The sequence below is a fragment of the Struthio camelus genome, chromosome 2 (assembly GCF_040807025.1).
Source record: "Struthio camelus isolate bStrCam1 chromosome 2, bStrCam1.hap1, whole genome shotgun sequence".
NCBI lineage: Eukaryota > Metazoa > Chordata > Aves > Struthioniformes > Struthionidae > Struthio > Struthio camelus.
This window is the reverse complement of record NC_090943.1, coordinates 88,720,918-88,793,006: the sequence shown is the minus strand read 5'-3', so window position 1 is coordinate 88,793,006 and position 72,089 is coordinate 88,720,918. Positions and strand designations below refer to the sequence as shown.

Sequence of the window (72,089 nt, the reverse complement as noted above, 5' to 3'; positions counted from 1 at the left end):
ACATACTTGTACAAACAGTAGAACCAATGGAGAAGCCTCCTCTGTCAGGGGAAGTAGTACGTATCACCATTAATTACATTCAGATATGAAATAACCCACAGCAAGTAATCATTGCTGCTTGTGATCTATGACACATATTTTGATGTCTGCCACCAGCCTTTCTTTTCCTTGGGCTGTGATAAGCAGTTTTTGATCTTTGTGAGGTTTCGTACACTCTGAACGCATGGACCAGGTAAATCTTTAGCCACTGTATTTTGATATTCAACCAAGTGCAATCAGACTCTGAAAGATTAATACTTTATACGGGATAATAATCTCATGAAATCTATGCCACGAGAGATCTAAGTGTGCAGTGCATGAGAATTCAGGAGCTGTTTTCTGCTCCATAACAGTTGTGCTGTGTAGCCTTTGGGAGTCATTTAATGTCGTTTACCCTTTATTTTATCTTCTTTCATTTTCCACATGTTCTATCTTGACTATTTAGACTATAAATAGCTTGGGGCAGGGACTTTCTCTTATTATGTGTTTATGTGGATCCTAATAAAACTGGTTCCAAATATCACTCTGAGTTTCTGGGTGCTACTTTATCATCAGTAACCACCCATGAGACCTGTTGATAAGGTTCTGACATTATAAAATGTGAATCTGAATCCTGATTCAATACCAACCTCAAACCTTAACTTCTATTCTGTGCGGATTTTTGTGGCCTCTTCAGCCATTCCTTGCTATGAGTAGGAACTTCAAATGGAAACAGATCCAAATTAAGTGATATCAATTTTATTAGCATTTTTCCTTTGCCTCTACTTCAGTATATATTTAAAATGAATTTCTGTCCTAAAGGAGCTTTAAGAAAAGTAATAAATAAAAATATTAATAATATATCTGTGTAGAGATAACACACTACAATTAAGCTACCCCCATTCTTTGAAATCATTCTGTTTTCAAACTCTTACAGACAAAAATAGGGGGTTCTTTTTTCAGGTAATATGTTTAAGCAAAAAAAAAAAAACCATACTAAACTACCTGGCAAATGGTGTCTTAGACTTCTATTTTATTAGTCTGTTGCCTGATTATAAGCAATTAAGTCCTTGGTTATAAGTTGTTTGAGTATAGGTTAGAAGAAACCACATTTCTGTGGTTATAATAAATCACAATATATTCCTGCCCTTGGAATTTTTATACTTCTCCCACTGTGCTGGGGACAGTGATAGTGTATTTTGGGTCCGTTTTTGGGAGCAGTGTATTGTGGGATCAAATTGGTTTGGGTTATGGCCATTCTGTGATCAAACGACTTTGTTCATATACCTAAACTGATGTCTTCTTTGTTGGTCTTTCCGTTTAGCCCAGCATGGCTCCAGTTGTCTACCTGTGCTAACCTGTCCTCACATACACACATAGGAAAAGTATATTTGACAAAACAGTGCAGTTTCTGGCATCCAAACGCTGGCTGCTAATGGCCACTGGAGGCCATGGCCCTTGCCCCTGCCACCCTTGGCACCCAGGGGGCTGTGGCAGAGTGTCTGCGGTATGCCACCAGGCAGGAGGGGCTGGAGCCATGAAAACTTCTGGGAATGACAAGATGGGAAATTAGAGATTGTGTACAATATCTGGGACAAGTACATGGGAGGTCATCAGGCTCTATTAGAAAACCTAACCTCGCTCTCCCCTTGCAAGGTGCCTCCACTACATGATTCCTTTACATGTATTTAGCAAAACAGCGAAAAATAAATCTTAATTTTTGAGGGACTCAGAGAGGACTGTTTCCATTGGCTCAGTGTGGTTACAATCACACATGAGGAAAGAGATGCCTTTTATCCCCGCCTCGTCTGCCACAAGCCATTGAAATAGGGTGTAGATAATAAAACTGGTAGACCATTCTTGATGAGCCAGTAGACTGATTGCTAATTTAACGCTCAGACATTATTCACAATTCTTTAACCATAGTTGCTGCCTAATGATACATCTCCATTGCTGTCTTATTGCTTGATGAGGAGAGGCCAGAAGAAAAAGTATAAATGAATAACATATTTTTAAAGGGCAATATCACAGAAAGAAATTGAAGCATAACATAAATTGAAGCATAACATAAATATAGGTTCATAGGAGGACGGAGTAAATAAAACCCCACAAGCCTTCTCTATACCAAATTGTGCCCAAAACACATTTTATTTAGCTTTCATGTATTCTCCTCCTGATTAAGAAAAAAGGCAATACTTGATTTCTAGTTTAAATCTCTTGGTCTTCTGTCCTTTTTTAAATATATATTTCGCCTGAAAAGTTATGTGAATAAATGAAGACTTTCAAGTTAGAATCCTTAAAAAATACATATGGGTGCAACATCTAAATAATAAGACCTATAGCAATTTCAGTTAAGTTTCCTCTTGCTGTAACACACTAAAGAGTTAAACACAGATTTACCTCGTCCAGTCTCCTTAAAGGAATTTTCTTGTCTTTCTTTTTTGCCTTAAACTAACATTTTATGTTACTATAATTTTGTTGGGTGCGTTTTGTGGTAGTTTGTAATGATTATTTGTGTCATTTTTCTGATGAAATTATTGTAATTTAAATGACACAATTGCAGTTAGTAGTTTTATTTAAAGATATATGAAAAAATTCTCAGTAAGAGCAGCACATAAGGAGCAGTCAGTTCTTGTCAGCAAGGAAAATTTTGAGAAGGAACATTTTTAAGTGTGTGTATTTAATGCTTTGGCCAACAGGCTGAACATATTTAAACAAAATAAAACACAAAAAGCTGTAGAATTACCACCAACTGTAGCTGATTCTACACTAGCTCAGGACTTGCAAATAATTTTCAACTAAGGAAACTCTATACTTAAATTAATTGAATTACATGGCTTTATATGACTCCAGAAAGGCAAAATTTTCACTTGATTTTATGCCCATTTAATGCCCAGTATGTTGAACTCAATGTTCTGTGAATATCAGCTGATAAACTGAGTATCAACGGATAGTGAATATTAAACAATATGTATCTGAATATCAATGAATTAAATTGTTATTGTGTACAGGTGATAATAAGAAAACTGATGAACTCTTTTACCAGCCTCTGTGTTCTGTAGCGACGGCACACCTTAGCAAGCCTTTACTGCAAATAGCTCTCTCCAAGGGTTGCCAAAAGTTTGTGTGTGGCAATTTAGTTTGATTTGACTAATGCATCCCATTCTAAGTCCGAAAACTTGTTTGTAGAGATAGTGAGGCTGACTTCTTTTCCTGACTCCAAACCTATATAAAACTCAGCATGAAAAAAGCAGTGTTCTTGCTACAGCCAATCAATGGTGTCCTAGCTACAGTTGTACAGCTTGTGAGATTTTTATCTTCCCAAGACTTAACAGAATAAGTTACAATTAAAAAAAAAAGTTTTCTTCAGTGCTTTTTTTTTTGGTGAGCAGTTTTGTTTACTTTTTTTCTTTTACTCCCCTGGAGAAATTTATGGATTTACTGGTTTATTCTGAAGAAATAAATGTGGTTTACATTTAGGAACAATATGAAGAAATAAAACAAAAACATATGTCCAGCAATTACAAAGCCCAAGCCAAATACCACCTTCTTGTAGCAATGACATCTGTCAGTGGTAAAAATATGATCGACTTAATGGCACAATGCCAGACCAAACTAATTGTAACTGTATTTTACGCTTACAGACAACCTGCGAACTGTCAGAGTTTCACCTAAGCACCTTTTCTAGGCCTTAAGTCTCTTGTTTTGACTAATCTTTTGCTCTAGACTCATGTGATTCCCTTGTTCATAGTTCAGATTCTGGACTGTTGTCCTCTAGAGCAACTCATCTTTCCGGCTTACTATTCCCTGGCTCTTGAAAAGCCCAGCTTTTTATACCTCTTTCTCAGAGCCCTAGGCAATCTGTCTCCCTGAGGTAGCTGCCACTATGCTACCTGTATTTTAATCCATCAGGATACTTCGACTTGCAGCCTTATACATGGGCAAGGATGTGAATATATCGCATTTATGTAAATATGAATATAAAAGTTTCCCCTTGTTTAAGTTTAAAAAAAAACTAGTGGCAGTAAAGGGTCAGGTCAGCCGTTTCTGAATGTCAGAAGACAAATGGAAATCTTCATAGGATATATTAAATAGTAGTCACACTTTAGATAGATAGAGAAGTAATTCAATTAGAAATGAAATAATTAAACAGAAAAAAATGCTTTTACAGCCATTTGGGTAATGAAAATATTTAGTATAGAAGAAGGAGAGATTAAACGAAGGTACCTGGAACTTCCATTTGGAGCAGGAATTTTGCTTGTAGTTGTTGTGCTTCCTCCTTTCTTCCATTGCCATGCTATATCAAAGTTATCATTCTGTACAATTCCAGTTACCAGATGTTATTTAACAAAAATGGATGTTCATGCCATACATTCAATAGGAATTGAGTGGTTAAAGGTAAACATTTCATGTTTATTGTGCAAAATACAAAATGGCAGTTTCTAAAAGAGATAGTGGCTCCATTATAGAGCATTTATCTAGAAAATAAATTATGATTTTTTTCCTGGAGCACACAGGCACCAGTTCTTATACTCTTGAGGCAGAAACTGTAAATCAGATTTCAGTAGGCCAATTGCAGGCAATATAAAATTATATAACAAGCCTTAGCAATGAAGAAAAAAAAATTCTGATTATACATAGCGTGGAAATAGGAGTTAATAGTAGTTAATACTGAAGTAAATTCAGATTTGTTGTGGTCATTTGGGAACAAACGCTATTGCATGTATTTTACTCCATGTACAAAATTATGATTATTAAATAAAAAGAGAGTAATAGTTATTGAAATAATGCTCTCTGGGGAAGAAAGATGAAAGTCTAACATGAAATCTTTAATCAAGGAAGGAGCTGTCACACTGAGAAGAGTACAGTGCACTTTTAAACTCCATTTGCAAATAAAAATTGTGCTCCTAAAGCAACAAACATAGTGTCACTCACTACATTTCTTCAGATACACATCAGGAGGCAGCAAGGGCCCTAGATAAGGCAAGTGGTGGCCAGGGCCAGGGTCGATCTAGGAGGACCAGGCAGACAAGGCTACAGTATGGGTCCAAAGTTCCTCCAGGGGGCAGGGCCAGAGACTGGGTTGGAGACAAGCTACAGTGTGCAGCCAAGAGATCCACCCGGGAGACAAGCCACCTACAGCATGGGTCTGAGGTCACTCCAGGAGGCAGGGCTAGAGAAAGGGCTTAGCCCAAGCTCTCTTACAGCACAGCTCAGGCAAGGACTGAAGGCCCCAGGATGAACTGAAATGGGGCTCCTGGACCCATGGGCAAGGGGTGGGTGGAGGCCCCAGGTGAGGCCAGACAGGGGCATGAAGGTCTATTAGTGCCCTCAGGGCCCTGACAGTATGTGATTCTGTTTTCTTATGTGAAACCGTTAACAGTGCTGACATTTTAAGTGCCATCATTAATCATCTAAATTAATATCTAAATTAATTAATTAATCAAGGGAGATGACTGGTGGTGTTTATGCTCTTCGGAGCTATCTATCTTGCTTATTCTAGATTTTTTTTTGCAATTTGTTTCCACTTTTAGGGCTGTCTGCAGAACTACGAGCGACTAAGAAATAAATCAAGCAAGGAACAATGTCTGTAAATACTTAGAACAACACAGAAATCCCATACCTGTGATCATGGAGTACCAAAAAGTAGTTTCACAGTTGGCTGTGTCAGGCAGATGTCTAAGTCTATATGGCATATATGTAGCTTGGCTATTTTCAAAGTCTAAGAGGACAAGGTAATAGGCTTTCCTTCCACCAATCAGACAGAAGCCAAACTTAGATGCCATAAGGTGGCAGAGCACATTTCTACAAATGCCCAAGTCCCTACTGATACCTTTTAATACTTCCCTGAGGGAATTTTCAAATTGATCCTACCCAAAACCCTTCTCTATGTACAAACTGATCCAGATTCTTTAAGCTATTAAGGTCTACTTTTCAGTACTGTATTAGCTCTAAAATTAGGCTTATCTCATGACTGGGAACATCCTTTGCCTTATGGGATAGTTAGCATGATAGGAACGTTGTACGGTTTCCTTCAACACCACTCCCAGTTACTATGTCTGCAAAGAGAAAGCAAATTTGTCTATCCAGTTGCCTAGAAAGAGATTATAAACTTGTAGCCGCTTTGACTTGCTCCCGAAAAGCTAACACAACACTGGTCTCCCTTGATTCCGGAAGACACAAAATTGCTTAAAGTGGAGGGAATTATAAGGGCTGTGTGTTGTTTAGGCAATCAATATTAATCTTTAGCATTTAACTTAGTATTTCGGGTTAGTAAAGGAAAGGAAATAACCTATTTTCACGATTCTGCAAACTTTCTGAGGCGTGTTTATGATTGAGTGACAAGCTGAATGGGAATACATGAAAGCAGTTGCACAGTATTTCAATTCCTCTGCTGGAATTTATTGCTGTCTTATTTTAATGCTTTATCACTAAGCAGCGTGCTGTTACCATGTATGCATACAATCTCTGCATCATATGGGAGGACACTGAAGATACTGAATAATAGTCAAACATGTCTTGTGATGCTCATTACTCTGCAATAGTAAAAGCACCAGCCAGCAATTGAAAAAGAGAAATGATCACATCAAGAATGAAGTATCCCAGGGAGAGAATTAATGTCACAATAATTACATAGTTCACAGTGGAGGATGTATGGTTATTAGCAGTTCTAGGGAAGCTAATTAAGCAAGTCAAAATTCTTTTAAAGCAGCTTAATTGAGAGAAAAGGTGTTCCTTTGGCTCTGAGCAACTAGCTAACATATAAGAACTGAGAATGCATGGATAGATCAAAAAGTTATGAAAGCTCATAACTGCACTGTGCTTGGTACTTGGAAGTTGTTCTGAGCTACCTACAGTTAAAAAAGTGCTTAGTGGAAATAGAGTTCAGCAAATGGTAAAACAGCAAAGCAAGCGTATATTTTATTAAAGCCTCAGTGCTTTATTGCATAGTGCTTCTGCATTTCTTTACCATTATGACTACATTGTGCTTTTTCCTTATAACAACACAATTATTTTGAGGCAACCTCTCTGCATTACCTGATTCAGAGACATCAGATTAAAGCACAGGAGAATCTGCCATGTAATGGAGAGAAAAGAGGCACTTAAAACTCATACCAGGACCAAATTCAAAACAAATCATTTTGAAGTAAAAAATCCTTCTGAAATGTTTGGAGGGTGCCCATCCTCCTCCGCCTCCCAGTTCCCTCCCCCCACCCCAAATACACAACTTGTGGTTTGCTACTGGAACCAAAAAAAGAGTGGCTGGCTCATGAATATCTGCATGAATGCAAACATTGCCTGTGCTTCATTGTGATTCAGGAGGTGTAATGGAGTAGCTGGGTTTTCCTTTCACCCCATCCTCTTAGCATACACAGTGAGACTGTGCCTCTGGAGACAGTATGGTTCTCAGCTATCTTATTCTGTCTATTGTGAAACCATAATCTGTCTGGAAGCATAGCTTTTTCTTCTTCTTCTTCTTCTTCTTCTTCTTCTTCTTCTTCTTCTTCTTCTTCTTCTTCTTCTTCTTTTTTAAAGGTAGGCAGTAGTTTGCCTAATATGCAAGTCTGCTGTTAGATTCCATTTAAATAACCTTATGATCATAATGTACAAAAAATAAATCAACTATTGTAGGAAATAATATTCTAGGATGCAATATAGACAGCACTCTTTTTTTTTTTTTTTTTTTTTTGATATTCTGCTGTCATAATGTCACCCAGTGTCTCATTCTAACAATCATAACAATTCAACTCTGGGATCCATCATAAAATCTGATGCCTGAAATGAGTTTCAAAATAGAATTCTGGGTTCTATGTCTACTGAATCTCAAAACTCTCCAAATGAAAATTCATCACTGTCAAAGAATAAACCCTGAAAGAGCTTCATGAGTTAAGAATATCTTAAAGATCATGCACTTTGTCATTTCAATAACCATATACAAGGAAATTTAACCAATATAATATACATAACTTCAAGAATATATATATATTCTTACATAGAGTTTAGAATGCATACATTTGTCAGAATATTATGACTTATATGGAGTTAATAACAAATTTTCCCCATGCTTAGCAATGAAGAAATATGATAAGTCAGAAAGATGGGACAGAAACTAGATAAACTTTTGTGTATAGATGAAATAGAAATAGTGGCAGTGGAGGAAGGATGAAATGGAAAGTGCTCTGAAGTTTTAAAGAAGTTACTAGATAGTGGGTGGATCCTACATATCTATAAAGACAGATCAGACACAGAAGGAATATATGACAGAGCTTTCTGTGCTTCAGATGACACACCGGTGTGTGCAGTGGAGTTGCGTCACTAGTTAGCAGGCATATTCACTACTACAAAGCTACATAATACAATAGCTGTTCGCCAAGGCATCTGCAGTGGGTTCATGTTGTCTAAAACCTAATAGTCTAGGCTAAATCCAATTTTTTAGGTTCCTTTTAAAATCAATGGAGAAAGGGAAAAGCATCTCCAGAAAATGACTCACAGCATCCATCACATTCTCCTGCGGAAATATATCTCTGTATTGAGCACAGAGGGAGCTAAAAGTTCAGCCAAGTGATTCAAGTTACATGACAGGTATCCTACTCATATAAAAAGCAAAGGATATCAGAAAAAGCAATAAAATGGAAAATAAAATGAAGAAGGTTGGCGATTAGATGATATCCTAATCTGTAGAATAAACAAAAGAAGGAAATATAGTACAGATTGATATAATTTTAATTTGTAGCATGTTTTTTTAAGTTGAATATTCAAACTAAGTATGTGTCTCAGAAATGTATAACTATATATCCAACCTTGTAACCTTTGTAAACCTTGCACAATGATACTGTTGATCTATGCATGGTTTCAAATTTTACACTTTCTGTGCATTCATACATGTTTGAAAACATTTCCTGCTGCTCATTGTTATACTGGCAGGGCCAACTGATCTTCTCAAATGTGTAACCCTGTTTCTGTTCTATTTGTTCTTGTTCTACAAGAGCCTGATCCAGTTTACTGAAGTAAAAAGGGATTTTCCAATTTACCTAAAAAAAATGGATCAATACCATATACCTCATCTCTCTTAAAAAAGAGGAATGTCTTAGAAATGAATCTGAATCACCAAAAGATTGTTGCAAGAACATCATTATGTGATTATTGCAAGAATGTCATTATGTAATCAATTGCCTAACAAATATCAAAATCTGCTAGTAAAGATGTTTCAAGGGCATATTCTAATAAAATTTATCTTGTAAGGTCATTGATGAATAAATTACTGAAGAAATAGTTCCTGGTGTTGAAGAACCAAGGGATAAGATAGCTAATCTTCAGTTAATCAGTTTACCTACAAGTCTAGATTTTTATACTACACATTTTGTAGGAATTTGTTTTTGCATTTAGTTATCAATCAATGCTATTAATGTAGCTTACTTTAACCACAAACAATTAGGTTAGCCTGACAATGAGATAGCTAAAGTACTCATCTATTTCTTTATGCTAGAAGAATGTCTGTTCTACTGTAAAAGTACTAGCAAAAAAAAAAAAAGTGTATTTTCATCACACTGTTTTGAAAAATACCTGGACCATTCTTATAAATGCTGAGAATAAGCATTTTCTACGATCCAAACAAGTTTTAAACACATAAACTGTTAATGGTGAACTCGAGCAGAAGTATTCAGAGCAGCCTGACATTTCCTTTATGTGGCATTTGAAGATAGTTTTTATTTTGATTCATAACAAAAGCTAGAAAAATGGAAAGTAAATTATTCTGAAAGTCACAGAACAATCGGAACATATCTGTGCATTTTTTGTGGTGGCTTTTGTTGTTTTTTTTGTTTTTGTTTCGGTAAATGAAATTCAACAGCTGGCTGTGCCATTCTTCAAAAGCCTCTCAGCTATTAAGAGCAGGTGAGGATGTTGTTATTAGGCAAGAGTACTTCCTACTGTAGAACAAAGGAGCCTTGACCTCCTACGAGCTCTTTCTTGGTGAGGAATGCTTATAACTTTCCCATTCTTTACAAGGAACTCAGAAGCCTTGAGTCACCAAATTGTAGACGTCAATAAGAAGGCTTCTCAAAAGTTAGGAAACCTGGAAACCCAAATCACTCACAATCTTTCCATATTAATTAGCAGTAAGTTTCCAAAAACGTTTATTTGTATGAAGTAACATTTTCTTATAAAGAAGAATCTTATAAAAGAGTCCATAATCAGCTCATTTGTTTTAAGTTAGGTAAGCGTTTTAATATCGTATCAAATTTGTAGATTAAAATGGCTGAAATTGTAAAATTGGATTCTGGGTTATGGTGGGTTGAAATGTAGGTGACCATTTTTAGTTATAACTGCACAGGGTTTAGGGTGAATTGCCATTATTAACAAAATGTCAAAGCACTTAAAGCGTTTAACAGTCTTGAGGGCATCTCAGAAGAACAGAACTGTTACTTACTTTCTACTTATCAGAATAGTGTAACATTCAGTAGTCATCCAGAAACCTTTTTTGAAAATTCAAAGCATTTTGAATGTTATAAAATCACTTTGATTTTATTGTTCATATAACAAAGCATTTAATATAATGGAATAATAGAGCAATTATTAATAACATGTTAAGATATTAGTAACTATTTTACGGGCCACATTGAATCCTGGACATTACAAGTTTTTGGTTTAACAAATGACATCTGTAAAGTCATAATTCATGAAATACCATATTTAATAAAATCTTTTTTTCATGTTCTTAAAATTACAAATATATTTCACATTGTTAGAGTATTACAGAGCCCTTTTGTGATTAAAATCTGAGGTCAAAATAGACTCCAGAGAGGCCAATATTTGTTCATAGTTAAGGTATTGATGTTATTAGCAATTTTTAACTTTACAAACCATATTGATAATGAAATAATTCTCTCTCTCCATCATCTTCACCCTGATCCTAGCATAGAGCTATAAAAAATTACTATATTATAACTGTATATAATCAGCTCTGAAGGAAATTGATGAAAGAAATAGGGATATTCTTAAAAGTTCTGAAAATTGTGTGTAATAAAAATGAGTTTGATTAGTATTGAGCTAACAATCTGAACTTTCCGGACAAGTTTTTCCTTTTTCCTCTGCCTTTTTTAAAGGTCTATGTAAATGTTATACTCTGATTAACTTTTTCTGCAAGTAACATTTATTATAATCTGGATACATTGGATTTGGGGAAGGAGGGGTTAATACAGTTATATGCATCCATTATCCAATTCTTTATAGCCAAAGAAATTCCCTGTTCATTTTCTATACTTCCCAACATACTTTCCATACAGACTGGAAGTGTTTCAAGATGCTTGCTAGTGAAGCTATTTAGGGGACAGAAGAGCTAATAATACACTGAGAAGAAAACAAAAAAAAAATTACTGAGCTGGAGAACTTACTTAGAAACATTTCTGCTTCATTTCTGAAACCTTTTCCAGAGAAAGCCACTCCAGCCATGCTCAGGAAAAATTTGTGAGAAAAAAGACATGTACGACTCTAAAAGACTGTCTCTGCTATGCCTGTTTCAATGGAAAACAAGACAAAATAAGTAAACTGTGTTCGGGAAATCTACCAAAAGCTTCCATAAAAATTATTGCAGTTTAACTGATAAACTCTTAGAACAGCGAAAGAAGAAAGAGAGGACAAGGCCTGCTGCAAACAGAACCCATAGCAACCTTATGGGCTTGACATTAATTTTATTCCAGACTCTGAACAGTGATGCAGAGGAAAGAAGAAAATCCCCTTGCTTCTATTCCATATATGCAGTGGAAAATCTAGCCTACAGAGCTTTTTGCGTTTGTCAATATAGAATATCATTTATTTTCAAAAAAATTCCTCTAGCTAAAGAATAGACAAAGCGGCACTCTCTCATCAAAAGAACATGCAGATATCCTCAAGCAAATAACTTTACAATGAAAAATAGAGCTAGAAAGACAGAAGACAAATATAGACAAAAGATGTCAGTTATTCAGTGAATAGAGACATAGCTTAGAATGATTAGAAATGTTGAACATATTTGAATAGAGCAGAGGAGAGACTGAAAAATGAAATACAAAAATGGAAAGAGGAAGAAAAAACAGGGTGAAGGAAGAATGACCAAGGAAGCAGAATAACTGCAGACATTTTTAAAGAGACAACTACAACTATATTTTTGAAAGGGAAGGGGAACAATGTTATTACCAAACCAGAAGGCTGGCCTGTGACCTATTAGCAACTCCTATTAATTTGTATTTAAAAAAAAAAAAAGATTATGACAACTGGACTTCACGATCCAAGAAATTCAGCGTAAGATCTTTCTATTGACAGCTCTATCAAGCTTGAAGAACATCACTTGCAAGTGTGATGCCTTTTAGGAAAAAGCTCTAAAGTCTTTCTGAATGTAAAGAATAACTTAAAGACAGAGTTGATACTTCGTTAGGCTTTATTTGCACACATTTTATTAGTATTAATGAGAGTTCTGAAGATGAAAGAAGCTTGGAGTGAAAGTAAGCTTGTGGGCAAGGCTCTCAGCTGGGACACGGAAGATCCATCTTCAATTTCTAAGTGACACATACTCCCTGTGGGTGAGCCAACATCTCTTTGCTTCTGGAATATGAAGGTAAAAATAATGAGTATGTATCTCAAGGATATTATAATGCTAGATGCAATGATGTTTGTGAGAATCTTAGGTAGTGCATTAGATCCTATAAGAGTATATAGACATCAGTGTTTATTTATCACATAAAAGTGAAAGTATTTTTTTTTAAATGGTGAGAAGACAGATGTTCCTTTCCAGGAGGTATTAAGTAGCAAATATCTTGGCTATTTCTATCTCAGTTTCTGCCTTACTTCTCTCTTTCACTCCTTTCATGATGTGAAATAATATACATAATTTCTTGGGTCTTTTCAAATTTAGGAAAAACAGTTTTGTAGAAATTATAAGGGTTGGGTCTCACTCTGATTTATAATTCAGAAAATCTTGTCAAATGAGATAAATTGTTAATAAATAAATAACACGCAAATTAATACATTGACATAGAATCAGCTGAACAAATACACTTTAGAAAAGTGTAACCGAGAAGTAGGTAACAGAAAAGGATTGGGTGCTAGAATGCATCATAAATAAATATTAGAAAATGGTTTCATACTACTGTAAAGAAAAATAATAATCATACTGGCAGGTAAAAAATAGGTACACACAAAGTCATCCATCCATCCCATACTGCACAAGAGTGCTCTCACTGGAGGACTCTATTCATTTCCGAGCACTAAATATCCAGGATGTACAATAGTTTGAGAGAGTCCAACAGCAAGTAACATGAAGAACTGGAGGTCCAGAAATAATGCCTTTTGGGGAAAAGTTGAAAGAAAGTGATGTTTTAGCCTATACAAGAGACTGAGAGGAGAGATAATAAAAGTCTGTATGTAAGTGAAAGGCTGGAACAAAGATGAAAGAAACCCCTGTTGTTTATACATGACTGGATAGGACTAAAAGTAATGATGTGAGCTGCACTATGGCAGATTATAGCTGTAAATTAGGAAAAGCTTTCTATTAGCAAATGCAATGAAACTTTGGAATTTTTTGCTCAGGAATTTAAGGAATCTTTTTCCTTGGAGGTTTTGAAGAGCAAGTTAAACAGCTTTCTGTAAGGTGTGATTTAAGGGTATTCAATTTTATCTTTAGCGTGGGCTTGTTACTTTTTCAAGATTCTCTCTCAGGTCTGGGGTGTTATTTGTTTGATATCTAGTAGAGATAGGTAAGCTTAACTGAAGTAAGTTGAGATAAGAAAGTGCTAGCAAATGACTTGTTTCTCATTATTTTTGTCAGTATATTTGTATATTGTCTGTGTGTACTGTAGAAACAGTTTCATTTACTATTGACCAACAGGAAAGATGCTGCAGACTTGTCTTTTTTAAAACAATCTACAGTAGCAGAAGAGAAAGAACTGTAGCAGAGACAATGATTAGCAAAATAAGATGAATTTGTAGTAAATCCAACAGTATGAATAGGCTGAAAGAGTTTGGAAGTAAAGAAGATGCTCATAGTTATTATTCCTCCTTCCTAAACCTAATCCAGGAAACGTAAAGCATTGCAATGTCCTAATCTAACCATAGAATGGAGAAAATCCTGCACTTCCTAGAAAGTATTGGATCAATAACATAAATATCAGATTAGCTTTACCAAATTTTCTCCCGCGAGAACTGCAATAACATTTTTTCAGATGTGAATCACTCGAAATATCCAAAGACTGCACAAAGTCCTGTGAAACAGAGCAAAGAAACCTCCACTGGGAAAGTGGCAGTGGGATATCTCACTTCCAGTTCCTTGTGAAAAAATAGTTGCAGAGGAATATGGGTTCAGTGATTAAGAGAATTCCCTCTTTCTGCTGTGAAATGATTTTCGTTATGTTCAGGGACTGCTTCAGAATTAGCAAACAGAAGACAGATGGACTAATGAACCTGAATGAGCAAAGTTAAATTTTTTATATATATGTATGTATGTATGTATGTATGTATGTATATGTGAAGACAAGACAAAGAAGAATTGAGTCATAATATTGAACAAAAACAGAGCCCCAGACAAAAATCTTCAAAGACACCAAATGGATTAATAACAAACTGAAGTTGACTGCTGTTCAGAAATTCCATTTAGAAGAGGAGGGGACACTATCAGGAGATGAACAATTTAGCATGTGCCCTTCTACAATTCAGTGGAGAAGTCAGGGCCTTCTACTGATTATTCAATCAGAAATAATATAGAGTAGATGGCTATTAAAGTTACTTAACTTTAATAAGTTGAACACTTGCAGGACAGAGATCAACTACTGTGTATTTTTAACATATTCTCTATTATAAACAAATTCAGCGAATTTTTCAACTTGAGATGTTCATTTAGTAAATTAATGAATACTTTGACATCACGTTATACTTAAGAGGTTTTGAAAGCTCTTTAAGGATCATGAAAAGATGAGATTAGATAGGTTAGAGATACACAATAGGGCTGTGCTGAAGATCCTAGAGGCAAAGGAGATCAAAATGGAAACCTAGGTCTGAGTTTTTTAAAAAGAGCTTAAAAAGGCTTATTTTCCAGTGTTCTCATGTCTGGTAAATTGCAGCTCTACAGTCCTCAGAATATAACTCAACTGTCAAAGAAAGTAGGCTCTTGAATTAAAATACAAGTAAATGTATTGAATAGCTGGGCAGACATTCACTCTAACAAATTCCTACCAAGGTTTGGAAAAAAAAGTTCTAAATCATCTCGTAAGTATCAAAATTGTCATTACTCTATTAGGATCCTAATGATATAAAGGAACTTTGGAAATTCTCAAATACATATTTATTATACAAAAAATTACAGAATAATTGCTTTGCTACATGTTGCTAACAAAAACATGACCTTTTTCCAGCCTTCACTGTGGTGCCCCATGGCCTCAAAAAATAAGAATAGATTCGATCCATTCTGCGTTCCTTATAGTTCAGAGCTCACCATCATGTTTCACCTTAAGTGTTGGACTTACCAGAGGAAGAACAATGTGAGAGGGGAATACCTACATCTCTCTTTTCCTTTATCATCATTAAACCTATATAATGAAAAAGTGAGATTTGACCTTAAACAAATACTTTCATACACACTACTGAAGTTCTAAATGAGTATAATAGCTTCCCTCTCCCCAGTCTTAAATGTCCTAGACTAGGGATCTAGATTTAGCCACACCTTAAGACCTGTTATGTAGGAATTGAAAATATTTATCTTGTCCATTCTATATCTCCATTCAAGTAAACACTTCACTGAAACATAAGTGGAATTATTTCCGCAACTCTCCCCCTTTTATGAAATATTTGTGTCTCTTCTCTTCCTTTTCTTTTTTCATAACACTCAGTGCTGAGGAATTGCAGGTCTTTTCAGTCTTTTCAGAACCAGCCCTGGCCAGTACTCATGACAAGTCATTATCTGTGCACAGTAGCTCATGCTGAAGGCACTGATGATCACAGTTAATCTGTATCTCTCTCCATCCAGGATATGGAAGCTTCTCTGACTCCTCTGAGTGATGGTAAATGACCTAGTCCCAGCAGTACAACAGACTAATTTTTTTGATTAACATTTCACAAAAAATAGGATAGAGAGATCCCTCTCTTCCTGGTCTCTTCCTCAGTAATGATATTAATCATTTCATTAAAGACATGGATTAGTAATAAATTTTGACTTGATCTTCTTCGTAGTGCCCAAGAACTTCCAGAATGATGCTGCATAATTTTTTCTCATAGGTTGTTCCCATTTTAACATCAGTCTTTATTTTCTCCCTCTCTTCTGATTCCTTTTCTTCTGTCACATCAAGTATAAGCTAGTAATCTTTACTGTCCCTGTGTGTGATGCCAGCCAAAAAAACGCTTGACAGTCATTATGTGCTATTGTGCTAAAACTACTGTTTAGCACACTGACCAGTATTAGCTCATCATTTTCTTTAACTTTCTGTATGTTTGGCTATATCCATCTTGTTGTCTTTTGCCTGTACCCTGAAAGCTCTTTGGAGCTATTTGAAGGTCAATAAAGTTCTGCCATGAGCATTACAGCAATAAAATTAATAACTACTATTAATAGGGAGCTATATAATTGGATAGATGGCATGAGACTATGAGTGAAGCTTTCAAACCTAGATGAAATAGCAGCACTACTAATATTGCTGATAAAGCACAATCGATTGTATGAAAACTGTGAAGACTGCGTGTGCTATATAAATATGTACACAAAAAAATGACTTCCAATCTTCTCTTTCTTTTTGGATTTACATCAGCAGTAGTGTTATAAATAAAAAGTAATTGTTCTTAAAGCACTTAAGCATGTGCATTTAACTTCAGACTTCCGACTAAAGTTGTAGTTATATGACTGAGCACGTGCCTCAAGTTTCATTTGCAAAGGTGAGTTGTAAACACAATGAGAACCACACAAGCACATAGAATTAGACAGAAGCACAGTAGGTTTTGTTGTTGTTGTCAAAACTAATGTCAGAGAGACCTCCATTTCAAGATATTCATTAACATTGATTCATATTTAATTAAAATGTATTAAATACTATACAGGGACTAGCATAGCCGTGTGATCAAATTTGCAAATCTATATAAGCAAAGTTACGTTCCAAATCCACTAAAGACTCTTTCTGACACCATTTAGCACCTTTGTGAGTCTGGTCTTAGAGAGGTAATGATCCTTACATGAAAATATGCAATCTTAGCATATTTTATGAGATGTATTTGCTCATCTGAAAGTCATGTTTTACATGTGTGATGTCTGAAACTAGGTACAGCCCATTTTCACATCCCATTTCTATTTGTGGCTTTTTTATAAGAATAATTAGCATTACAAAGGAAGGAGCTATTCAGTCATCAAGCTGTTCCTCATAAATGTTTTAATTTCATAGGGATAACAGTTTCCTTCTGAATAGAAATCTTCAATGATCCTTCAAATAAGTTGAGTACTGTAACTAGGAGAAGTTTCTTTTTTTTAATACAAAAAGACTGAATTGCAATTTAGATGTCTTCGTTATTGATTATAGTGTTATCAAGAGAGTTTGTTCTGTGAAGATTAAGGGTGCATCAGTATTAATTTTTTTCCACTTGCCACCATGGTTGACACAATAACATTGTGGTTCAAAAAACTGTGCTCCCTCTTCCTGTAATACATCTTTAAAAATGTTTGAAGCTTTGAAATGGAATTGGTATTTTATACGTTAGGTCTGCCAAAAGCTCATGTACTGGTGAAGATGCATTTTAATGACAATATAGAACTGATTGAGCTTGATGTTTAGTATTTGGATTGAGCAAAAGGCATCGGAAGAATATTTTCATGGGCATACATTCCAGTCAGTGAACTGGGCATTAGCAAAAATACTGAATATTCTCAACACCCACTGAAGACAGTAAGCATTAAGAGTGCTTAACACCACAGGAAGGGCCGACAATAAGCAACAGGATTCTATACTGTCATCCTTTTCTCTTGATTGCTTCTAAAGTTACTGTTCAATGAATACCTGATCTACTTGTGGCATTTCTTAGCCCACATCTTCAAAAAATATTGTGATTAAACTTCTTCTATCTCCTCATAATAAAGAAAGATGATGCAAACCTGCATCAAAAAATAAACATGTTTTCTAATTTAAGTAATTAAGTATCCTTAAGAAAATTTTTAAAGGAATTTATGATCTTGATAAATTCAGAAAATGATTGCTTCCTGCACTTATAAGGAGGTTCTAATTTCATATAGGCCTTGAGTGAATTGTTTGAAATACTTCTTTCACTGTTGTATCATACTTCATTTTACTAGTGTTCCTGCTAACGTAATATTTCCAGTGCTATCCATGAACCTACTAGCCACTCCTTTTCCTTGTAGAAAAATATCTATAAAACAAAACATTTGCAGAAAACTGTAAATTCTGTGTAAGGAATTGCATAGGGTTCAGCCACTTTCTTCTTGTCGAATATACGACAATGATGTGCTTTGTTTGTTTGTTTACAGGAGAGAAACAGTGAAAGTTAACAGCAATTATTTCCAGCTTTATTTAAAGGAATGATTTTATTTGTAAGTGGGAAGAAAGTTGATTTATGTAATCTTTATTGGGATTTGATAATCTAAAATTGCTAAGAATATTATAATTTATTTTCCTTTCCCCCTCCTATTAATTTCTCATTTATATTGAGAACTTAGACATTTGTTATTAAGATGATGAGAGTGTAAAGAAAGAATGCAAGTTCAGCAGAGCGCACATGTGGGAAAAAATAAGCAAAAAATAAACAAAAGAGGATATTTTATAAGGCAAGAGGAGTATCATTGCTCCAAAGCCTGGGACAACTGAATTACAATAAATATATTTTACTGATAGCTTACTTCCTCACAAGAAATAAAAAAGGCAACAGTAGTGGTACTTTTCTAAAAGCATAGCTGAAAAATCTAACCATAAAATATGGTATCATAGGTTTACAAAATAGTTCATAGTTGAACTAGTCAGCTAGTCAAAATACAGTTTCTGAGGAGGAGCATTTATATCAGCATAAGAGAGCTAAAAGAGAAAATCAGATACCAAAGGAGATTAAAAAAATTGAGACCATCTAGTAATAAGTTCTCCAGAGTAACTGGAAGACAGCAGGAGTGTTAGTTTTGGATCCTTTGTGAAAACTATTTCTCTTACGATATTTATTTAAATATTGCTAATTACTTGAGAAACTCCAGTGTAAAAAGCATGATTTAATGTACACGACTATTAGCTTTCCTCACTTCATGCTATTTCAGAAGCCTTGAGAATAACAAATGTGTGAAAATCAACTCGTTCTCCTATAGTTTGTGTCAAAACATTCTGAAATCTATACAGGTATTATTCTTACAAATGAGAGAAAGAAAAAAAAAACCTTTTCCATATCTTTGTAACTGAGAATATAGTTTAATTCCCACCTAATAATAATATAAAACGATATTCCTAACTCTATAAGGCTAAAACCATGTATTTAAAATGAAACATTTGGCTTAGTAACCTTATTTTCAGAGACGCTTAAACTCTAAAAACATCAGTTAATCTGAAGCCTTTTGACAACTATATAGTGAAAAAAAGGGAAAAAAAAATTCCCAAATACCTACACACATTCATATATACCTGCTACTCAAGAAAACACTGGTCTTCATATGCAGTCTACTTGCTATGAAGTGTTCTGACATTGCAAAAATGCTTCTTTAACAAGTTGCCATGAACCATATTGATAATTCCAAAACTATATAAACATTGAGAAAAAAATGACCTATGATCCCCTGGGAAGACCCAGAGAAATATGAGTTGTTTATACTCTCCAATTAATGCCTAAGGAAAAATAAGACATTATCCATTCCTTTGTTTTTGCAGGAACACTAAACAAATATTATTCACTTGATCCAGAATGCAACATCCAATGACTAAACACTGAATGTACATAAATTAAACTAGCATTAAAAAAAAAGAAGGTAATTTATGTAACAAGAAAGAAAGGGAACACAATTTCTTTTACACAGAATAACAGCACGGTCAAGGTTGAAAGGGACCTCTGGAGGTCATCTAGTCAAACCCCCCTGCTCGTGTAGGATCACCTAGAGAATATTACCCAGGATTGTGTCCAGATGGCTTTTGAATATCTCCAAGGATGGAGATACCTCCACAATGTGTCTGGGCAACCTGTTCCAGTGCTCTGTCACCCTCACAGGAAAGAAGTTTCTCCTCATGTTCAGATGGAACTGCCTGTGGTTCAGTTTGTGCCCATTGCTTCTCATCCTATTTCTGGGCACCACAGAGAAGAGTCTGGCCCCTTCCTCTTGACACCCCCACTTCAGAAATTTATACACATTGATAAGATTCCTCCCTCAGTCTTCTCTTCTCCAGGCTGAACAGGCCCAGCTCTCTCAGCCTTTCCTCATAGGAGAGATGCTCCAGTCCCTTCATCAGCTCAGTAGCCCTTTACTGGACTTGCTCCAGTAGCTCCATGTCTCTTCTCCTGGGGAGCCCAGTACTGGACACAGCACTCCAGATGTGGCCTCCCCAGGGCTGAGTAGAGGGGGAAGACCACCTCCCTCGACCTGCTGGCAATGCTGTGCCTAATGCAACCCAGGAGACCATTGGCCTTCTTGGCCACAAGGGCACACTGCTGGTTCATGCTTAACTTGTCCGTCAGGACTCCCAGGTCCTTCTCTACAGGGCGGCTTTCAAGCAGGTCAGCCCCCAGTCTCTCCTGGTGCATGGGGTTATTCCTCCCCAGGTGCAGGACCCTGCACTTGCCTTCGTTGAACTTCATGAGGTTTCTCTCTGCGCATCTTGCAAGCTTGTTGAGGTCCCTCTGAATGTCAGCACAGCCGCCTTTGCAATACTCAAAGTCAGAATGTAAATATCTTTGTCTTCCTCAAATGCATAGCCTGATTCAGGGAGAAATAAGAGGGATTCATATAGAGAGGACCATATCACAGTTATATTTCTCTAAAGCTGATTGAAATATTTGGAATTTAAAAAGTATCACTCAAGAGTGACATTCTATTTTTTTTTTTTAAATCTGGATAGAAAAAGGATGCTTTTTACAGTGTGAAAATTTCCAAATAAATCTTTAAAGTAAATGGAAATGTTGAGGTTCCCGAAATTGTTATTTCATTTTGATATAATATATATTTTTTAATTCTAAAACTTGTATTATTATTTCTGCTCATGCTTTCAAATTGATATCAATAAAATGAATAAGCTGAGGACCTGAATTGTTATATTTTTGTACAAATAAAGATATTCTTCCTTTTTTCTGCCCTTTTTTGTAATTTCTTAAAACTTTTCTTATTTTCTCATATTATGTAATTAAAAAGGTACGCAATAGGATGAAAGAGAAGGAAAAACCTAAAAACTAGTGCAGCCTAATCAAGACAATTCTATGCATTGCAAAAAAGAAAAGGAATAATGTAAAACAAGAAATAAATTTAGAATGCAAAAAAATGACAAACTGAAAACTTAAATTTATTGATTTCTTTTTTTAAATTTTCTTCTAAAAATATTAAGTATGAAAACTAAAGTTTAGATTCTAAAATTTTTGTGAGGAAAAGATCATTTTTACTCAAGTATCCAGCCTTTAGTTCTGAACACCTGATTCCTGACGAGAATTTATTTTACTTCCAAGCAATTACTTTGTATTCAAAAGAACAGAAAGCCCGAAGACAAGAACGTAACTGAGTTTCACGCTGGCAGTCTCTCTTAAAGTTAGTTTCTGTCCTTGTTCTGTTTTCAATGGCAATAATACAGCCTAGTATCCCCTGTCAAATACTTCAACCGTCTTAACAACAGCAGCTCCCTTGAATTATGGGCATGTAATGAAGCATTCTGACCTCACCTCCAGTTCTGTATAGTTCAGGGTTCATAGTTCTTTCCTCCAGTAAGGAGACTCTCAGTTCTGAAATGGGATGCATTAGGATTATAGGATTTTTCAGGTTGGAGAGAACCTCAGGGGTTCTCTAATCTAACCTCTTGCTTAGAACAGGGTCAAACTGCACGGTCACTCTGTGCAACTTTCCTCACTGCTTGATTGTCCTGAAGGTGAAAAAGTTTCTCCTGAACTGCTTCTTAAATCAGGTTTTTTTCTATCCCTCTTCTTCTACCCCACTTTGTTTCCCTTCTCTTGACTGACCATTCCAGAACCACTTGTGACCAGAAATGCCATAGAAGTTTGAGAGGCCACTGGGCTTTCATTCTACATACTAACCCCAAAGGAAGTAACTCAAGCCCATGGTAGCTATCTGGAAGAGAAAATTCAGAAGAAATCCTGTGTCTTCTTTTCAATAACAGCACGGTAAAATCAAGCTTTTTGACATTATTTGAACTTTTTGTGTCAGAATCTGAATCAGTACTTTCCCTTCAAGCACAAGTTATACCCGTCAATAACTGTGAGAATCAAGGAAATTATCTCCATGAAAAGTGTGTCATTGTGGATAACAGACCATGTCAAGACATGCTACAAGAGTACCAAGGTAGGATTTCCATCTGCTATACAGAGCACTCCACCAGAACTGAAAGCATATTACTGACCTCAGGAAAAATTGTTTCTGTTCCTCATACTTGCAACATTCTGGACCTTCACCCAGAGATATGTGGAACTTAAGTGTTTCGTGATGTGTCCAGTTCTGGGCTCCCCAGTACAAGAGAGACATGGCACTCCTGGAGAGAGTCCAGCGGAGGGCTACCAAGATGATTAGAGGGCTGCAGCACCTCTCCTCTGAAGAAAGACTGCAAGAGCTGGGCCTGTTCAGCCTGGAGAAGAGAAGATTGAGAGGGGATCTCATCAACGTGTACAAGTATCTGAAGGGGGGGGTGTCAAGAGGATGAGGCCAGCCTCTTCTCCGTGGTGCCCAGCAACAGGACAAGAGGCAACAGGCAGAAACTGAACCACAGGAAGTTCCATCTGAACCTGAGAAAAAACTTCTTCACTGTGAGGGTGACAGAGCATTGGAACAGGTTGCCCAGAGAGGTGGTGGAGTCTCCTTCCCTGGAGATATTCAAAAGCCGTCTGGATGTGATCCTGGGCAATATGCTCTAGGTGACCCTGCTTGAGCAGGGAGGTTGGACTAGATGATCTCCAGAGGTCCCTTCCAACCTAAACGATTCTGTGATTCTGTGATTCTGTGATGATCTCTGTTCATATAAAAGACAGTAAGTCTCATTACCATAGAGCTGAAGCACGTAAAATACAGTTCAAAGCACTCACAGTACAAAACTACATGTGGACAATCACTTGAAGACAGAAATATGACGTTTCTTGCCAGAGATCAAGAAACGTACCCACACCAACATTGATTTCATGTCCTTTTCTCCTCACTCTTTGTCCTGTAGTCCTGCTACATACAGTGTATATATGCACTACTTCTTATATACTCAAGATTGAGCGTGCAAGAGGTTGATGTACCTCACACAGACATCATCAGTCTTAAAAATGTCATCTGATGAGGGAGAACATCCTCAGAATGCAAAGGTAGACATAAATTAGATATCATAAAGAGGTCCAAGTACTGATAAATTAACCCTGTTTCCTGGTTCTCATTCTCTGGTCTCATCTAAATTGTTTTTCAGATATCCTTTTCTCTCATCTCACCTCAGCTGGGGGTAATCTTATGCACAAATAGAAGTTAAATGATCATTACTTACCAACATTTCAGAGAAATATACATGTATATACAAACACACATATATATAAAGTCAGTTTCCCCACCAAATGAAGAAGCCCTCTCTAGATATCTTCAGATCCTCATTATAATTCTTCAGAACCTCAATTAAAATTCTGTTTTTTCACGCCGTCTTCAAAGCATCTGACAATGCTTAAACTTGTAGTATTTTAAAACTACTGCTTAATATTGTCTCTGGGCTTTATACTACCACTCCCAGCCTCCTACCATCTGTCTCACTCCATCTGTTATCTCATCTTATACTTAGTTTGAAAATTCTTTGGATGAGAATTGTCTTCCTGGCTTGTATTTTGTGCACAGGGATCCTGGCCTCTAATAGGGCTTCTAAGAGCTATGGTAATATACATAATAATAAGCTATAACTTGAAGAAAGTATATTGATGAAAGTATAAAGTTTGACCAAAAAGAAGACGTAGAAAATTCACAGTATGTGAAAGATTTTCTTAATGGGGCAATTTTTAATGCCTTACATTGAACAACATATTTCTGTGACAGTAATATTCAAATGTCTCTATATAAGCAGTAAGCATTATTACAACTGATTATTCTGAAACTTTAATTTAGATAGTAGGGAAATGTAAGGTAAATCTTCAGCACTTTTCTGAGATTTTAAATATTTATTTGTTTGTTTAAGTTTAGAGCTGTTGCTGACTGTTTTAGAAATTCTGCTTGTTAGGGTATCGATAATGTAGTTCATTGGAATACACTGCAGTATATGACCCAAGCTAATCACTGGGAAAAAAATTGGACTGAAGTTTGCTTAATAGTTACCTGACCTTCCAAATTTATCCTGGCTCTTTATATGATTTCCCTTATTTTGGTCAAAAGCTATTAATCATTAAGAAAATAGAATAGTAAATCCCTTCACAATTAAAGCCTGGTCAGATGTATCTCCATTACCATTTTCTCCAGAGAGAAGCTGTCAGATTTCACTTTAATTCCAAGACTTCTATGAAAGATCACCTTAATTATAGGATTCTTGGCATAGCATTTATATTGTCATTCAGTTTGATTGATGCATATTGCTGTGTTGTCAACCTTAAAATATATTAAACTTATTTTCAAAATGTATTTTCATTAACTAGTTACTTGTTATGCAACTGGAATATGAAATATGTCTTTTAAAAAGCCTTTTTTAAAAATAAATATATATTTTTATTACAGATTTTGAGTTTGGTTCTTATTTAGAGCCTCTCAATGTCAGAATGTAGGACCTAAAGAAGTGCTGCAAATTTATTCTTATGTTTAGCTTCGCAATCAGTATATATGTTCCCAGCTCAGCTATTATAGGTCAAAAGAAGATGCTACAGTCTATGTGAAAAGTAGAAAGAAAGAAATAGAGTGTATTATCATCTTAAATGTAATCTTATGTTCTAGGTTATTAGAAAATACAAAATTTTGATATAGGGTAGGAAGTTTCATTTGGCAATGTTACACTACTACGCTATGTTATTTTTGAACAATAAGAGTTTTAAAAACATCTGCATATGAAAGTAACGTAACATTCAAGTCCATAATAATGAAGAGAAAATAAAGAAAAAAAAAAAAGAGAATGAATAACATTTTTAGTGGAAAAAATGGCTATATTCTAGTAATCGATTCAGATGATATTATGATGATCTTTGTTGTTTGTTACTTGCAAGTCCAAAAATGCTTATATACATTTTAATTTTCTTTCCTGACAGAAATAGTCATATATACAAAGGGGTAAAAAATCCTAGATCTAAACCTCACATGTTAAATGCTTCTCTTCAGAGCTTCCTATATATATTGGATTCAGTTAAGGGCATAAAAGTCACGTGTATTTGTAGAGACTATTACTATTGGAAAGAAAGAAGATGTACTGAGCTAATTTATATTTAAATAAATTTAAAATTAATTTGCAGTAGAAACTGTATTTAAATAGCTGCAGTAATTGGGAAAAAAAGCACATCCCTAGACAGCAGTTATACAGGTTCAGTGACCAACGTAGACCAGGCCATTATCTTTTTTGCAAAAACTCCCAGCCCCTTCAAAAGCTATGCTAAATCTGTGCCCGCAATAAGATGCTTTTGCTGAAGTGCCTCCCATCTCACAGGTTAAACATTTGACTTAAATAGATTGCTAACCATCGTTAAGTTGGACACAGAACAAATGTATACAAAATTATAAATGAGTTCCACTGAATTGCCTTTGTTATCTTTCAGTTCACACCAATAAATGTGATTTTTTTCTTTATGTTTCTCTCAGATAAATAACTGCCATGTCAAAATACTTTAGTAGACTGTAAAAAATATTTACAGACTTCTGAGTGCCAGCAATATTACTGTAATTATCATAGAAGTGATGTACAGCATTAAAAAAACATTCTTATTTAAGAATTTATTATTTAAATAGTGCAGTTGGGAGGAATGATCAAGTAACTGCATAACAGAGTCAAGGAAAGCAGAGAATCCACTTCATTGTGTAGGACAGTTAATTTATCTTTTTTACTCTGGAACCCTGCTTGTCACATAAAACTGTGAAGGCAGAGCTAAAGCTCACTAGCATAAGGCTGATTAAAAAATAAAATACATTTCAACTTCACTTTTAAAGTAGTAAAATACAAATTAATTAGGATGTTACCAAATGAATTATGCAATCTGTGTCTCAGAAGCACTCAATAATTTTATACGAATTGAGTTAAGGTACCTAGTTTGAAATAAACCTGCAACTTACAGTTAATATCTGTATAGAAACTGCACCTAGACGGCTCAGTCACAGATCACAGACATTCATTATGCCAGGTGCTGTACAATATAGAACAAAAGGAAGGGCTTTCACCTGAGGGGTAGACGTTTAAAACCCCCAGCATCTTGAAAAGCTCAGGCACAAGGTATTGGATCATTTGTACTTACTTCAAGTATCTATGATGTCTTTGCGAGATGACTCCTCAACCTAGGATGTATGGAATAGATCATATTATTTCTCTCTAAGTGTAAAGATGGTCTATCTTCCCTTGTCGGGTTAATATACATTATGCAATCTAAATCTTCAGTTACAAAGATCTTGAGCTATTGAGGCAAGATTAAATGAAATTTCATATTTATTTTTCTAATTACATATCCTCAAAACATTTAGGGATATAGGTAAGTACGCATGCAAACTTTTGGCATTTTTTTCCTGGACAATATATTGCTAGAAGTTTTCACTGATACCTATGATAGAGTATGCAGGGATGTGATAAGGAAGGCTAAGGCCCATTTGGAATTAAATCTGGCAAGGGATGTCAAGGACAACAAGAAGGGCGTCTTCAAATACATCAATAGCAAAAGGAAGACTAGGGAAAATGTGGGCCCGCTGCTGAATGGGGCGGGTGCCCTGGTGACAAAGGATACAGAGAAGGCAGAGTTATTGAATGCTGCCTTTGCTTCAGCCTTCACTGCTAAGGCCAGTCCTCAGGAATTCCAGACCCTGGGGACAAGAGAGGAAGTCTGGAGAAAGGAAGATTCTCCCTTGGTGGAGGAGGATCAGGTTAGAGATCTTTTGTCCAAACTTGACATCCATAAATCCATGGGCCCTGATAGGATACATCCACGAGTGCTGAGGGAGCTGGTGGATGTTATCGCTAGGCCACTCTCCATCATCTTGGAAAGGTCCTGGAGATCAGGAGAGGTGCTTGAGGACTGGAAGAAAGCCAGTGTCACGCCAGTCTTCAAAAAGGGCAAGAAGGAGGAGCCAGGAAACTACAGGCCTGTCAGCCTCACCTCCATCCCTGGAAAGGTTGATGAAACAGCTCCTCCTGGAGGTCATCACTAAGCATCTGGAGGACAAGAAGGTGATCAGGAGTAGTCAGCATGGATTCACCAAAGGGAAATCATGCTTGACCAATCTGGTATCCTTCTCTGACGGAATAACTGGCTGGGTAGATGAGGGCAGAGCAGTGGATGTTGTCTCCCTGGACTTCAGCAAGGCTTTTGACACTGTCTCCCATCACATCCTCCTAGATAAGCTCAGGAAGTGTGGGCTAGACGAGTGGAGAGTGAGGTGGATTGAGAACTGGCTGGAGGGCCGAGCTCAGAGGGTTGTGACCAGCAACGCAGAGTCAAGTTGGAGGCCTGTGGCTAGTGGTGTCCCCCAGGGGTCTGTCCTGGGTCCAGTCTTGTTCAATATATTCATCAATGACCTGGAGGAAGGGACAGAGTGCACCCTCAGCAAGTTTGCTGATGATACTAAACTGGGGGGAGTGGCTGACACACCAGAAGACTGTGCTGCCATTCTGAGGGACCTGGACAGGCTGGAGAGGTGGGCAGAGAGGAACCTCATGAAGTTCAACAAAGGCAAGTGCAGGGTCCTGCACCCATTCTGGGCTCCCCAGTGCAAGAGAGATATGGCACTACTGGAGTGAGTCCAGCGGAGGGCTACAAAGATGATTAGGTGATTGGAGCATCTCTCCTCTGAAGAAAGGCTGAGAGAGCTGGGCCTATTCAGCTTGGAGAAGAGAAGACTGAGAGGTGATCTTATCAATGTGTACAAGTATCTGTAGGGAGGGTGTCAAGAGGATGAGGCCAGACTCTTCTCTGTGGTGCCCAGAGATAGGATGAGAAGCAATGGGCACAAACTGAACCACAGGCAGTTCCATCTGAACATGAGGAAAAACTTCTTTCCTGTGAGGGTGACAGAGCACTGGAACAGGTTGCCCAGAGACGTTGTGGAGGTATCTCCATCCTTGGAGATATTCAACCCCTCCCCCGGACACGATCCTGTGCGAGGTGCTCTAGAGAACCCTGCTTGAGCAAGGACTAGATGACCTCCACAGGTCCCTTCCAACCTTGGCCATGCTGTGATTCTGTGATTCTGTGATATGTTAGTATTCAAACTATTTCCTGAGTACTCTGTCCTCCACTGAGGACTTGCTACATTATTTAGTTTTACCTTCCTAACCTATGATTTACGAGCAAATAGTGAAATATTATTCTTTTCCTAATGCATGAGGACCTTTCATATATAGAGAGTGCAGTGCAAAGGAATGCAAAAAAGTTATTTAAAATTGTTCTAGGATGTTCACTTCCCCCAAGTTCTGGAAGATAACCAGCTGTGACAAAAAAGGCTTTTCACTGCAAAGAACATTTCTAAGTAGAGTTAACTGATTACAAAATCATATTGCTGAGTGGTATGTAAAGAAGAGAAGGCAAGCGTTTGCATAAGAATACACAGCACATACAGGTTGACAGCAGGAAGAGTTACAGATCTGGTAGGTTTTAAAATTGTTATTAAGGTATTGGTATCACTATGGAGTTGCAGACCCATCATCTTAGAAAAAGAGCTCTCCTTTGACCCTTAAATGCAGTTGGGGAATGTTTAAAACAGAAATTTCTGATGGAACCTACTGCATCATTCTTCTCCACTTCAGAAGAACCAGGAGAAACAAAGATGTGACACTTTACTCATTTTGGATGTTCCACACACTGAAGAGAGCAGAAGAGGGGAGCGTTAACAATTATTTTTTGTATTATAGCTAAAACCTTTTTCTGTTAATTTGTCTAATTCATGTTTAGTTTCATGACAGAAGATATTTGTGGAAGATAGGCTGTAAACTTGTGAATGTTATTTTGTTTGTTGTTATTTTTTCCAGAAAAGATTTTAGTTTAACATTTGTTCTGAGTATTCATTCATTGCCAGATCCCATGAGCTCGCATGCATTGTTTGTGTAAATCACGAAAAAGAATTGAATAAACCTCCCAGAAAATATCTTATAAGGATAATGTAGCTGTTTGGTGATAATGTGCCAGCACAGAACCCTCAAGGTTAATAGATGTGCTAACGTTCTCTGAGCCATCCCTGATGCCAGATCCATCGTTTTTGTGTTGATACGATATAGGTGCTCTATGCATTCATAAGACTGAAAATTATAGAATTATGGTCCAAAACACATCAGTGGGTTCATGTCATTTTTTTAATTCCAGGTTTTACATGGCAAGGTGAAATAATTTTTCTGATCTACCTGAGGTGTGAACGGACATTTAGAGAAAAAGGAATTGTTTATTCCTGCCTAGTATAGCTCCTTCACAGTTTTTCATGCGCTTGCTTGGCTGCTAAGAGCCCAAAATGTAAATGAAAGGACATTTTCAGGAGCTGAAATTAATTATAGGCCATCAGTCTTTTCTGTTTCCTCAGTCATTTATAATTAAAAGTTGTAACTGCTATCGTATTTATTCCTAAGTCTCCCTGCTCCACCAGCTAACAGCACAGTTTTAAAACTACATGTTGTGATTGGTAGATCTCAGTTTTGCAAGGCCACCTGATTTTTTTAAGAAACATTCAGATAAGGAGACTCTGTCTGCATCTGACTCTGCTCTCTCAGTTTGGACATCACAAAAATCATAGGAGTTTGTTTTGTTAGATATTGTATTCAACTAGCAGCAGCAACAGAAAGGAAGGGTAAAGGTTAACTATTTTCATGGAAACATCTGAGAATACCAGAAAAGCTAGATGGCCTTCTCCAGATGTATATTTTGAAGCAAAATCTCCCAGTGAAATATAGCATCCTATCAAAAAGAAAAAAAAAGTAGGGCCAACTTTCACTCCTTATTTTCTAATCAGCTAGATATTGCTATGATTTTTGAAAGCACAACAGATAAGTCCTATTCCAGCCATTCTAGTACCACTCTAGCAAATTATTTACAGAGAAAAATGGAAAAGTCTTTTTGCCAATGAAATTTCATCTTTTCTCTGAAAACTGCTTTTAAGCCCGTCCCTTATCTTGCACAAAAGCTAGATAAACTTATTTATTCTTTTTCATCTTTGGGCCTCTATATATTTTTAACTTAAATTTCACAAGATTTCATACATACATACATGCATATATATGTATGCATAGTTAGATTTATCCTTAAGGGTGAATAATTAATTCTAGTCAGATGTGCTTCCTTACCTTGGCCTTGCATGTATGCTGATCTTCTAAATATTCTCTTCAATTAATCATAGGTAATAAGTGTTTTTACTGCAGCACGATATTCCACTTTGAAAATATTGGAGTAGTTCCTGTTATCTTCATTTAGGTATTCGAGAATCCTGTGGACTGAGACAGAAAATGGGGGAGGACACCGGGTAGGGGGAACGGGACATGATGACACACCTTTAGCTCTGCTTTTTTCACAATTAGATGAGCAAAAAAAGAAGCAATATCTTTACATATATTAATGAGCACCTTCACACAACATAACTGATCATTTCTTGCATCAGGAAAAGCCTGGAAAAAGAACTATATTTAAGAAACATTTATTGTGGCAAATTCGCTGATGCCTTTGTGGTGAAGGGCAATACACCTGGCTAAGGGTAGTTGTACTGAAGATACTACTTTTTTTTAAAAATATGAATCTGAAGGGTTAGCAAAAGGAGTAAAAAATCTGTAGAATAATGATTTATGTACATATGTTTTTCCTTATGCAAAAACTGGATTCTGAAGAACCATGAGCATTTAGCCTAAGCATAGCTTTACGTTCTAATCTCTGCCTCTACCCCCCCATACTTTCTGGTTGGGTCAACGGTTAATTTAGTCTGCTAGCTACTGCACTTCTGATTAATTTGAAAAATTATGTATTTATAACAATGCAGGATGAGGCTAAGCACCATTTGGAAAATAAATTTAAAGTATAAATCTTGAATTTACAAATAAAATATTAGATTGCACAGGAATTGAAATGGAAGATCATGCTAAAAAATATGACCAATATGTTATGATCCGCTGTGGTCACTCTAACTTAAAGATGACTGTTGCAAAAAAATGGAACATCTTTGAGTTACTAAATAAAAGTTTTAGAGGAAAATACACTGGAGGAGACAGTGGAACGTTATGAACAGTTTATGTAGAGAGGAGTTATAAAAAAAGTCTAAGAGTTAAATAAATACCATGGAAGGACAAAAACTAATGTTATTGCAGGGAAAGAGTTTTGGAAAATCTTTCTCTAAAAAGGCCAAATATAGAAAAGAAAATCACTTCTTTCTGCAAGAAAAGACACAACCTTTGGAATTCAGTGTTATGAAACATTATTGAGTCCTATGGCTTACAAGGCTCATAAAACAAGATTTTTATGCTGTATAGCTCCATAACATCCTAATAGATAACAATCCAAGCAAAACACCATATCAAAACAAAATTCCACAGTGTTTACAAGCAAAAACTAAGACAATATAAGGAAATGAAAGGGACTATTACAATATATTTTTGCAGTTCAGACCTCAGATAAGAAAAGAAGATACAAATGCTTACAACGAAGGGGATTACTACAACAGAGGTCTGTTTCTTATAAATTTTTGGAATAATGAAGAAGAATAGACCTACAGAATAGAAGAATAGATCATATATGTAAGTATGTTGCATAGTACTCAGCCAGAATCATAAAACCAAAAGTAGATAATATAGTTATTCATCTTGTTAGATACTTGATGTTAGTTTTCAAGCTTTTTCCTTTTTAGTATAAATACTTTTCATCATGTTTCATTATGCTAACTGACTGCTTTCTTCATGAACTTTAGTTTGTTTTCCTGAAGAAGCAAAAGTCTTTGGTTTAATACGGATTTCTTGCACAGAGGATGAAAGTATCAACCATATGGTTTTTTCCTTTTTCTTTTTTAATTAATCCTTAACAGAACAGGAACTCTAAATCAGATTTTAAAAACAATATTTTTGAGGATGGTGGTACATGGAGTTAATGTATAAAGAAAATAATGATTAACTAGGACATAAATTAGGCAGGTTGAACTAGTCCATGAAATCAGACTACCTGAAATGAGATTCCAGATTTTAGAAACATTTAGTAATCTATTTGGTTACTTCAGCGTATCAGTCATCTTTAATTTTGCAACAGTTATTTTTAGATAGCAAACAATTTAAAAGGTAAAATTTAAATGTACACGGCTTTTTCTCTAATTTATTTAAACTAGTAAATACAACTCCTTTTTAACTTCTTAAAAACTTCTTTTTAAAATTTTAAAGAGGATTTTCCACATGTAAAGTTGCTCTAATCACATGAAGTGTCTAGGACTCTCAATGTAGAACAAGGCTTGATCTACTTTGCTGCTTAAGAGACTATATAAATTTGATTCTACCTCATCAATTTTTCCCAAATGAAATTTATCCATCAATTATTGATCTGCTTGTACCTCCACTGAAGTCATAGGTGAAGTCGTTACTTTAAAACAGCCCTTATTTTGCTGAGCTTCTGCCAAGTTATTGACATAGATTACAGTCAAACAAAGAATTTAAGCCTGTATTTAAGTCTAAGCATATAGTTTTACCTAATTAAAATTATGGAAAGAAGTGGCAGAATACCAGCCTTCAGCCTTAGTATGGTTAAAAAGCACAGTTAGCTCAGCAGGAATTATGCTTTTGATAACAAAAATATTAGTCCGGAAGGACAGAAGTTTGATGTTATTCTAGTAACAAAGAAAAGGAAAACATTGATCATTTCATAAAAAATATGTCCTATTCCTGCAGTATTTCTTTTTCATAATATAAGAAAGTCCAACCACGTATTCTGAAATCCCACATATACTGCAGTCAGCAATCTGCTGACATTTACTTCAGTGGAACAAGAACATCATTCTTTTCAGAATAAGAATCTTGCAGAATGACTCTGCTATACGGCTGTTCCATCCTAGAGAATGCACAAAACCAAAATGCTTCATTGAGATAGTACAAACGGACGCCTACTGCTCTCTCTCACACACATACCTAGGAAGTCTACAAAAAAGTTTTGAGAAACTTTGCTTGTTTCTTAGTGATTGCCTTGCATTGTTCTCTCTCCTTTTTTAATTTTTTAAGAAAAAATGAAGATTATCTTTGACATTGAATTCTGATTAATTTATGGTTGCATAGGAAAAAAGCATGCATATTCTGATCTTTTATAATCACCAATAAAAGTGGAAATATGTTTTTGAGATGACCTAGAATTTACGTTACCCCTGCTTGCTAGCTCGGCTGTCTTTAAAATACAATCTGAAATGAGGCTTAATCAGGAACAAGGGCACTGAATATCAGAGTACACTCCAAGATGTTTTCAGTTCTAATCTCTGCTTTGATATTGGTCTCTTTGTAAATCTGGATAATCCATCTGCATATTCAGCTCTTGCTGTAAAAAGTGAGAAATATAATTTATTTATGAGGATTGGGTTATTGTTTGAAAAAAATACTACATGGGAAGAATTGTCTATTTTAAATTCCAGCACACTAAAGAATTATATATGCAAAACATTAAGTAAAAGTTGAGCTGGCAGACAGTGCTGTTCTATGGATTTATCCTAATTTCCCATGATTATGCCACAGCTGGGTACACACATATTATTTCTGTTGTAAGAATTATTAGAAGAGGCTTTTGGTCAATAAACAGTAAAGAAGCAGTGTCACCAAGCAGATACCTTTAATAAAATTAAAGTGCTTGGTGCTTGGTGCTAGGCAGCAGGTAGAATTACAATAAATAACATACAGCTCCTCTATTTTAATGAGACTCAACTAATAAAGATAACACTAAGTATGGATAGCTGTTTAGTAAAATAAATATCCTAGAAAGTGTTCACTGTAGAAATTAAAAGCTTGATATAACCTTCAGTGAACTAATGGAACGAACAGATTTAGAAGGCTGGATTAAAATTACGGTTCTAAGACGACGTTGCCTTATTCCGGACTATGGAAATTGTAGACCCCAAAGGATGGGGAAACAGTCTCTCTTAAATTTAACTGAGTTTTTAAAGGTTTCATGAAAGTTAAGTGTGGATTTCGGATGAAGAATTTCAAGCCTGCGTGGACATCAATAAAATATGCAGTTTATTGTTTGAACCAAGATTTTTTCCTGTCAGCAGAAAACAAAACATTAAAATAAAATGATATGTGACCGATAAATTCAAACTAATTTTCATCCAAATTATGCTATTTTATCAACAGAAGTCCAAGAAATTATAGTTTTTGATATTTTTCTTTTATATGAGATTAACACTAATCAAGCAATTTCACTTAGATATTCTGTTTAGAATCTCGTATTTTGAGGTGAGCTTCCTTAAGTGTTTGCAATTGTTACTGTTTCACATTCTAAGGGTTCTTTTTCTTTTAAGTATTTAAAATTGAATTATTCAAAAAGAGCTATTGATGCATTGCATCAAATTTAACTCTATCTATTCCAGGACAGACATGCAAACTTAACATGGAAATAAAATAGGAATGAATGCCAAATGAGAAAAAAAGGAGAGTGAAATGAAATAACAGCCAAAGGTTAAAAGTCACTCTTTGGAACTGGAAGGAAACAGAGAATCGCACACGGTGCTGTCAGTCTATAGATAAGCAATTAAATTTACTGGCATAAATTTAAAAAAAGTAAAAAATTAAAATTAGAAATTAAAAATACTGGCATACACTGGCAATACTGGCATATTTACATATTCACTTGTGTGAATATAGGCTACACAGATTTGCTCTGAGTAAATACTTATAAATAAAGAATCCAGCAACGTAAAGCAGTTAGGAGTGCAAAACAAAACCAGTGAAACCTAAACTAAATGAATTTCAGGGATAGTTTTGCCCAAACTGTTTCAGAGTAGTTATGTATTACAAAAAAGTAAATGTTTTTGCTGACAAAGATTATCATGAAAAGAAAACTTTTCTTCTCTAAAGTATTATATTTAACAGTTATTTTGAAATCCACCCCCTTCTTGTCCCATTCAGTCTTTAACCTTGTCAGGCTTAATAGTTTTTAACTTTTGCTCAGCTGTCATTTTCTTGCTTCTCATTTTTCCTGCTAAAAAAGTTACCATCTGTCTGAATCAACAATATTTTCATTCTTAAGGCATCTTCTCCCACAACATATGTCTTCAATTTCTAATGTGAATCAGAATACTTGAAGAATGTTGTCAACGATCATGCCACCAATCTGATTGAATCAGCCTTGACATTTTGCCAATTAAACTGCACACTTTGAAGAAAAATATAAATAGCACTTACTTTATTGCAAAATTCAGTCAGGCTCACTAGAATAATGAAACATAGCTTTTCTTAGTTTTTTTTTTTTTTTTCCTTTTAATTTTGGGGAATAGTATATTCATTTGATTTGACTGGGTATTTTTTGTGATATATCTATTAAATTCATTTTGTAATATTAGCTGTTTTTAAAATTAGATATGCTTTAAGGCATTTTTTTAATATCTAAGATATCTGAGGAATTAAACTAACAAAAACATACATTTACATGCCTCTAGAAGCATATCATAGTATAAAAAATATTCAGGTCCTGGAATCTGTATTATCAAATTATATTATTTCCTTCTTCTTGCTCTCTAATTGCTGATACTAAAGTGTTTGCAATTTTTTTTTTTACCTTGAGAGAGACATTAATTTTTTACTGAGTAACAATCTTTGACACTTTTTCAGCACTAGGAGAATTCTTTAAATATATTTTGTCATTAAAAAAAAAAACTTTTCAGGGCTCTTCTTGAAAAATTGGAAAAGAATAGAAAGTTCAAATAGAGATGGAAAGAGTCCTTAATGAAAAGTACTTTTGATAGAATGTTCTGAGGAAAACTGATTTCAGTTAGAAGAAATTAGGAGCCTTTGGAGCTTACAGTATTACTGCCTCTATGCAACATTTCACCAGCTATTTTCACTGAACTTTGAACAGTGCAGTCCTACAAAGTACTGTGTGTCTTATCTCTGCCATCTTCAAAGACTTCAGTAAAGTTAGATGAAAATTTTCTGTAATGTAAAATTATGTTTTGACTGCATAGATTTCTTTTGTACAAAAAACCACCCCTGCTTTTCAGAGTGCTTCTTTGTTTTTTGTCATTAGAACCTGAATGGCCCAACCCTGGTGCAGCCCAAATGCATTTTTAAGAGTCACTGTACATTTGCACTTTGCTTGATGAGGCATCCTTTAAAAGCACAAACCCTTCCTCCCAAATGGACTGCATAAGTTGCACTGATAGAAGTCTTTACCAATAAAAGCATAGTGATGAACACCCAAATGAACATTCTCTTCAAGTAAGATTTTGGGGGTTTTCTCTTTTATGTCAAAGAGAAGGGCACTTATAATTGCATAGCAGCTCTATGATTTGCAGAGTTTTCAGATATAGTTGTATCAAATATAAACATTCCATAGTCTAGATATACAGCAGGATGCCAGATTCAGTATGCCTCCATGCCTCAGTATGCAAAAGGAAGAATAAAAGCATCTTACTGTTGTTTAAAGACTGTATTTATGTGTGTGCAGTATTAATTGCTGAAGAAGAGAAAGGCAGTCTTCCCAACCCAGAATGGAAAGGAAGGAAGAATTGGAAGCCAGCCCATGAATTGATAACATCTCTGAAAAACCCTCTTTCCAATTGGACAGCAGAACTGGGCTAAATGACTTGATAAAGCTATTTTTCCTCTTTAAACGCAAACTCTGTTTCCTTCCAGTTTTTAAGCTGTTTTGAATGGCTCCATTACACTCTATCTGTAGTTCCATAAGCAATATGCTGGTCCCCTGATTTAGCCTTTTAAAAAGACAGCCCTTTGCCTTCAGAAAGGGGAAATGTCATTGAATGTGCAGCAAAGATCCTATGTACACCCATGGGAAAGAGTCTGTATCTTACCAAATTTAGTATATGTATTTGCAGCAGGAGAAGCCTTGAACAGAGTTGTGGAAAAACAGCACAAAGTTTTCTTGTGTTGTTTGAAACAGCAAATGCAATTGTGTGACTGAGTCATAGTTTCTTTCATGAGATAGTGCAGTAGCCCTGACCCGCCAATCATGCAAAGCCTCAATTTATCTCAAAGCTATAATTTTCTTATATTACTAGATGCATCGTACAATGCCCTGAGCAAGGCAGCAGCATAGTAGTCATAACTGAAGGATGATTACAGTACTCCTGCATTTCCACACAAAGGCTTTCTGTAAATGTAAACAGGTAAGAGTGAAAAGAAAAAAAATATCATAAATATATGCAGAAAAGGAAATGATATCTGCTGTAGAGCAAAAGATGACGAAGAATATACTTTCTGACTTCCATCTGGCAGGTACAAATTGACATTTTGATTTCTGTAGTTGGGACACAGAATATCTGTATTTCTGAAAAAGTAAATGCCTGTGGCCATGACCAGTGTAATGCTTATTTGTTAAGGTTTCACATTCTTTAAATCTGAATCTCATCTGATTTAAGATCATACTAATTTTGGCACAACTGTCTGGCAGCAAGACATCATTTCACAGAACATTTTTAAAACTTGAGCAGTTTCAGTGAGGAAACCCTTATTCTTTATGTGACTAATTACCCAAATGGAGAGGACCACTAGGTCTTTATTTTTTATTTTTATCTTTAATTTTATTTAGGCTGTAAGACAGATACTTAATGAAAAAAAGGTACAGCAGATTATGGAAAGATATGTTATCCCATGGTGAGGATAACAACTGAAACGAGACTTATGCAGAATGAAATTTACATTCCGGTCAATGTTCGTAGTGTATAATCAAGTACTGTGTGCAGTTAAATGAGTCTGTTGTCTTGCTATAATGAATATCTACATCCATCCTAACAGTTAATGAGGAATAAATGACTTATTATCAATGAATGGCAGTATCTAACTAGCTCTGCAACAAAAACAGAATATTAATATGTGTAGCTAAAATAGATCTTAAATGATAATGAACTTACTTAGACTATTAATTATTTTAAAAGCCTCTAGTAAGGTTTACTGCTTCTGGATGGAATTGGCACTCAGCTGGTTCAAGGGTTCAAGTGCCCTCGTGTGTTTACAGACAGTGTTAACGAATAGTCCTTTAAAATTGTATCTCAGAACTGAATGAAAGAGTACCTTTACGAAGCACAAGAGCTGCTGTGGCAGAGCAGATCATGGATCCCTCTAGCTCAGCAGGCTGGCAACCTGTTCCCACCAGGAATTAGGACTAGTTGCTTCAGAGAAAGCTGCAAGAATTGTCTGCAGCTGATTATGCATTAACCAGCTAGCTAGGAAAGATTCATCCTAGTCTTCATCTGCTAAAGGAGAGCATGTGCTCACACATGTGCCTATTCTTTAAAATCTTTTATAGCACAATGGGAACATCTCATTGCCACATGAATGTCAAATTCATATCTGACTGTTACTAAGCTATTGACCTCAGTGATACCATCTTCAAGCCATGAAACTGCAGTTATTGCAGAATGTTGGCTTGCCTTTAAAGGAGTATTACTAGCAATGAGTAGGCAAGGTGACTGTTTATCTATATGTACTACCAGCTAAAATCTGGCTGAAGATTTAGGTGTGGATGTTCGCTTAATACTTCCTAACTTTAGGCAAGTCCTCAGCTACTATTTCCATACAGAAAGCTTTTCCCAGAGCTTCACTTGATTCAGAAAACTTGAATACCTCAGGTAGATTTCAGTAAACAACTGAACACTAAGCAAGTTTTAATTTGTTCATCTGATGCCATAAAGTTGAATATTTTCAGATTATCGGTGTTTTTTTTATTATTCACTCAAATAAATGAAACAGTGTAAAACTTGGGTGTATTTGAGTCTCCAAGACACCCTGCTAGGCAAATTCATTCTCACAGATTCTTCCACTGAGCAGAGGTAATGAACTTGGGAAGAAAAGGTATAAGGGGACAGTTTACAGATATTTTAATGAATTTTACTCTTTTCTCTTATGTACTGTGAGAACAATATATATTAAAATTATTATGTCTATATATATTGAAATTATTATGTCTGTAGAAGGAAAGATAAGTTCAACTCTACTGCTGTAGCTGAAATTTTATACAATACAAAGAAATAACAAAAATATTAAAATTTATTGCAAATTTGTATAAGCATACATATCAATAGGTCTAGACATAAATTACTACATAATCAACAACAGTGTTTGTAATCAGATATAAACTCACAAAATGTTATGTACATGTAGCTAATTAATGTGTATGCTTGAGTGTTGTACTGAACTTGAAAGAATCAGTATCTGAAATTAAGATAATGAATATTGCCAAATCTAATTTCCGTGAGAAGTTTTCAGGTCATTTCCAGAAAAAAAAAATTGTTTTATTTCTTTTCTTGATTCAGATAAACTCTCAAAAAAAGATAAGCGTGGAAAAGTATTTGAAATATATTGTTTCTTCCTATCTATTTTCTCTTGCCTTCATTTCACCTGAAATTCAATCTTCTGAATACTATACTCTCTTCAGATAGGCACACTTTCAAATGATATGTGGACAGACTACTCCAAATCACAACTTACCTGAAGCCTAAACCAAGGTCATCTAAAACTGTGCATGTTAACTACAGTTTTAGCTGAGCTCTGCTTTCAGTCAGACATACATGGTATCTGTTAGACAAAAAAAAAATTATCTATGATTGATTTTCTGTGATCTCTGTAAAGATTTTGCATTTCTATGACACATTTTGTCACTTAGGTTGACAAATATACTGTCACTTTTGCATATTTTACTTTTTTTCTTAACAGAGCTAAAACAAACTGGTGTTTCTCCTTCATACTCTTTGATGATTTAAATAATAGGAACTTCTCTCAACACCTAAACAATAAGATAAAATGTTGCACTTTTCTATTTTATCAATGATGCAGTGCCCCTGAACTAGGGTTTGACTGGGCAGACCATGTCAGCAGTTACTGTATTAAATATAATTATGAGCACTCACAACTTGAAACTCAGATAACATACTGTATAATAAAAGGTCTGGCCATTGTACATTACATTGAATAAAGAACACCTGAAGAATGCTTCGAACAGTACTGTGAGAAGGTACTTCCAAGCTTTTTCACATAACTGAACAAGCTAGCAAAGTGTAAGGATGAAAGTATTATAGTAGACTTAAAATTCAGTAGACTGAAAATTTCCTAATTGCAAAGGCTGAAAAGTTAAGCAAGATGCTAATAGAAAAAAAAAAAAAAAAGATTAATATATTGTTTTCCTTATAAGGGACCTTCCAGTGATATAGAGTGTTGACCATAGAGCTCTGGAAACAGCCTGCTGACTGACTAAGCATGTAATTCATATGGCATTGAAATGTTTAAGTTATAGTCCTGCAAACTGTGATTTCAAGGCATTAAGTAAGATTGTGTTGAATTAAATGTGCTCAGAAAAGATAGTGTTGGCTTATAAATAATATTGGTAAGATCTAGAATTAACATACCAGTAAAGTGAGTTAAAAAGCATCCATACACCTGTAGTCAAGCTATTCATTTGAGCTGTTTCTGTCATGTTCAAAATCTTCTTACAGACAAAAAGGAAATGCTTGATATACAAAGCCAAGAATTTGTTATTAGTATAATTGAAATGTTAAAATTCTAATCAAAGAATTACTATTAGTCCAAATTTGTTATTACAGAAGAAGAAAGAAAAAGGAAATAAAAAAGAAGAATACTGCTAAACAGAAAAGTCTCAAAAAGAATAACACAGTTCAGATTATTATACACATACTTCCTACTATCTATCTGTTTTCCCAGTGTTATGCTCACCCTTCCTCTGCCCCCTAGGCCCTGAGATTGATGACTTCTGTCTGGTGGGGTGGCATATGACAAGTCATCAACATCTGGTGTCCTTTGCTGTGAGGAATATAATGTTTATGTTTGTGATTTCTTCTTTCTTACTCTAGTATCCACTTGAGGTCATTTTTATATGCTTACTAACACATTTTTACACTTTGCTCTCTCTTCTTTGGTCTGCAAGTTCACATTACATCCTATTTTATTATGTATGGTGCATTTCATATATGCTAGTCATTACTCCTTTGTTCTCTTTGTCATGTCCGAACCTGATTTTGTCAGGGCCAACACTACATTTCTTTAACTGACTATAGTGAGTTGTTTATAGTTTTGGAGTCTCTGAGGCTAGTTCACGCCCAGTCTCTTATCATCCCACACCTGTACACCACAGTACACTGCATCCTGAGTGCCCACTTCCCAAGGCTTCTGCTGTCCTTCCAGGCCTGTGCTTTTCTATACTACATAACTATGCTGGAGTCAGAAATATCTCATTCTACACAGAATTACATCTTTTTACCACTACGCATATAAAAATTATGATTGAACCATACAAAGATAAGCAAAAATAAAAGAAATCAGCCATAGGCACCCGGTTAGAAGAAAAATTGCTGTTGCAGCTAAATCAAACAAAAACAGAGCTCCAGACAAGCCAAGAGAAGTCTGGTCAGAGCAAACCTCAGTCAGTTTGCAAACTCAGTACAAAGCTCACGGCTTATTACTGGCAGTCACAACACTGGTTACTGGACTACAAGCTACATTTCTACAGACTTAAGAATAAATACTTTACTCCAGATACTTATAGATCTCATATATTTTCCAAGGCACATCAACAACATGCGCTTCATTCCTTCTTCCTTACACCTTTTTTAAAGTCAGAAAGGAAATCTGAAGTAAAAAGATGCTTAAGAAGTGACTCAGGTTTATGTAGTAGATCTGTCAAAGACTAACCCAGTGCTGATTCAACAGAAACACACAATTAGGTAAGGGATGCAATCTCTTTAGATACATCACTGCTCTGCTGGCACTTATGCAGAGTTTTCTGTGAAATACCAAAGACTGAGACATTTGTTTTAAAGGAAAATGGGAATACAAATGTTTTTCATGAAGAGATGGTGCTTTTCTAGGATTTGAGGATTTTCTCTGAGAAGAATGCTTGAGGTGTTCAGAAAATATTCTTCACAGAAGAAAAATTTACCTTAAAGAAACCCACCACTCTATAAAATGCAAGAATGTAGTCAAAAAGTTTGTCTCTTCTCAATAAAGAAATTGATTTGATCTTCAGAAAGCATGGGGGAAGGAGGAGAAAAAGGGACAGCAAATAGCTGAGCTTCTTATCCTAAATGAAAAAAAGTTTAAGATGCCCTGAGAAACACGCAGTAAGAAATCTGAAATCAGAAAACCAAAATTTGTTCAGCTGCATGCCCCCTCTACACCATACACTGAATGCTTTCTGAAAAAACAATTGTTACCTTTTCATGAGTAGCATATTACTTCAGACATATCAAAAGTGCTTCCACTTGGACTATGAACAAAACTGAGAATTTTCAAGATAAAACAAGCAATGAAAGCATTGCCAGAGGAATGGGAGGCACTTTTGATGATACTAAGAAATAAAAAAATTGATAGATACTAGCATACTGGGAAGAGTCCTTGATATAGGAAGCATCAGTTGTGCTATAATAAACCAGATTGAAATTTCAGACTGTATGGGTTTAATGTTAAGTCTAAACAAACTGCAAACATTTAATATCAATGTTTTCCAAATTTCCCACATCATAAATTCTCTTTATAGCTAATGCTTATTAGAATGAAAAGGTACATTATCACGCTAGCAAGGGAAAATGTCATGGTCAAAAGAAACTGCAAGCGCAGCAGTGCTTTAACTGTAACCTGAAAGCAGTTTTCAAGGGAAATGTTAAAGTATCTTACATAAAAATTGATTTAAGTGTAAAGATATGCTTTTATGTGCATTTAAGTAAGAGAGAGGATATGCAGCATCTGTTTTGTGTATAAAATGTTCAAGATGCTGTGTCCATTTATTAGCTGTAGGTAAATTACACTGCTGGGATTTCCTGGATAAAGTCACCTTGATGTTGCTAAAACAGCAGTGAGAAAAAGCTCAGTAGAATAATAACATTATACAATCATAGCCTTGCTATGTAAAATTAATAAACATATTTTATTTATGGTTTGCACTAGCGCTAGGGAATCTAACTTACTTATTTAAAGTACAGACATAGATCTCAATTTTTTAATGGTGAAATCAATTTAAAACTTCCTTTTGGTATCTGGTTGTCAGTTACTATCAATCAGTAATTCTTTTCTGCTTTATTTTAAAAAGGTTTTTCCTGGTGCACTTTACTTCCTACCTTTTTCAAAGAAATAATGTGAAAAGCGTGAATGCATTCAATGAACCATACACGTCCGCATAAAGTTAAATATACTTTTTATCTCAGTTGCATATTTATTTTACGTGGTATGTCACTTGATTTGAAGACAGTTGAAAATTGAGTGTTGCTTTTCATATCAAGTCACACATTAAAAATGTCTAGCAGCTAAAACTGTTTTCACTGTGACTAAAGCCTTCCGCAGCCCCTTTAATTTTGCACATTCCTGCTGTGGGCAGCAGGGTCTACTTTGTCCTCAGTTACAGTGTGTAAATTCAGAGCAGTGGGATTGGCATCGATACAATCATTCATGCTTTTTGCCTATGTAGCAAATCAGGACCCATAATAAATTAATAATATATATTTCAACTGATAGAACCCATCCTTTTTCTAAATTGTTGCAGGACTGTGTACTATCATTAGGATTTGCCACATTAAATCTACCTTGTATGAAACTTTGAAGTCATTAGGATCTTCTATGAGCAAGGGTCTTGGTGAGCTGACCCATTTGTCAGTAGAAGAAAAGTCAGTTCTGTGTTCTATGGGCAGGTAGACAGTAATCTGCTGGTCAAATCCTCTGAACCATACTGAGGACAAAATACCTATCAAGCACTACAGCACAAGCTTTACTGGTTTATGCTATGTAATTATGAGTCTTTAGCAATAGCCATAGACAGGACTTTACTGAAGGAAAGTATTTCCTGGCTTTACTGAACTTTTCCTGACGTTTCCTGACTTTACTGAAGGCAAGAGAAAAATGAGGGGCTGTATGTTGGTTGCACTGCAACGCGGGAAGAGAGATGACTAAGAAAAGGTTCTGCTTTTTAGAGGAAGTCAGTGGAAACTACACTTCTAAGGGTAAATTTTCTGAAGGACTTAATCGAAGTAGAAAACTAAACTACTGGTTGCCAATGAAGCAAGCTTTAAAATGAGAAGTTGCTTTCAAAACTTTAGATTTACAGGTATTTCAAAAAATGTGTTCATGTTGAAGTTGTTGACCTATTTGGCAAATGGCATAAGCTATCTGAAGTAAAGTAAATAGACTGCCACTGAAACCTGTAAACAAACAAATAACATTATAAATGTGCCAGCAGTCAGGATCCTAGCACAATCTCCTTTGCTTCCTTTCTCTGCATATATTTCCCTACCACTCAAAATACAAGAGCAAAAATGCTCGTTGCACAAGTATTTTTTATTCTGGCAAACTGCAAAATTCTGAACATTTAATTTTAATCAAGTGTTCTAGTGACAGTTATTTCTGATATATTGCTATTCAGGAGAGACCTAACTTCAGTAAAATTAATTAATAAAATCGAAATAGCTGTATTCTTACATAAAGATATAGAAACCTGCTCATTACAGCTGAGCAACTGACTTTCAAATTCAGTGGCCCAAACCCAAAACCCCACAGCATTTAGGATCAAGCAACGAACAGCTCAAACTGAAACCAAAGACCGGTTTTTCTCTTTTTTTAAAGGTATGTAAATATAGTCTGGAAACGTTTCTTTGAAATGAAAATGAAAGTATTTCATTTGGAATTAAATGTATTTGATTTTCAATTTTTCATCATTTCAGGGCAGTTTGACACAAAAGTCGAGTATCAGTTGTATTTTTTGGTAAATAACTATTCAAAACATTGCCAAATGCACTTTAGTTTTGATCTAAACTCAGGTAGTTCATCATAATTTGCTAAGGTAAATCCATGTTTATAAAACCATGTCATATTTAGAAGTCAGGAATGCATGTCCAAGTGGTTTATTTTAGTCTTTACATCTGAATCAGAAATGGTTTTAAAGGCATCTGTAATGTGATCTTGAGTCAGACAGAGCTTTTAGATAGATCTACCCTTTCCTTTTTGCTTAAGGTGAATATAATAGGAGCCACACAAAAAGCTTATAAATGCTAAAACTAGGCTTTAATAAAGTACAGACTCAAATCTGGAACTTTTTCAAGTGGAACAGCCCTGCTAAAAAGTATGTTAGAAAAATTTAAGTAAAAAAGTTTCATAAAGAAACCTCCCCAATAATTTGTGTTCTGACAGGTCTAGCTCTTTTCTGCAGTCTTGCTTTTGGTTTGAATTTCCAATTGATGTCTATGAAAAGTATCTTTCTTACCATTGCATTTGAGTCCTGTCTGCACATCCATTTCTTGCAATTCTCAGAGGTATCACAGGAATTTTGCTGATAGTTTAAGCTTCTTACTTTCTTAGTCTCTCTCATGCTGCTTATCCAGCAGAAACTTCATCCAGCTGACTACAGTCAGTTGCTTTCAGGTAAGGACTAACATTATCCTGAGACATAGCAACAAGGCAGTTTCCCACAGACTGCTGGTGGGAAATAGCACAGAGTATCAAACAGTGGACACTATTCATCATAACTCATCACAGAAAGATTATTGTAATTTAAGGTAATGTAATGTAATGCAATCAAAGTAATCTTTTAGAATTGATTGTTTTCAAAATTAAACATAATGCTGTCCATATTGCAACAGAAAGAAAATGAGCGACTATAAAAGCAGTCATAAACATTCACCTTCACGAGCTTTAGAGATCTTCCATGACTGAATACTGTGGGTATGCAGTTGTGTTTTATCTGATAACAATCTCTTTACAGTTTTATTGTTTCCCCCATACCTCTGTCTAACTACCTGCTTCATGAAATGACATAGTTCATTCTCTTTGGCAAATATATACTCTACCTCCAAGTCTTCTAATCAATTACTAGATCAACAAATGAGACTGGTAAATATTGACATCTAATTTCTTCAGTCATCAGAGTCACAATAAATGTATAATGTATACTCTAGTCATCCACAACTATCACCTCTGCATTTCTGTTGATTCTTTAATTAAAATAAACAAACAAATAAAAATGATATCTCATCTGTAAAGTCAAGTTTATTTGTAAAAGTTATGAGCTTCTTATAAGTAAATTAATAATAAATTTCCTAGTATGTAAGACAGGTATAAGTTATACCTTTAAGAAGAGTAGTTATACCAGTTACTTACCTGTTTGTGTTATTTAGAAATATGTTGAAGCTCTTCCCTAACACAAAATATGTGATCAGTTGTCAATGGATGATTTCATTCCATACTATAGATTAATCACAAACTGGTCATCCTTATAAATATATAATTATTTGGGATTGAAAGTCATGTTTAAAGAGAACATCCCAGTAAAGACTGGAAAGCACATCTAACATATATAGGCTATTTTGAGGGATATTATTCTTATGACTGGAGTAATGCAGTTACCTCAGGTTCCACTTTCACAAAAGTTTTTAATTCTCAGAACTGCAGGCAAAATACAATTAAAATTTTAAATTGTGAAATATAATTCAAAATGTAAAAGGCAAAAAGGTAAAATAGAAACATTGAAGGTACCCATAATTTTTGGGGGTCTGAATTATGAAAAGAAATATAATATTTTTGCAGATTTTTGGATCTGAATTATGCCTTCTAAATGGATGGGAAGGCAGGATTGCCTATCAACTACTTGTTCAACAATTCAATAGGAATATACATGGCAAAGAAACACTGTACAAGAAATCTTTCAGAGAAGGTCAGTCAAAGCATGTCTGGTCACTAAGGCACGTGAAATTCTTTGTATGTGCTGCTTGGATTCACAGGATATTTTCAAAAACAGATTTATAGATGAGAGTGGGATATTGGTCTATTCATATACTGTAATCTATCCCCTTCTTCTCTCAAAAGAAAACAGGAAGAAAAAATTGATTTTATTTTTCAAAGTCTTTACAAAGACAATATGAGAAGTTGCAGCAGCGCACCGTTACAAATAATTGATGTTTATTAAATGTTGTAGAACATAATTAATAATTGCATTGTAAGGTTGTTTGTTTTCCCTTTTAATTACTTAGGTAAAATCAAATGCCTTATTTTATAATCTAGTAGAGCAGAATAGTAGAATTACCTGATATAAATACTTAGATCAGAACTAATTTAATCAGTGATGTAGTTATTTTTTTCTTCTCTTTTTATTACATCTTTAACAACACAATGACTAGAAGGGATTTCTGTTATAAACAAAACACGTGAAAAGGTAAATGGAAATAGCAAAGTAAATGTGTATATATTAAAAAACAAAACAAAACAAAACAAAATAAAACCCAAAAAACAGCAATTAATCTTAAATAGGACTAAAACACTAATCTTTACCCAATCAGAGTTAAAGGAACAAGATTCACAGTGTAAATCAAAGCTTACCTTCAATGTTATTGGAAAAGTTCATGTTCATGCTGTTCAAGTGGGTTCAATTTCATTTATTTTGGCTTGTCATCTTTATAAAACTCACTGAGGCTGTTTCCACGAGTGCCATCTCATTATTTGATCTTTCACTATGGAGAATTTTGAGGTACTTTACATGAAACATGCCTTATAAAAATAAGTTGACTTGATTTTTGCATATAAAAGGGTTTTGCATAGATTTTTTGCATAGGGGAAAAATTACCTTTCAACTGTTTTGGGTTTTTCCATTAAATTGTTACTACTGTATACATAAAGAGTTCACATTTCTTCTCTTATGTTTCTTTTGCAGCAGCTGCTTTTTACTGTATTTTCACCCACACTTTTCCATATGCGGTTTACGCGGAAAGTATACATTTAATGTACACCAATTTCAAAAGTAATTAATAGCTAATATTAGTGAGATTTGCTAAGACAGATAAATGAAACGTCAAACATATCCAACAATTTAGACTTACATGATATTTCATATCATAGTTTAGTTTATATGATATTTCAAATTTACCAGTTTTATTTCAAACTTAGTTTCAAATTTAGCAACTCTGACTCTTGTAAATGCTCCTGCTTCTTTCCTTTTTTTTTGGGGGGGGTGGGGGAAGCAGGAGTGGAGGGGTATTTTGTTTTGTTTTTTTAATGGCTTATGGCTGTATTCTCTGTGGAGCAGTGACTACCTGGTTTAGAATTATGCCTTCTGTTCAGCTCCTTCCAGTTAATCATTAGTCCTTCAGAATTGACCCAAACCTTGATCATTATTGCTTAAAAAATCACAAAGAATGTTAATGAAAACCAAAAACTATCTAGGTTACCCCCAGAGATCATAGTTCCTGGAATAGATGGAGAATAATATTTGACAGTCTACAATAATTCATATTTATGAATGAAAATGAGTTAAGGAGTCTGCCTACACTCCTAACCTAACAGGCAATGTCATCAAAAGCCTGTGAGAAAATATTTATTTCAGTGATACCTGCTGGTGTGAATATTTTGAGAGAAAGAAAACAATCGTTATGAGTGGTATCTGTGTGTTATAAGCTTCAGAGAATTAGGAAAGGCTACAGATGATCAAGAGTGAAACAGTAAGTCAAATTTGTCAAATTGTTGCCAGCAAAAAAGGAATGTGCCAGTTTCTTCAGATATTTAGATTTGTCACCAACACTATAGCATTGATGAAATCTCCTTAGGCCAGCGACAGCTATTTTTGTTCCCTGCGGCATGACATCTGCCCCTAAACTTTTGAAGGAATGCACAGGAATTTAGCTTTGTGACTCCCACTACAGTCGATGGAAAGCGTTGCAGAACTGAAACGCAGTTTTAAAAATATTTTCCTGGAAACTCCTGGGTGTGTTTAGCAAATGCTACATACCAGAATGAAGAACAGACTGTTACTAAAACAATAACTTTTTTTTTTTTGAGGAACACTCATTGTATGTTATCATCTGTTATAAAGTACAATGGAGAGAGCAAACATTATGCTTGCTGCAGTTATTGCCCACAAAAGAAATCATGGCTCAGAGGAGAAAACATTTACTTTGAACAAACATAATCCCTGCCATTGAGAAATGACCCCCATAATATAGCAGTATGGTTACCATAGAATAGTCACCTTGTATAGCTTTATTCTTTGTGCTGTTAAAAGGTTATCCATTAATTTCAGGTTTCTGCTCTTTCTCAGCACTGAACAAAACAGTTCCGCAGCCCATTTTGATGTCAATATAATTGACTGCAGCAGAGTTGGAAACAGGAAAGAACATGCATATATACATATACTTCCCCCTACACCGCAGACTTCATGATACACGAAGATAGGAAGATTCGCTTTCAAAAATGATGCACTTCTTACAGAAATTCAAGACAAATGGAAGCTCAAAGTGCTAACGGAGACAGAAGACAAGCCATTGTTTTGACAGTGCTACTGGCAGCTGAGCAGTGTATCTATCCTTGAAATATTTGTTATAAAGATTTGGCCATAAATGTATTTTATCTAAAAAAAAGCAGAGAGGGGAGAAGCACAACACTTGCTTTCAGAAAAAGTGTTTTCTAAAATTGAAGATATAAGAGAAATTTTAAAAATATTATTTAGAGATTAATTATTATTTTAAAGTTTTAAAACTGAGTTAAAACTACTATTTTCTCAGTCTAAAGCTGCTACTTGTTCAGGTCTGTGCATGTTTTCTCCAGAAAAGTAAAGAAAAAATGGATCAATTAAATTTATTGTCACATAAATTTTGAAATCAGAAGAAACTAGATAGTAACATTTTCTGCTCTAATATTTTGGAGTTGAAAGAAATAAAAACAAGAGTTGTAGACTGAAATAAAGTAATTCGGTTCTTTTGCAATTAATAATTTAAAATGAAAACTAGGTATTCATTGTTCCTAGAATTGTTCATATTAAATCACATAATAAACTAAGGATATATAATGGTAGGCTTATTATTATACAAATTATATAGTTACTGAGAGAATTAGAGAATTATGTTTATCCTCTAAAATGCAGATTAATCAATGCTAATCATGTTTGTGCCTCCGTTTACCTTTCATTCTGCAGTAAGAAGGTAGCTGTGGGACGTACTCTTCTTATGTGCTTTGGACAAACTAAGAATGAAGCAGGAAGATGTCTGTCACAGTGAAAGGGAGCCAAACCACAGTCCAGGGCCACTCTTTCCTCTGACCAGAATAGTATGTGCTTGGCATTAACTAACAGTACAAGAGAGCATATTGTTTTCCCAGGTACTGCACTTCTCAGGATCGAGGAGTCTTGCCTTGTCTATTGCAGTGGAAAACAACAAACTTTCATTGATTTAAGGTAGGATACTATACCAACCAAATATTATTGTTCTTGGTAGACTCAATGAAATATATATATTCAACCATATGTACATATATACACATAGTACGTGTGTCTGTATTTCTCTATGCTTTTACATAAAGAAGCGTAAGCACAACAGTAATACATTCCTTTATACACTCACTGAAAATAAATCAAGGGATGACATTCACACAGTATTTAAATATATCACAATATAGCACAACTTTCCTAAGGTCATGAGGAAAAAGTCTGAATACAACATGGATTTTGAAACAATCAACCTGCTTGGAAAAAGGGGAACCCAATGACAACATAGAAAAGTGGCCACTTTTATAAATGCACTAGAATGAATATGGATATTAGAGGTGTAGAACCTTGCCATTGAAATGTCTGTGGGTTCAGTAGCTGTGCTGGAGTGAACACCTCCAAAACTCTTCTTTCTCTTTTCTCTCGATTAGGCATCCATAATTCTGCCAACCTGAACCGCACGCCGAAAGAAGTAATTACAAATCGTGCCACAATTTAGTTTATATATGAGAAGTATAGACCTGAAACTAAAGTGCTCTAAACAAAACAGTAAATTCTGAGCAGGCAACAGTTCAATTTGATTAGTTATTGTCCCAACTTCTGGCCTAAAAAGCTATCTATGAATAAAGACAACTGGAAAAAAATTGGAGATTCTGAATGGCTCTAATGCTAACTTACTTTTACATTTTCTTGCCATGCTGTCCCAATGTGACGTCGCAGAATCTGCACAGTAACAATGTAACATGAATATGTAAATATGTCAGATATGCTTTAAGCTTCAGTCTGGCATGTTGATAAAACAGGATCTTATTGCATGCTCTGAAACTGAGCATTAAGCTCTCCACATTTACTAACATTAATCCAAACTACTCTACGCACTGCAGCTTGAAAGATGTTCAATTAAAACTCATTCTGCCTGGTATAAATTACCATTATTAGATTGTGAAAGGAATCCTGGAAATACCTGCTAACTTGTTATATGTGCACTGCCCTTACTCTCACCTCACCTCCCAGACAGTGAATTCAGAAAATTGCCTTTAGTTATTTAAAATTCTGTCATGAGCTGGTTAAGAAAAACAATGAAGGGCTGAGTGCATGCATAATTTTACTGAGAACTTAGTACTGTAGGCTACTGAATAATAAGTGCAGGTAATATCTGTATTTTAAACATGTATTGTTATTTCCAGGGTGGAAAAGTTTACTTACACACTCAAATGCACATATATATTTTAGTAGGCTGATATTCATTGCTACAGTCCATTGATTTGTCTTAAATTCTGTGAAGAACAATCTGCTGCAAAATGACTTTCAGTTCTCAAGTCAAAGAAAAATACTTTATTCTGATATTATTTCGATGGTAACAAAAATCCAACTTTTTCCATGTTACAGTCTCTCTCTTTTCTTTTAATAACTGTCATTAAATTCAACTGTGTAGATTAGCTATCCAAACATAAATTCTCTAATTCTTAGACAAGAAAGGACACACGTAAATATCTAAATTATAGTCTAATCACAAGCAGAGTGGTTGTCTGATTGCTAAAAATGTCATATTAATCATACGGAAAGTTTAACTTTTCTATTAGTACAGTTATGGCATATTTGAAAGCATCAATTTTGAAAAAAAAATGTAAATAAGAATAAAATCAGGCAAATGTTGTGATATTTTATATCTATAAAAATTATTCTAAAACCCCAGAACTTCCAAGATAGAAAGATTCTTAAGCACATATCTAATTTAAATATAGAAATAATTCCAATGGAATCGTTTAGTACTTAATGGCAAGGATATGCCAGCCAACCTTCTCCAAAATATAACAAATTCCTGGAAATTTTGTATAACCAAAGACAGCACTTTAGAAAGGACACAACTGAAAACTTTGCATTTTTTCCAATGCCATTACTCCCCAAACTCCCAATGGTAGCTATAAAATCAAGTAAGTTTTGCAAAAGTATTTGAGGATAGCACATTCTTGTATGTTGGACTAGACCCTTAGTATTTTAGAGTGGCATCTGACAGGGCTTGTGAAGACTTCCAGGATCTCCAGCATCTTCCTCTGTTCCATGGGGATACTTGAGGCTTTCTCAGTATGATTTGAAAAACATCCTTTAGAGAAAGGCCTAACAGAGGGTCTCTCAGCTCCCCGACCTGAGTGAAGAACATAACCTGGGCTAGCAAAGTGCTCATTTAACTGTGTCATTGAGAACCTAAGGATGCAACTGCGTGAGAGCTTTAGCTCAGAGCACAGTGCACTTTTGTAGTGAATCTCCTGCTAATCTCTGCTTTGCCAGAAGATATGATCTAGGAGCATGGTTCCTACATTCTGCTTGCTCATAGCAGTCCTGTGGGACCAGACCACATTTAGTCCAAAGTAGACCCCTCCTAAAACAGGTAAATTGCAGACATCAGGTCCTCAATGCCAATCATTTCAACCTACAGATCCACTTCTTTTGTGCCACTTTACTTTCTCTTATGCTACAAAAGCAGCATAAGAGTATTTAAGCATTTTAGGGCATTTAGAGTTCCAGGCAGGCAACTGGATAGTTATTTTAATATCAGTTTGTATGTGTCCTTATATGTAACAATCATTTTTAAAGAGATAAGGAATCCACTATAAGTTATTCTGTAATCACTTTTCAGCTTAGGATAAATTTTGTTATAGTTTGGTAGACTGACTTCAAGTAATTGAAATATGACTCACTCACTTAAAACACGAAATTACTAAACTGCAAATTATATAAATTATCATTTTAATACAGAGGTTGACACATCTAGATTTTTAAATGGATTAACTAGCTGAATTTATTTCCCTGACTTCCATCACCTTGGTGTGTTTAGTGGAATCCATGGTAATAGCAAAAATTATCCTTTTCATAAAAGCTCAGTAATATAAGTTCTTAAAAATTACAGATCTAAGGGAAAAAATAGTTACCCAATAGGCCTCTGGTTCTTCCTGGCAGAGATATTACTCCTCTTAATTTACATTTTAATTACTTCAAGGACATTTAGTCATTTACAAGTATCATATTAGTGACTAAGAGAAAAGTAAGAGAAATCACATCAAATTTTACAAACTACCAGTTTAACAAACGAATGACCTAACTTTACAGATCTAGGTCTTGTTGCCAGATGGCATCACCCAGTTCATAACATTTGCAATATTAGAGGAGCACCACACTGCTATCATTTTCTCTACTTGGGCAAATGGATTCATATGCCATCTAAGAGTCAGAGAGTTAGGTAGTGAAAAATATTAATGGCTTGATCTTTTCTAAGTATGATCTGATCACCAAAGAGCAAAAGAAACTGCATAAGAAAAGCCTTTATTCATAAATAGGGGAGGAAAAAGTCATTGGGCGTTTCATCACTAGGTAGCAATAGCTTTATATATTGCCTTTCATTCTATTACTCAAACCATCCTGTCCATTAATCGTAACCAATTAAGGCAGTGTCAGACAAATATACTCTGTATGAGCCAAACCTTTTCTAACTTAATTAGTCTGAGTAACATTTTGAAATACATCTAAGTTGCTTAGGAACCATTTGAGTGATGGCCGGTACTTTTAAGACTTTAGCAAATTTCTTCCTTTTGTATAAACTAATTTCTGAAATTTAGCAAAAAGTAAGGACTGAATGCCTGGATTTACCCATACATAAGATACATTGGTACCACAACAGACTGCTTTACAGTCAGCTGTTACAAGTAAAGGAGAACAGAACTGGAAATCAACAGACTGGAACAAATCTGTAGACAATTAGGCCTAAAATAAAGACAAGATTCAAATCCTTAATCTCTCTGGGGTCCTTCAAAGTGAGATGCAGAAGAAAAGTAAACTACTGGTGATAACCAAAGTGGAAAGGAATGCTGCACCACCATGACTACTGTTCTCACCATCTCCTAGGACACGTGAATCTTGTACCATTGCACTGCTTTGGCTCATGGCTGCCCTAAGCAGATCCAGTCAGAGATAGCCATTTTAACACCTTGATTGTGTAAGAGTTAAAAAGTCTGCTAAACTAGAGAACTACCTCTCATTTTCAATTTGGAGTATTAGTCATCATTAAATTAGCACCTTGTGCACGGTGGAAGAAAGAGAAGTGCTTGCCATCAATTCGACCAAGCACATGCCTCAGTAAAACAAATCCTATAGAGCTGCTAGAAGATAAAGGAAGTCTCACACCCTTGGCTACTTTGGAAAGGGTGATGTGTACATGGCACATGAGGCTTTGTTCATCCCATATTTACCTACATACTGTATGTATTTTATATTTGAATAAATTTCTAATTGGATTATTTGGTTTAAGAAATGGGAGCAATGCACAGTAGAAGAAGAATTAAAGAGAAGAATTAACTAAAATCCAAAGAGTAAAAAACAGAACAGAACAGAGAAATGGTATTCAGGAGGATGACTTTGTATCCAAATCTGAGAGTTTTCTGTGGCGGACTGTCACAGTAAAACACTGCTCAGTGCATACAGTTCAAATCAAATAATAATCAAGGTGGTTTATTAAGTTGTTATTGACATGTCATTAACCAGCAATGAGTGAACTATGCATTTAGGATCAATATCAATAACGGAATAGATAAACCATGAAACTACCCACCTATGAAATTTAATAAACACCTAAACTTTTCTAAGCATTCTTCTATTATTAACTCTTACAAGTTGTAATCTGCCCCTCCCCTGCATGTGTGCGCGCACACACACACACACACACACACACACACACACACACTCTTACACAGCGCTTCAGGCACAGCCCCACACATCAGTGTGGGTTACCAGCGTATCCCCTCCTCAGGGAGTGCAGGTTTCCTAACCTCTGGGGGGAATACGTGGTGCTTCAGCTTCACGTGGACCTCTGCTGCTTCCTACAGTCCACTAATGCATATGTGGGTGAAAAAGCTCCTCCCAAGTGTTTTCACACATGCATACCCCTGAGGTGTGGGTCCCTGCTCATTACGCTCTACCTGTCTCCCAGGTAGAGACTGAGAAGCTTGTGGAGGGCTGCCTGCCACCTCCAGCCAGCTATGGACCGCCGCTGTTTGCACTCTAAGGTCTCCCCACGTTACAGTTTCCACACTTCTTCAATACTTATTTGCAGTCTGACTCCTCTGCTTTGGAAGTTCCTTTGTAATTAACTGGTTGCTGTTTAATCTGACTGATGGTCATCTTCTTCTTTAGCATTATCAGATTTTGGGTAGCCTTGGTCACAGACAGTTTTGTGTATTTAGTTCACTCACATTGTTTACACTCCAGTTCCCACCTAAGTAAGTGTTGTTGTCAAGGCCATTTGCCAAAGGTTGGCCTTGAAGCTTCTCCATGGTCGACTCCCTGAGCAATCTTATTCCCTCTCCCACCAGCTGACATGCCTGTAAAGTGGATGAGCATCTAGGGCAGCAGTGCACAAACCCAGTGGTTCCCTGCTTCAGTGGTAGTTATAGATGCCCCCAATAGATTTGCTCTAGTTTGTCAATGTCTTTTCCTGCAGTGATGAGCCCAAAATGGGATACAGTACTACAAGTGTGGTCTCTCAATTGCTGAACAGAAAGTAATATTCACTCTGCTTTACATGCTGGTTACACTTTTGCTAATAAAGCCCCACATGTGGTTGATCTTCTTTGTCTTATGGGCTAGCTACTGACTCAAATTCATCTTGCAGTTCAGCTAGATCCCCAGGTCCTCTTCTGCAAAGCTGTTTTCCAGATAGCTGTCCTCAGTCCTGTACTATACATAGCACTGGTTTATTCCATCCCAAACGTAAGGGTTTGTATTCTTCTCAAACTTCATGATATTTCTGTTGGCTCATTCCTCCAGTCTGTCAACATCCCTCTGAATGGCACACCTATCATTCTGTGTATCAACATACTCTGCTGAAATGGTGATATGCCAGTATAAACAATACAGAGGACTGTCTATTAAAATATCTGTCACCCAGGCTTTTGTCATTCCTGGGGGGATCCAATGGAGGAATACTTGGTTACTTCTGAGAAGTTTTCCTGAAAGCTAGGTCCTAAAGTTGTCTGGGAACAATTTAGACAGGGAACGTGAAAGTTGAGTTATATCTGTATTAGGACTCTAAAATGAGTGAGAAATAGAAAAAATAATAACAAAAATTATCTATAGCTCATCTAGAACAATTTCTGAAAAATCTCTTGATATTTAAATACTAATTTCAAGAGCAAACAAGTTAGGATAGATAGATGAGCTCTGTTGACATAGAATCTTTGGTAGTACACTCATTTATTGCTGATTATCATGATCACCGCCAAGTGTAAGCATTTCTAATACTGAATGTGAAAAAGAATCACCCTCAGTTATGCTCTGCTGAAAGAATACTTTCATGAATTTGGTGGGAAGGATGATATGCACAAAAATAAAATAAACCTGTTGCAGAAGCAGAAATAGGTTTAGACCTACATTTATATTATCATAGTACTGCAAAAGAACAATACTACTCATCTGGGGACAAGCCAAGCCTAGCAGGAGGAGTTTTACTAAAAGCAGACAAAGTCATAATACTTATGTCTATGAAAAATGAAAAGAAAATAGTGTACTTCAGGGACATTTAGAAACTGAAAACACTCCAAGCTGTTTACCAACTAAATGTGAATAAGAGCAATACCAGATAACAGAATTCTACTATTGTATAAAACAGTATTGCCATGAACAGAACTGCAGGATGGAATGGAGGAGATGATAGACCTTCTTTCACTTTTCCAGGAGACAAGCAGGAGGATAAATTGGCTTTCTGTGGTCAATGGTGCAGATTCCTGTTGCACGTCAGAACTATGATTTTTTTGTACTTCTGACCCTGACTAGCATTAGGAAAGCAAGACTTGTCTTGTTCTTTCTATTATTGATATTAAATGTGGTCATGGTAAATTCAATGTCTGATAAAACTACAAAAGCTGGTTGTCAAATTTCCTAGTTAAGACACTAGCAGGAAACAGAATAAAGTTGCAGATACAACAAGCACTTCTAGAGTCAATAGCAATGAATAGAAATCAAGAGAATAATCCCTTTACTTAGGCATATAGGTGAGGACTAGAGGGACACTGCAAAGTGGTAAGTGCAGTAAAAAATATTTTAAAAATCGATTATCTTTAAAAGTAGAAGCTAAAAAAGAGTCTTCCATAAACCAGCAGTACCACTGCCTCCCTCCATATTTGTTTATAATGATTTTTTATATACAGGAGCTAGACCGTATATTCTCTTCTACAAACTGTTAATCAACTGCATGTTCATTATATTAATAAAAAACAGACTAGCAAAGGATCCTCATATTTTAAAAAAGCAATAGATTAACCTAATGATGGGACTAAAAACTGCTTAAAGAAGGAGAAGATTTATATAGGATGTAAAATATGGTATATAGATAAGAAGGAAGCAATACCTAGATCACAAAATGCCATGACTATGAGGTATAAAGTCTTTTTAGTAGGAGCAGGATACATCTTCAGAAGACTAATGAGACATTTGAGTGTCTGCCAAGAACAGAAACAAGTTTGTTGGACTCAACTGGACAGGGCTTAATAGAGACGGGATTCGAGCCAAGGGATCAGGAGTCAATACCAGACTCTCAGAACAATGATATGGAGACAAGGAACTATAAAAACACAATTGACACTAACAAGGATATTGATAAACAAACACAATAAAGGACATTGGAGGAGACTCTGTATCAGTTATGGTATTGTAAATTACAGGCTCGTATGGAGCTACTTCTGTGTTCATAGGAGTATAGTCAAGATCAGAAAGTAGCCTAAGATAAGTACGCTGCGATTTGAAAAGGTCAAAGCCTCTCATCCTACAATTAAAATTACTTGGATTCCCACATCACAGAAGCAAATGATTATAAAGAATTAAGTTACTACTTTTGAATTATTGATTAATTTAAACTAATTGCATTTTCTTACTTTAAATAAAATGTGAATTGGGGCACAGTGATGCAATACAAAGGACAACTGTTCTAAATCTGTACAGAAATACAAGGTCAAGATTAAGCATTCTTTCTAGATCTATCTGTAATGAGTTTGTTTTATCTGAACAATCATAGATCCTAAAAAGTCATTCCCCTTTCAGATCAAATTGAGATGAAGGGGTTTTGTGAGGCCTACTTCACACACCAAGTAACAACTGACGGTATTATGCTATTCTGAGGAGAGACAGTTTAAAATTAGTTTCTGGAATAAAACAGCCTGCTTGTAAACCATTGCATAAAGTATGAAAAAAGCATGCTCACATACATCAGGAAGACATTTGCTTTATTACAACGATGTGCCCAAAGTTCTAAGTCTAATTTTTTCCTTTTTTACTTTTTTTTACTTAACAATGTATCAGGAAGACAAAATCAGAAAAGTGGATAAACACTGTATTAAAGTTACATCTCACTCATTACTTATTAATCTAAAAGTTTAGACCACTAGGGAGAGACAAAATAACTGCTAGGATAATTTATCTTCCTTACTGTTGAAAGCTGTTTGTTCTCCCAAAACAAAATGCTAAAGGCTTTAAAGGCCTCGTAGAAAAGCCCTAAACAGCCAGGTAGATTAAGAAATGGATTGCAAAAGCTTATAATCTCAGTTGAATTTTAACCCACTTCAGTGATAGTCCAGGGGCAAGATGAACTCAAAAAAAAAAAAAAAACTATTCTAATATTAATGCACTTTTCTTTCATATTACTACTCACTTTTTGAAGAACCTAGAAAGTTTTTTAAAGTCTGACTCTGTTTTCATTTGTATTTTTAAACTTCTATTTCTTGACAATCGAAATTGTAAGATGTACTTCTATAAACTCAGTTCACACAGCAGTTTCTTTTATATTCAAGCATAGCTCTTTGCTGCTGCTATGATATGACTCAAACAAAATATCATAGGTGATAACATAAATGAAAAGTAATAGAACTCAGTGGTACATACTTGTTATAATTACCTTTGGAACAGGTTGCCCAGAGAGGATGTGGAGTCTCCTTCCCTGGAGATATTCAAAAGCCATCTGGACAGTATTCTGGGCCACATGCTGTAAGTGACCCTGCTTGAGCAGGGAGGTTGGACTAGATGATCTTCAGAGGTCCCTTCCAACCTCAACTGTTCTGTAATTCTGTGAATGCCTTGAATAAAGTCCATTGATATTGGGTTTTTTTTTTACTTCTCTAGAATCCACTTCATTCTCTCTTCATCTTGAAAAGGACCTACAACATTACTTATATCTGCTCAGTTGTATTCAAAAAGTACCATTCAATGAACAGCACAAATTTGCAGCTTCCATAAAAAGTCATAGCCAGATAAATAAGCTTGAGGAAGAGGAAAGAGAGGAACGGCTTTAAGGAAGAGTCTACCAAAAAGTTTCAGCTTCTTTCTACTTAACTAACCCTAAGGAGAATCTTATTTCACTTTTACCATCAGCACTTGCAATTTCTTCTCCCTCTTTTCTCTCCACAACAGATTAGTGCTATGCAATTATGGGGCATTGAGTAGTATGCAAAAGAAAAAGAAACTGAAAGAAAAACTTAAAATAAATTTGAGAGTCCAAGGGTAAGTGAGCGATCCAATATCTAATTTGGCATGTCACATTTTTTGCCTCAAGGTTTACTTAGTTGACTAAAATTTTGCTGTTTCCCCATACTCAAAATTACCAGCTAGTTGACTGATATTTAGTCCTATGTAAGACCATTTGGTATTCACAATTTAGACATTGTTGCACCTAAGACCCCTGAAGAGCCTCCTGGGATAATGTCCCCCTTACCTCTGTGACGGCTGTCTTTTTCCATGTACCAACTCTCCTGTTATTTTGTCACACAGCCTGAGGCTCAAAATATGCCTGGTCTACCTACCTAATGCTTTTGCAGTATTTCATTGAATAGAAGGGATAACCCTTTGGGATTTTAACTGAAAAATGCCCTAGGAGACCATGGGTTTTCCTTTTTAATAAGGATCTAGCAAATGGAGTGTTTACCAAGGGAGCGGGAGATGCAGCTTCCATTCGAACGGAAGGCTACGGAAGCCGAAGCCCACACTACCTGGGAGAGAAAGCTAGGCTGGGTATCTTTGGGTGGAGTGGGCCAATGTGTGTTCAAGAATTTAACATTACTGATGTAAAAATCAAAACAAGCAGGAGGGACACTCCTTTGCATATCTGACTGGACTGAGCACTCACTGCGGGACTGAGGATGGTGGTCCTCATTTCCCCTCCCTTGGCGTTATTTCAGATTTTCTATCAGAGAGTAATGAATTAGAAATGATAGGAGGGACTAGAAAACTTTCTTTTTACATTCACCTTAGCTGGGAGGCAGAAAAGAGCAGTCTATGTCATCGGGTTTCCTACTGGATGTTAAGTTTTTCCCCCCTCTGCCTAGAAGCCTCTCCAAATGCTTGGTGGCAATACAATTTTCTGTGACAAAAGCCTTCCTTTCTGAGGGAATGATTTTTCTTTAGTCTATAATTTTGTTTTCTGAAATCATAATCATTTCCAGGGACAGAACTTTGGGGACTCCTAATATTAAGCTTCCTAGGATATCGGTTCATATCAGAGGTGTCAGGGAAAAAAAGCAGACGTTCAAGAACCTATAACAAAGATGCAATGAAAAATAAGCTGTTCCTATAAGCTTGATATCTATTCATGGTGTACTGCATTTAATTGATCTAAGCATCTCCCTATCAATTTAATAATAATGTGGTGATTACCTTTGTTGACATAATGTTACAGTAATTCTAGGGACATTTTCTAGAGAGTAAAGTGGCTTTCAAGTGAGTATGCTCCATTTGCAACATTTGCAGGTCCAAGCAGAATTTAAAAGCACATAGCGGTGTATACCTTCATTCACACCACTACTATGAGTAAGCGTTCAAAGAAAAAAAGTTTATTCTGCAAATAAGAATTGTGTACATAAATGAGTATATATAGATCTCAAGATTTGTTTTTGAATTCTGAATATTAAAATTAATACTTGCAACAAATTTTATTACTGTATATTTTTCCACACTCAGTGGAAACCATAACTACTGGTGGAAACTAAGAGAGGAGGTAATGAAAAAGTTATTTTTAACACAATTTATGTGATTCCCAAGATCAAATTAAATGGATAATCAAGTTAAACAGCAGCAAAGAACTAAAATAGGTGGCAATATATGTCTAGTTTTTCTCTTCTATTTTTCCCCAATATTTCATTCATTTGTTTAGTATAAGATTTTTCTCACTGGTTCATTATTCTGACATTTGACTTTAAAAGGTAACATGCAGCTGACACTAAATAAAAACTGAATGCTATCAACAAATTGTCTTTGTCAGGTATTTCTCTGAACAACTATGTAGAAATCTCAGCTTACTCTTTGATGAATATTGCATCTGAATAATTTATCATAGCCCTAATCCTTGAAGCTGTAAAGAGATAAGAGAAAGAGAATACTTAGGCTGGTGCAAAAACAAGTTAAGGGCAATATTGCTGCATACCTAAAAGTATAACATGGCATTGATGTACTTAAAACATGTGTGTGACTAGTAAAAGGCTCCATAACATTTAGAGCGCTCTTGCAGAAACGTATTAGTTTCTTTGAACTAAAGAAATATGCTTCCGCTATTCTGACACTACACTGGGATGACAAGGACACTGAAGTATCATCCAATACCATAAATAAAATTTTACTATTTAGAAGTGTGCTCCAAAATCCATCAACATTAAAAACAAATGCGGAAAGACATTTTTTTTTCCTCCAGTATATACAAAATCACTCAAAAACATAACCATGAATTAGTTAATTAAATAAAGATAAGAGAAAGTCTAAAAAATGTTAGATGCATTTGGTTTCATATCATTTATAGTGTTCATTCATATCATTCCCTGATGGTATAGATGATTACATGAATGTCAGCAATACTAAAGGAGGAGAGAAAAGCAGCTTCTACTGGTGCTACCAGTAATAATCACTGACAGAAAATAGCCCTCACATATCCAAATAAAGTTCCTTATATTACCTTAATACCATTCTGTCATTAGATTATTGACTGCCAAATAAATTTTCACAGCCTGTAACTCTATAGCCCTGCAGCGTCACTCTATTAGGTTTTACAAGCTTAATGGAACAGGAGCAAAGCTAAAAAGTAGAAAACCTGAATTAAACCACCTCAGTATCCTACCTTTGACAGTGGTTAGCAGTAGGTGTGTAAGAACAGCAATTTTCCTCTGATATATCCAGTCAATGGGACTGGTGAACATTTCAACATCCAGCCAATTTAAAACTTTGTACACAGAAAAAATATTAGTACGAAGTAATATCCTTTAGCAATTTTTACGTCTTGAGTTTGTCCTCACAAGACTAACTTGCTTTGGTATAGGACACAATAGCAAAAAGAATTTAAGTTCAGGGATGTTAAGATGTGATAGAAGAGATAGCACCTGCAGATTTATTTAGCCTTCCAAAAATATTTTTAATTTATTTTGAGGTTAGTTGTTCATAGGAAATAGTCCAAGTCATGTAATTTTAGATATCACTCTAAAATCTCATGACCCAGAAACACTATTCAGCACTAGTGTGTAATGTTTACAGTTGTGAATGAAATATTTTATATCTAGGAAATATAATCTAAATAAGTGCATGGCGTATATAGGATCTAAGGCCCAGTGCACTTACTTCTGTACAGATGTTAGGAAGAAAAATGGAAAGTATAGTCTCATTGAAAACCACATTGACTATACTGAAATGCTGTTTCATAGAAAAAGAAAAACGTTATCTTTTTGGAATTAAATGAGTCAATATTAGGTCTTTGAATCACCCTGCCTTTTGATTTTTAGTTGATATATATTATAATACGATAACAAATGTCAAAATTAAAATGAAGCTTTAGCTGTAATAGGATGTTTTTTCTTTCTTTTTTCTTCTCTGGTAAATTTTGAAATTGTCAAGGTTTGTTCCAAAATAAATTAAAATTAATGTCAAATCTCAAATCTTCTGCTAAATGGAACTTCAACTCTAACTTTCTATGGTAAGTTGAAAGGAAAAATAACAGTTAAGACTGAAGAACTACTTATAGAACTGCAGTGCCCAGTATAAAGGGGAAATACTTTCAACAGGAATTTCTGTGAATAGAAGATCTAAAAAAAACCCATGGATATACACTTTTAATTGCACCTGCAATTTATCAACAATAAAAGAAAAATGTATGTTCAAATGCATAATTCACTCATTTAATTGCCTAAATTTCCCTTTAAATATGCATTTATTTAGACTGTTTCAAGGAGTATTTCACTGAACCTATGCTTATTACCTTCTAATATGACACCCTGGTTTTGGTACAGTCTCCCGAGGGGACAAGAAAGATGGCTTTGATGTCAGCTTCAGTGATTCCACATATCAAAGGTAGGTAAAATTAATGACAACAGTGAAAGAAACTGCAAAACACAGTCCTAGGGATCTGAATTTCACTTTTTCTAAGCGCATGCCTTAGAGGATTGCCTCTGTGAATACCACTGCTGGTTAAAAAATAACTTGGGAGTTTATTTCTTTTATGTAGCAAGAAATACAGCCTTTTATGCTGGCTCTGTTGCTAATAGGCAGCCTTTGAGCATCTGAGGACCTAATGGGAGATATTCACAGTCTGAGATTTACAATTTAACTTAATGAAATGCCCAGAAGTGGAGTGCTTACTAGGACTCTAAGAGTTTCAAAAAAAATTACCTGGTAAGTTATTGTCATCATCTTTTTATGTTGCAAAACTGTTTCTGCATCAAAATTCAACAAAAATCAAAGAGTTTAGAAGGAAGAAAACATTAAAAATGTCCTTTCTTTTTAAAGCATAGAATGGTTTCACAGGAGACCTTATGATTGAAAAAATAAAATAAAATAAAATAAAATAAAATAAAATAAAATAAAATAAAATATCACCACATGACCTAAGGGAAAGTTCAGATCTGGTTTAAAAAAAAAAGTTCTTTGTATAACAGGATGAGTGGAAACTTAGGATAAAAAACACTACTGAAGTTTTGGAAGGTTTGAATCCAAATCTGGACTTTTCAGCTCTACAATTATTTAAAACTAAATTCATAGTCCTTCCAGGTCCTCATAAACTTTATATAGGTTGTTGTTAAAATTGGGAAAAAATAGTACCCATGCTTGATATTATTAAAGCACTTATAGTTAATCCAAGTAAATCTAAAAACAACGAAGAACTTTGGCGTTCTGTGTTATGACTGAGAAGGTTTGATTTGTAGCATATATTCTAGCATGTGATATCCTATTTGAAAGCGACTTACTTAAATAGACTGTAGTTCAGAATATATAACATGTATAAGCATAGTTCAAAGTAAAGGAGTGGCTTAAAAACCCACCAAATTATTAAAATTAACTATAATCCTTAGAGGTCTGGCAAGCTTCTGTCTTCCTCAATGAAGTGAAATCTGAGTTTACTTTTCAGCCCGCCCTGATATTTTACACACCTATGTTGCAGTTCTTCCCAGTCTTTATTTCCTTCCAGCAGAAAATATTCACAATGATTCATTCCAGTTGCTATTTATCAACAGTGGCCAGTGCTTTTGTTGTTTGACGTGCAAACACATGGGATAATGGCTTTTTTAATTTAATGTCTTTTTGCCTGCTTTGTGAAAGGACCCTCCAAGTCTTGCTGAACACACTGAGCAGCATGTCTGGCATTTATTTTGCTTGATGATGAAGAGGGAAGAGCTCTCTGTGCTATTTTGATGAAATCCTACAAAGTGAAATTTGAATAGAAAATAATGCAGTTGCAGAGCTTTCAAAGAGAAGTAAACAAAATATGAAGAAAGACTTAGAAACTGCCTTTGAAAGTCTTTGAAGATGAGCATTATTGTTGTCTCTAAAGTCTAAGGAAGAAGACACTAGTTTTTATAATCTCATTTAATTATAAAGTCATCAAAACAGTGTTTAGGATAGTACCTGTAATCTCTTAATTCATTTAACTTAGAATCCCACCCACTACAAAACAGTAGAAAAGAAAAGTCTAGGTAAATTAAAAGCACTGTGACAGCAAATAGAGGAGGATATAAATCTTTAGTTCCTGTAAAAATGTAGACACAGTGCTGTCATTTCACAGCAAAACTGAGTTGTCAGACACCATGTTCACAGAATCACAGAATCAAAGAGTAATTGTGGGTGGCAGAGACCTCTGGGGGTCATCCGGTCCAACTGCTTGCTTAAAGCAGGCCTAATCAGATCTGGTGGCTCAGGGCCATGTCCAGTCAAATTTTGAACACCTCTAAGAATGATGATCCTGCAGCCTCTCTGGTTATCTGTTCCAGTGTTTGACCACCTTCATGGGAAAAAAAAAAATCCCAATATCTAATCAGAGTTTCCCATATTCCAGCTTGTGCTCATAGCGTCTTGTCCCATTGCAGTGTACCTCTGAGAAGAGTCTGGCTCCATCTTCTCTGTATCCTCTGATCAGGCAGCTGTAGATAGCAACAAGATCTCTCTGAAGCCATCTCTTTTCCCAGCTAAACAGATCCAGCTATCTCCGCCTCTCCTTGTACATCCCATGCTCCAGCCCCCAGTCATCTTGATGGGCCTCTACTGGGCATGCTCCAGTATGTCAATGACTTTCTTGAAATGGGCAGGCCAGGCTGGACAGAGCAGTCCAGATGCAGACCCACAAGTGACCAGAAAAAGGGAACAGAGGGGAGAGATCTCTTCCCTGGGCCTGCTGCTCCCAGGCGTTACTAACACAGCCCAGGATGCTGCTGACCTTCTTTGCTGCAAGGGCACACTGCTGTTAGCAGGTATTAGAAAATAATGCAATGTACTCACAGAATGAAAAATTTAAGCTCTAATTTTTTTTACCTCTTCTATACACAAAGCTCACTTGTAAGTGAGCTCACTCCTCCTCACCAAAGCCTTTATAATAAAACCCTAAGTGAGCAACAATTAAATAACATTAATTGAACAGTATCAAATTCCTACAAATGTATGATGGTAATTCTTTCTCTTACTGATGTCAAGCCAACCCTCAAAATGCTGACAACATAAATGAAGTCCAAGGATTGAATTAAGATCACAAAATCACATTACTTCGAAGGTGACAGAATCAATACTATTCTTGTGCACTTGCTGAAGCTTTCAATCTAGAAATCTGTAGTTTCAGCTCTAGTTTTCAGCAATGTTGGCTCTATTTTGGTGACACTATATATGTAATGAAATATTCTCTGGAAGCAGAAACAATGTCACACAATGCATAGTAAAGAACATTTTGCAGTGACATTTATGATCCCTAGTTACATATATATATATCTCTCCCACATATAGTGTTTTACTTAATCAATGTTAAAGCTTTAAAAAGAAAGGTGAACATGAGCAACACATTTCAAACAATAATATAAAAGCCCTGCAGATGACCAGCATACACAAGTGGATTTGAAGATTAGATCATTGACAGTGGTTATGTTTTTGAATGCCATTGAGCTGACATTCTGATCTAATTGTTTGCCTCAGGCAACAGAAATACTTAGAAGTTTTACTGAGATTTTAACTTTACTCTCCAAGAACAAACAGTGGAATATTTTTCTAGACAAATAAATTCAGTATAATCACTACCAAATGATGAAAGAGTGCAGTTGGCATAAAGGAATGACATTTAAAGTTTGCCCACAGTTGCAGAACACGGTCATCTTAGATCAAAAATAGTAGTTGTAACAATAGGAAAACAATATTTATTCACCAAAGAGGAAAGTACCCTAAATGTCTTTGCAGAAGAGGGGAACTTTCCTGGACGTTTCAGTGGGAAGGGCTTCATCCACACAACTGGACCTCAGATGCCTGAGAGGTATCCCACAGACACACATCATTTCCAACACTTTGTTGGATAACAGTGAAACTATTATGTAGTGGTGTCCAAGAATGACAAAATATTAATCTATTTTCATCACTTTATGCACTTTAGTGCATCAGCTTTACTTTAGTACATGAATCATCAGCTTTTCACACAAAAGAAATGTAAAGGGAACAAAATGCTTCCCTTGCAAATGTATGGATCGTCTATACTTTAATGGAATGATTCAGGTATATGTACCACTACCTTCAACTACTATAAAAGAAAATAGCTTACCTTTATGCCATAGAATTCCTAGAGAATTAAGTGAATGGAAACATTTTCCTATAATCTTAGGTCTGTTAGCATATTTTTTGTTTTGCCTTGTTTTAATTAAAAGGTACCTTATACTTCATAAGTCAAAGTCTAAAGTCTGTCTAGGATTTTAAAAGCATCAGCTATCAGAGGTATTTGTAGTGCCATATTCTTTAAGAGTCCAGGCCCAGATATTAAGTCTTTTTTACTAAAAAGCTACATAAGGCAGAACAAAAAGACTGTGGGAATTAGATTTCCGACTACTTTCAAGACCTTACAATCTAAACGCAGACAAAGGGTGAAAATGGACAGAAAAGACATAATGTTCAAGAACAGAACTGATATTAATTAGAATGGCAGTTTTTCTCTGATGAGCTTTGAAACCAAGGACATAGTTTATGTCTGACGTAGAAAAAAAGGTAGATTCAATTGCAAGATGTGAAGAGAAGTCGCTTATCAAAGTGATAGGAGCTGAAGATTCTCTTTGCAGTAAGATACAAATAAGAAAGACAGCATTTGACAAGGTCAAAGTAAAAGGTGTTGGAATGTGAGATGATGAGATCCTGGATAAGTATGTGGATAGATAGGGAGGACTGCACCTTTGTGTTCTTATGAAGAATGAATCTCCACGCCTTAGATACTACCGGAACTGATGTCTGAGATGAAAAGCATGCTTGGTTTAAGGTCCTTCACCATAAACTGCATTGTCTTGTTTGAAAAAGAAGAAGTTGATAAAGGAGGTAGTATGTAGGGCACAGAGAAGGAATAAGAGTTTTCATTTATGCATAATTAGCTTTATATGTCAGGTAGATATCCAGGAGCTGTCACAGAGACAGGTTGAAAATTTCTTGAAAAGGCATGACAAGTTTGGGGCATTGACATAGACCTATGGAATAAGATATGATACTTTAGTCCAACATATATATCCTATTCCACTATTTACAGATATTAGTCACAGGACCTTGTCACTCAAGGCAAAAAAAAAAAAAAAAACCCACCGCGTACATAAATTTTCATGCTACAGAAATGCATTTTAAAGACCAGAAGAATTTTCTTGTCTTCCATCTCTTTTACACTACAAGATGTTACATATCGAAAGCGTGATACAACATGTCCTGAATGACCTGGAGTTGAGAGTTATCTTATTTGTAAATGGCAGTACCTACAGCATGGAAAATAACTCTCAATATAACTTTTGTGGTGTACTTCTCAGCTTTTTTTTCCCACATCACTAATGTATTATTAATTTAAATTCATAGGTTGCATTATACTGAAGTTAAGAGAATGGTACAAAGACAATGCTATTATTAATAATATATTCTGTATATAAAAAGGTTTTAGAAGAAAGAATAATAATGATGATATTTTAGATTTGCATAATAACTTTCACAAGCCATCTCTATTTTATGAAAAAGTCCAGGAATCCCAGTCAAGGATGAGGATCTCGTTGCAGTAAGTAATTTGTGACTGTAACACTCTTCCTCTGCCCCTGCAACCTTGTCTCATTCTAAGGAGAAAAAACCCTTAACACCTTAAACTTCTTAATGAACCCTTATTTATTCATGATTTAGAAGCATTTTGAAATTCATGATGAAACAGAGACTTTGCATACTGTGTATATATAACATAATATTTAGTCATGAAAGAATGCCACAAATAATATATTAAAATAAAGAAATATCCACTCCTCGATAGCCTGTTACAGTCTTCTTGAACAGTCTTTGTCTCATGAATTGGAAATTTGTTTTTGATTTAGGGTAAAGAATATACTGAGGACCACTTGGAAAGCAAGAAACATTGCACCAGTTTCTTATGAGAAACATAAGGACAACAAGATGACTATGAATAATGAGGTACAAGAGTACATACAAATTATAGCTTAAACTTTGTCTTATTAATAGAAGGTGACAGGAGCATATTATGCTGCTAGATGAAGTTTCAGACTTTTATTATGTGATTTGACTTCTAAAAGATCCATGTAGATAAACTGAAATATTTAGTGATAGACTGTTTTTACTGCCTCCTCTGCAGACACAGATCAAAGAAAGCTGGGCTGCTATTTATTGCATTTGGCATCCTAATAAAAATTCTGAATATTTGCATGATTGAATCACTTTCTCAGTTCCAGTAGTTTCTTATCCATCAAAATTAGCAATTCATATTTCTAAGTAAACAAAGTATCTAGAAAATTAAATAGAAAACTATAAACACGACACTGAAAAATAAATGGATGAATATATTACAGAGCAGTGTCAGGTAAACTACTCTGGTTAATGTTTTGTCAGCATGTCCATTTTCAGTGGGTTATAACTTAGCACTAAAATGCTGTCAATCAGCTTTCAAATCACTCAGATTAAGAACATCCGGATCTTGCTTTTATGACAATTAAACATATTGATCTACAAAAAAGTTTTCATTTGTCATAATTAATACTGATAACATATATGTTATATTAATACATTTTAATATATCTATATATTTATTTATTGGTATAATTCATACCAAGAAGCATTTTTTCCTGTACAATAGTAAATTTCAGTATTGTTCTTTTTAAGAAGATGGTTAAATTCAAAAATATAAAGAGAAAAAGGCTGTTTAGTTGCTTAACCTTGGAATATTCATTTTTTATTATTTCTATGATGCTCATGTAAAGTAATAAAATATTGAAGGAAAAAAAAATCAGTAAACAAGTGTGTAAAAGTTCTGTTAAATTGTTTTTTATACTCCTGACTCCATAATTTTGCTAGGTACTTCACTATTAGAAAAAAAGTCAAGGTTCCTGACCTGGAGAATTTAAAGTAATTTTTAATTTTATACAAGAAAGTAACCAATAATAGGAGACAAAGTTTGGAAGATAAGGTTTTGTAGTAGTGAAATGCTTTTGTAATAGTGAAATAGGCAACACAGCTATGGTATTGGGGATGTCTATTCATTATTTTATGTTTACTTGTTTTGATTACATCATTTTTTGCATTCCAGACTGAACTTTAAGGTAATTGTGATTTTGATCAAGAAAATACTCCTGTGGAAGATTTTTTGAAATTGTTCTCACCAAACATAGGCCTAAGCTTCAAAGTAGTTATCTCAGTTTTCTATCTGTCTCCTGAAGTTCAGGTTTCCGAAGTCTTTACATAAATTCTTACATTTTGTATTGACATGAACTGGACTCATGTCAATATTAAATCCTATCAATACTAAATCTATGGATAAATACTTATCCGAGAACTGGATAAGTACTGCAAGCACTTATGCAGATCTTTGTAGTCATACAAATAGGCAACGAAAATAAAACATCATTGGATTATTCACATATGAAGCATTTTGGGGGGTTAGAAAGTTATAGAAATAAGAACTGAATATGAAAATAATTTAATGAAATTTGAGGGTAAGATTATGATCTATGCTAGCTATAAAGTGTTTAATAAATTTATTTAACTTAAAATCTCATAAATGTGAGCAATCTTTACTCCAGCATAATCTCAAAATGTATTTGTATATCCTTTTCCTGTCTATTAGTTATTTCTTCACATGAGGTCAATACAATTTGCCCTGACACCAACAGGAAAACCTGTTCCTGCATTTGATTCTTGATAGCTGGACTCTCTAACATCACTTGCTCAGCAGCGAGCTTATCCGTAGCATCTTTAATGACGAGAAACTATTGTCTTCTTTACCACCCTTTGTCTATGAGCAAAGAACATCATGTGAAAGACATGAAATTTGCCTTTTAACTTGTTGCGTCAAATAGATGATTGTATAACTTAGGTCAGTACACATCAAAATGATGTCCTTGGTAACAATTTCACTTTTTCCTTGATTTAAATAAGAAGTCATAACATTTAACTTCCATTTTAAATCAGATCTCTTCTCACCCTTACTCTTTCCCAAAAATAACAAATGAAATTTTCAGTAGCTGGAATGATAGGATTTTTCTGGATTGGCTTAATAGACAGGGCCAATCTCTTCTCTATAGTCTATATGAGTGAAGACAAGCAAATATTATTTTCAGACAAATTAAATCCTTGGTATTCTAGAAGTATCACAGGGTCTGGACACATTAGAACAATAGTTTGGCACAGTATTTTATTTTTTGTGTGATTTTGGACTCTAATGCTGTTATTGCATCGATGAATTAATTGCATGGACAAATTAGAGAAAGAAAAATGTTATCGCTAAACTTTCATAGTCCTAATGTCAGATCATAACAGGTGGCTACAGCCAGAGGAGAAGTAAGTCAAAAAACAGCAAGAAGCAGACTTCAACCAGTTAGAATTTAACCCATACGATGAGATCCTTACATACTCCTTTAAACTTGATTCTTTGTGGCTTTCGAAACAGGAAA

The 72,089-nt window shown here is 35.3% G+C and overlaps 1 long non-coding RNA gene across 1 annotated transcript; it reads left to right on the top strand.

Annotated features, from left to right (window-relative positions):
* The first annotated feature begins 31,943 nt into the window (after positions 1-31,943).
* On the top strand, positions 31,944-49,746 carry LOC104153741 (uncharacterized). Its single transcript, XR_696321.2, has 3 exons — positions 31,944-32,030; positions 37,487-37,594; positions 49,501-49,746. It is a non-coding gene; the product is annotated as an uncharacterized lncRNA (long non-coding RNA).
* The last annotated feature ends 22,343 nt before the right edge of the window (positions 49,747-72,089 follow it).